We start from the raw sequence: 72,089 nt of genomic DNA on the forward strand, positions 1-72,089 counted from the left end.
TTCAAACCATTTAGAATCTTCATAGTCCTCTATTTTGTAAGTTATGTCTATAGTTTTTGTGTTAGTTTTATAAAAAGTTCTGCGGCAACACACACAAACGGTTTGGTATTTCAGCAGATGTACTTTTACATTTTAGTATTTCTTTTTTGTATGTGTGTAGTAGAAGTTTGCCATGTGTACAATTGTTGCAAGTCTGTTGTAAAGGTATTGCATTTTGTAAGTGGCTTTCACTTCCAAAATATTTTTTCTGGATATGGTCAATTTCTTCAAGTATTTCTTTGGCTGTACCATGTAGAAGATTGTTATTTAAATTGGCTAGTGCTAATGCAGGACTATGTGTTGATATTATTTTGATATGATGGAAGGTGCTTTTGCAAATAGGTCCTGAAATGCAGGCTAATGAATGCCCTTGTAGCCCTTTGTATTTACGCACTGGACAGGTATCCATATTTTGCAGCAGTTTCATTTTCATTTTGTCTTTGCCTTTCACATAGTAATTGAGGAATTGGCGTAAAGATTTGAAAGATTTTTTGGGAATGTTACACATTGACGTGCATGGCCATTTGCATACTGGATGTTTTGGTCCAGTCGAATGGAGAGGTAATTCTGAGTTTTCTGTGGATATTTTTTTAAGCAGTATTTCTTGTTCCATTATGGTATTATTTATTTTTTCATAACCTCGTCCACGGCAATTGTAGGTGTTTGCTTTTGTTTGTATGCTTCTTCATTAAAATATGGTTCTGTGTTTGTGGTGTGACTCCATTCAACTCCACAGATATTTAAGAAGTTATTTTTGTTGATATTTTGTTAATTGAGAAGTCTTTTTTGTAATTTAGTAATTAGTTTTCTTAGTGGTTTCATTCTGTTTAACACTAAAATAAATAATTTTCTTTTGAGAAGGATTGCACTGTCTATCAAAGCTTCTAAGATTAATTTTCTACGGTAGGTTTTAAGGGTTGTGTATGATTTCTCTCCTGTTTTTATAAGATTCTGAAGGACTCTGTGGCGGAACATTTTTGCTAAAATATTTTTTTTGGTATGCTTACTTGCCATTATATCAAAATTTATAGGAGCAGTTTTAGCAGTAGTGGTAGCTGAATTCTTGATAATCGTTTTCTGTTTCATTTTACATTTTGATAGAAGAGGCAAAGTTTCTGTACTTGAAGCATATTTTGTTTTGCTAAATGACTGTATTAGCTGTTTTGTTTGAACTTTTGTACAAATTCTGCTAGAGATGGATGCTTATTTTGGATACTTCTTTTTTCATTTGCTCTACTTCTACGCTTTTTTCTATGGACTTGTTTTTTGGTAGGCATTCTTTGGGGTCTGCTGAAAAAGAAGGTGTGGGTTAGGTTGTTCTGCAATGCATATGTGCTGTGTGCATGAGTGTCTGAGTATGATGGTAGAGATGTATGTGATGGTGTGTGATTGTGCATTGGGCAGCTATAACTAGTTGGGAAGGCTATTCTTGTATTTGTGTGTTACTATACTTGGGTTCAGATGACGGTAGAAAGTAAGCTTGTGGTGAGGAGAAGCACAAATACTAAATCTAATGGTATAGAATTAAAACAGTTCTTTATTCTGCAATACTAACATTCTAGCGCTGAGTTATGTCATTGGTGGGCTGAAAAACGGGGATTTGTGCAGCATTCTGCCTGCAAATCCCTGTTTAACAAATGGGGATTTGTGGGCAGAATGGTGCACTAATCTTTTTTTTTTTGGTGCACAAATACCATGAATCAACCGCACAGTGTGTTTGAGTAACAGTAAGAATATTATGGTAGTATTGTACTTACTTTTTTTGTGTGGAATGATTAGGTTTCTTCTGAGTTGTTGTTTGTACTTTGGATTCTGCTCTTTTAAGGAGAGTGGTCTTCACTGTAATTGTAAAGGAAAAAAGTTAGTAATTTTGTGTGTATATAGTATGCAGTTTCCTTTGACTATGTGCAGTCTTTATATTTTATTTTAAATATGTTAGTTCAACATGCTTTGCAAATGAGTAGAATAGAATGTTTTGGTTTGGTTTTTTAAGGCTGTGTTATTGAATATTAGGAGATAGAAGAAATAATGATACACTTATTTTGCAATTTTTAAAAGGTAAATGGCAGATACTGTATAGAAAAGCATGGAATGTATGCATTTGTGAAGGTGTGGGTAATAAATCAGAAGGATGTGGTTTACAGGTAGTGGTGTTATTGCAGTTTGGAGTTTTACAATGATAGTGTCTATCTGTGTGAGTGTATGAAGGTGCATGACCTTATCCTGGCTGAGTGTAATTTTATAATACACTACTTAATGTTTTTCTACAATTATACTGTTGCTTATAAAAAAAATGTTTAGAAAGTAGATAGGTTTGGAAGTGACAGTTATTATAGTAGATGGAAAAAATGACAATAGTTAATTTTATAGGCTGTACAGGTTACATGGTACTTAATCTGTTTATATTCTTTTACAAGAGTTGTATATGTACTGTGTAGATAATATGCATACCTGTAGTTTGTATTCATGCATGTGGATATGCATACATCTGCAAGTAGAAATCTTGGAGATGTGTACAGTAGTTTTTGTAGTAGGTGCTTTCCAATGATATGCGACTTGTACTCAGAGTAATATACAGTACATTTGAAGTGCTGAACTCTGATGATACAGTTAGATGTAGAGGTCTTGGATGTAATTGGTGGATGGTTGTGTGACTGTTTAGCTGTATCCAATGAGGGAAAGGCACAGAGAGTGAAGTGGAAATGGTAGAAGGGCTGTCTAGGTTACGATATGTCCGCGGACATAACGGAAGTCCGCGGGCACTGCATATTACATACAAGGATTTTGGGGTGGAGAGGCATGCAAATGAGAATGAGCAGAGGAATTGATTGGTCAGTAAAGTTTAGTGGGTGTGTTGTGTAAGGAGACAGTTTGTCAGAAGGTATTTTTCCTGAGAGAAGAACAGTTAGCTATGGTTGTGTGTTTCAGAAAACAGATTGTGTGGATTTTGGGAGACTCATGGATACATTGGTTGGAGGTGCATGCACAACGCTATGGAGTAGCTGCAGATCTTGGATTCTCTCATGGAGAAGTGCACTGGCATGGAGTACGCGGAATGAGGTGGCTAGACTTGCTAGCTCTCTGTGCTAGTTTGCAGACAGAGCATCATCCAGACATAATTATAATTCATTGTGGAGGGAACAGTTTGGGACATGTGTCAGGAATTTCTTTGCAATTTGCGATGAAAGAAGGACTTGGGAAGGTCATGGACATGTTTCCAAATTCCCAAGTAATTTTCTCGTATTGTGCAGAGACAAATGTGGCTACGTTCGTCTTCATTTGGTCCACAAATGGATAAAGCGAGGCGCAATATCAATAAGGCTGTTTGTGCCTTTCTAAGAGATGTTGGCATGTCCTCTTTTCTCAATGAAAATATTATGTTTCGTAGCACATATATTTTTTGTAGAGATGGAGTCCATCCTACTTATGATGGCAATCAGATTTTTTCTAAGAAATGTACAAAATGCATTGTGTCCTTTTGTGGAATTATAGCTACCCATTTTTCAGTAGGTGTTCACTATTTCACGTTTTTCAAATACAAAAAAAATCACCAAAAGGCTCTTTTCAGACCCACCTCCTCCTCCCAGTTAAAAGTGCAATGATTTTGATAGGGCACAACAAAAAATGTTTAGATGTTCACGAACTGTCCGCGGGCTTCCCAAAAAAAAAAAAAGCACAGGGCCCGGCACCATTTATTTGTCACTTCTATTTTTAGACTTTGAAAGGTGGCTCTGAAAAGAGCCTTTTTTTTGGATTTTTGTTCTTTTGTATTTTTTTTTTTTTTTACACACAACACACTAGGAGAGAGGATGATGCAGGGTGGGCCTTACTTAGGTAGTGGGCAGGTCTTCTTGTGCTCTGAGGCCAGAGTCTCAAAAGCACTTCGAAGTCTCTCCCCCCTGCAGAGTACTGCGTCGCAGTACATACACAAAACTGTGACCCTCGAAAGGTAAGGGTCATCAGCATTGTGAATGGCCCGTGAGGCAGCTGGGGGGATGCACTCTCCCACAGAAGTGTCTCTTGTGGTGAGAGGGGCGGAAACAGAGGATGAAGTAGAAAAACTCAACCTACTACACTCCCCGCAAGATAGAACCTTGCGAACAGCCCCACTGTAGAACGATTTTATGTGTCGCTTCATAGTAGTCGTAACAAAGCTGTACGAACTAAGCTTCCCATGACTCAGGACCATTTTCACTGATTGCAGGTAACTTTGTTCGCACGCATCTTGGATACGTTTCCATGAATGGTAAATAACCACCACACCCAAGACTCATGGCGAGTGCTGGTAGTAGGGACTTCCACTACCTCATCCTCGTCATCCTATTCATCCTCCTCTACATCCTCATGCCTGTTCCCCTCTTCAGGCCCTTGGGGAGGTGGTGGTGGTGGAGGGGGTGGGGTGGTGCTGAGGCAGATGTAGCACCAGGTGGCAGTAGAGGAGCCATGGATGCCACCAGGTTTCAGAAATAAATCTGGAAAATTGGCAGCAAAATACACCGTGTTCTGTAAGATAGCCAGAAACACAATGAAGATGAGCTTTGGGGTGTGGCCTTTTATAGGGGTGCTTGTGCGCGGTTTGCGGACACCCGTGCTGTCCGCGGACAGAACAAACACCCCAAAAGGGCTCTAAAAGTTCTAAAAAGTATGTAGAAAGTCAGGGTTATTGTCTGTGACATGTGCTGCGGTGCATTTTTAGTATAAAATACTGTGGATTGCCCGAAAAAAGGTACTTTTAAAAAGTTTGGAGACCCGGACATGGTCCGCAATTCAGGACACACGCTAAGCGTGGGTGCGGTCACATGATGGCGTCGCAAACATGTCCGCGAAGGGAAGAGGTGTTCGCAGGACATCAAATGCACGGGAACGGTTGTGCGCATGCGCGCAGGAGTTCTACGTACAGTGTTCGGGTCCTGAAATTAATTAAAAGTGTCATAGAAGCGACGCAAACAGTAACGAACAGGTGTGATGTTCGGAGAACTTACGGGTGTGGTGCCCATTTGCATAGATGTTCTTTAGGCAGTACGGACAGGTATATTGTCCTTAGAACACCTACATTTTAGTTAATTGGACTTCTCGGACACAGTGTGTTCTTAGAACAATTTCAACTTGCATGCGAACAATACAGACATGTATAGTGTCCTTAGGACACTTCGTTTTTGGTTAATTGTGGACATCCCGGACACCGGATGTGTTCTTAGAACAGTTTCAACTTGCCTGCGAACAGTACTGACAGGTACAGTGTTCTTAGGAAACCTCAATTTTGGTTAATTGCGGACATCCCGCACACCGAGTTTATTCTTAGAACAATTTTGGCTAGCATGCGAACAATACGGACAGGCATAGTGTCCTTAGGACACCTCCATTTTGGTTAATTGCGGACATCCCGGACCCTGAGTTTGTTCTTAGAACAGTTTCAACTTGCTTGCGAACATTAGGAACAGGTATAGAGTTCTGAGGAGACCTCCATTTTGGTTAATTGCGGACATCCCGGACACCGAATGTGTTCTTAGAACATTTTCTACTTGAGTGCGAACAATAGGTACAGGTATAGTGTCCTTAGAACACCTCCATTTTGGTTATTTGCGGATATCCCGGACACCGAGTGTGTTCTTAGAACAGTTTCAACTTGCTTGCGAACATTACGGACAGGTATAGTGTCCTTAGGATGCCCCCATTTTTGTTTGATTACGGATATCCCAGACACCCGTGCTGTCCAGGGACACCTCAACTGCCTTTTTTTTTAAAACACAAAAAAGAACTGAATTAGGACACATATAATAATTTTGCTTTATTATATATAGATGTAAAATTTATGAAAGAGAAGGGGAAGCAGAAACTGAGACAAACACAGGAGAATCGGGCATTTCAAGAGGATTGATAGGATGAGATTAAGGGTTGGAAGTCTCATCAAAATGTTTTTCTTCGTGTAGATGGTTCAGGGATAATTGACTGCGATATGGAGAGGGAGGACAGGTACATGTGGGACAATGATATCAAATTTTTTCTTTTATGTCATCCTCCACAAAGTTTTTCAAATTGTTGAAATTTGCCATGAGCATGTCAATTTTTTCTTCCATGCGCTGGAGAGTCTTATCCAATATATCTTTTGGTGTAATATGTTCAATGTTTGTATAGTATTTACAAAAAAAAAGATATATGTTAAGTGTATATAAAGTAATGCCTATTAATTGGCTTATATAGAGAATTGTCTAGCATTAGGCTCACTATCTTCATACATTTCCTCACGTGGGAAATTCTACTAGAGCCACTCCAAAGTACTGGACATATCTGTGAGAAAAGAAAATGATATCACTTTTATTGTGTCTAATACAGAAATTTTAGAAATATATATGGTAAGTATATATATAAGTAAGTAAGCTTCTGGTAAGTTGTTTTCTTACTGGTTTGTAGCTCTGATGTTGCTCCTAGTTGTGCAGTTTATGTGAGGTTATTATGTTGGAAGCCTATCTTTCTTCTTTTGGTATATTACATTTTAGTACATGTGGTATTTAAATGAATGCTTGATGTGTTACATATATAGGTTACACTTCTTATTTGCTGTTGTCCGTGTCTGTCCGCAGACATATGAAGAGTCTGTGGCCATCAAAATCACTAACTGGGGGTTCAGTATGTTCTATGTTACATGTATATAAAGTCAGGGATATTATGGTTAAGTTATGCTACTAAAAATCTATGAAATTCAGTAAGAAAACGTTGTTAAAGGGACGTTATGGTTAAGTTGCGCTACCAAAAACCTGTGAAATTCAGTAAAAAAAACTTTGTTAAAGGGACGTTATGGTTAAGTTGCGCTACTAAAAACCTATGAAATTCAGTAATAAAACTTTGCTAATAGGACGGTGTGGTTCCAAGTAAAACCGAAAAACGCCTGAAATTCGCCAGTTATGGTAAGTTAAGCAACCATAACTCGCGCCACCAGTGTGCACTGCTAAGACTAACACCCAGGACATTAAAGATGACATCACAAAATATTGTAAAGGTTTATAAATGTGCTGCCATTAGACGAATCTGCACAGAAGTTTGCAAAAAGATTTTAGATCTAGATTTAAATGTTTTTCCAAAGTTTGGTTAGATTTTGTCAAGAGGAGGCTAAAATGGAGGGGGGGTCTCAAAAAAGTGTAAAGGCTTATTAATGTGGTGCCATTTGACACATCTGCACAAAAGTTTGCAAAACTATTTTCGATGTATATATGAATGATTGGTGGAGGGGTATAAATTTGAGGGGGGTCTCAACATTTTTAGATGACTTTTAACTTTGTTGATGTTTGACACATTTGCAGAAAGGTTTTCAAACAGATTATAGACCCAACCTTGAACGTTTGTGAAAAGTATGAATGGATTCTGTCAATTGAGGGCTATGTTATATGACTATTTTATGTATGTACATTTTGACACTTTTCAAAAAACATGGGCGGGTTTGCAGCAAACTTGTGCAAGGAGTATTGGCAAGGACCTGAAAACATGGTTTTGCAAATGTGTCCGTGTTTTATGTTTCGAAAACAGTCACAATGCAGGTACAACATAAAGTGATCTACCTTTGGTGACTGAGGTATACCCTGTGGCCATGGGCAGTGGGCATATTGTCCGGGTCATGGCCTAAGGCGATGACCCGGACAATCTGTCTATAGCCCATGATCATGAATGTCTAGCAATCGGGTTAAAGTGCACATGGCCACCAGGGACCGGCTATGTGGTAAGGTTTTTCGAAATTGGATAGGTTTGAATGGGAACAAAATTCTGCTTGTGGGTACAGGTTGAAATGCTGGAGGTGGTTGCAGCAAATATGCAAGAGGAGGGTCATCAGGAACTCTAATGCATGGTTTTGCAAATATGTCCTGTATTAAATTTTTGGGCAAAGTGTGAAAATGTAAGCACACAAAAAAGTGATATGATATTGGTGTCTGTGCAATGGGCCTGTCCATTAGCAAGGAGAAAAGTGCACTGTAATTTGCTTGTTGGAGCATGCAGCATGGGCAAAGCGGTAGGTTTGGATGGGAACAAATATTCTGTTTGCATTTACAGTCTCAAGTGGTGGACTAGACAAGAACAAAAAACAACAAACTTGCGCGACGAGCATTAGCAAGGACCTAAAAGCATGTTTTTTTAAATATGTCTTGTGTTTTATTTTTCCAAAGTGTAAGAATGTACGCAAAAAAACTAGTGGTATACATTTGGGGAATGCAGCATGGCTGAAGCCCATGCCCCATGGATTTGGTGACTGGCCATGTCTGCAAGCCATGAGCACTGGCCATTGGTTACATTATTAGGATATGGTGGACACTGAGCTAGGATGAAGGGTAGGTGCAGTGAATAACAGGGCTGGTTTGGTTTGGCTGGGGTCATGGTGGAGCGTTAAGACATAGGCAATTGAACGATAAATTACATTCCCAGCATGTGTTGCTGATAACGACAGACATAAGTATGTGTTGCAAAAAATATTTTTCTTAAAGGAGGTTTATAGTTTTTTCATATATATGAAAAGAGGAATTATCAATAACATATATAAAGCGATGTTACACCATGATACATTTCCACTTATGAAAAACTATTAAATATGACAGAAAAAAAACGTTGTTAAAGGGATGTTACAGTTAAGATGCAACCCACCCTTAGGACTCCTCTCCTTCAGTAGATAGGCGGTGGCGCCCCACCTTGGCATGCAAATGCAGATACAAAAGATTTGTAGAAGATTGTTAAGTGGCAATTGGCGTGTGGAAGCTTTATGTGGTCACAGGGTTATATGTACAGTTTTTGGAAGTGATGGTGCATGGATGTAACTGTGTGAAAACAGGCATTGAGGGCGTGTTACAAACATAACATTAAAAAGGGTATTAGGGCTACCCTGTGTGATTGTGTGAACCTGCCATCTAGGTCTTTTAATGATCCATGGCCTGGAAATCAGGCTATGGAGACCATGGATAGTTATAAAGGTCCATCGATTATTTATATATTGTATGCTAGAGAAAAGTATTTGGGACAGAAAATTGTTTTTGTCATTCTCTAGTATACAATTGTCCGTTAGCACCCTGGGCGGGGGAGCCAGCCATTCAGGTGGCTAGGAACTTGAGCCGACAGTACAAGACCCTGTTCCAAGCCCCGAGACAGCTGGCTCTCCCCACCGCCTTCTTCCGACACCCTCTGCGCCACTTCTTTATTTTAACTCCTCACCCCCTTGCTTATCTTATTTCGGTGGCGGTGTGTACCGCTGCCGCATTCGCTCCTTCTCTTCGCCTCCCGCACGCCGCCATGCTAGTGAATATATGAGGTTTTTCAGTTTTATTTGTAACCACAACATCCCTTTAACAAAGTGTTGTCATTGAATTTCATAGGTTTTTATTAGTGCAACTTAACCATAACGTCCCTTTAACAATGTTTTCTCAGTGAATTTCATAGGTTTTTATTAGTGCAACTTAACCATAATGTCCCTTTAACAGAATATTTTCATTGAATTTCATGGGTTTTTACCAGTGCATGCTAATTTCTTACAACATATTAATATCATACTTACCCCAATATAGCAACATTTTTGTCCAATTTACAAAGTTGCACCTTAAAACTCTGCCATTACCTACCATCTAACATAATTTTTAACACTTCTATGCACTTTTTGCAACTTTTTCCACTGCTTTTGTATCCGTTGACGTCCGCAAACGTCTGATGTTGTTGCTGACTTTTCAGACAGTGTTACATGGCCACGCACATGCATGGCACGATGACGTGTGAAGGCAAGTCCCTGTTTATGCACACTGAAGAGTAAATACAACCCTCTATGGTAATAAGCCAGGAGATATCTTGTAATTGTACATAATACAACATAGCAGCAAAGAACTCTGCTGCTCAAGAACATTCTGACTCCGAATACATGATAGTGCTTTTGAGGGACCACATCGTCATAGATGACATCACGTAGAGGGTCTAAACTAGTACATTTCATTGGTTGGACAGTATACATAATGCTGGTTCAAATGGGATACCAGGCTACAATTGGTTGGTTCTTCCGCCGTTGGTCAGGCTCCACATGCGTTAGCTGGGCTTATCTCGTCATATGTTGAAGGTCAGGTTGCTCATGAAATACAGTGTTATATCTAAGCAACCACACTAAGCCTACTACTACATCACTGTGGCATGCACCTAGGCAATTTGGGGATTGGTGCCAGGGGGAAGGGAGGATGAAATACAGTCACACTGACCCACACATTCTGGGCTGTGTTGATACCGCTCCTCTTGTAACCAAGGTCTCCACGTTGGTTTTGATCTATAAATTATCCCTGCTTCTACCTCATCTTACAAAGGATGCATTTTATGCTGAGGGGTGAAACAGTCATGCATGCTTGGAGCTTTTATGGTCACTTGACTTGTGCTGGGACAGGGGGATTGCTCGCTTATCATGGAATGCAGGGATGTGGGGGTCGGGTCAGTGGTGTGGGAACTGGCTCTGGGCAGGTTGGGTGGTGGTTATAGACCTGCTGGCAGCTGAGGTGCGATGAATGGGCACTGCGCAGAGCCTGGTGTTGTCTCACACTCTTGCAGGGCACAGTCCTCCAAGAGATACTAAATGTTTGCAACAGTGAAGGGACATGGTGGAAGCGAACTTCTGTGAGTACTGGCGTTGTGGGCTCATTCTTCCTTGATGATGTTGGGCCTAGTGAAATCTTTCCATGGAGCTTGGCTGGTGCAGCCTGGTCATGCATGCTTGTGCTTTTGGTCATAACTACAAAATGGTGTCTCCTAGTATCAAGCATCTGCTGTTCACGCATTATTACCTCTGCACCAAGTTTCATAGAGTGGTTTTCTCCCCCCTTATACGCTACACTATTTCATAGGGTATTTGCATCACCTGAAAGCAAATACACTATGAAATACTATGAAATACCCTATGATGGGTGGGATATACTCATTTCCATCCCAACATTCCCCCTTTTGTTACTTCTACAGTAACAAATTCTCCTCCCCCATATTTATGCTCATTTGCTCATTTTACTGCTTCTTCATATGCAGGCGTTCCCTTTATTGGCATCTGTACCCTACACACTAGTCTTAAGCTCCCCCTGCTTGGACATATTACTCAGGAGTACATGTCATGTAAATGCATCCCCCATCCACAGCCAAGTCAACCCACACTTCCTTGTAATTTTCGAGGTCAGGCGAGGGACAATGGTTGTGTGATATAAGAGTTCAACTATTTCTCCTATGAGCATGGGGACCATGTGGTGAACAGAGAGATCAGTTTGTACTTCTATTTCTTGTGTATCACAAGGTACCTTCGTATTTCCAATAGAAGCCATCATCATTGTGCTATTAGGTAATGCTTTAGCACAACACAGCAGTCCCAATGGGACGTGCAGAGAATCACCAAGACAAACATTATGATGGGCACCTGAATTTTCACCAATGTTTTAAGTCATGACGGGGCCTAGCTGAAGATCACTGTAAACCAATCTTCTTCTTGGATGCCTGTTTCTTCTTTCATCGTCACCCCTAGTTCATCCACTGCCACAATGACGTGTGACAATGTCCCAATTTCAGCATCTGCGGAAGGTACAAATGTGCAACATGAACTTCTGATCTTTTTGCAAACACCTCCTTCCATGGCTGTTAGTAGATCCAACACGTACCTATTTGCCATTGTCATTAGTCCAAGGGCCCTCAGCTCCACTCTTATGACTTTGAACCTTTTTTCGGTGTTGTTAGCCAACTGGATCAGTTCCCATCTAAAGAACTGGAGCCATTTTGCATTGTCTCGCATCTGAATGCTGGGTATTAGGGATGCAAAACATTTCTCTGCAGAATTATAGAGCTTGTATTCATCATGTATTTGCACAAGCTGTTCTGATGAGTCTGTGGATATATAATCTGAGCAATGTTTCCTTCTTCGCTGTTAATCATAGGGCTCTTTCTCAGGGAGGATGCACATTTTTGGTGGTGGCATGGTGTGTTGTGCTTCGATTGTCCGGGGCAATGTGGCCGCTTCATCAGGCAGGGGTTCCTCTTTTAGGTGTTCTTCTGGGACTACTAACAGGGCTGAAAGCAGCGTGGCTAGCAAGCAATAGCCTCTCCAAGAAGGCTGGAGGTGCAAGTACTCCTACTTTCCGCAGACCTACTAATAGTCCATCAGTGCTGCAGTGCCTTTCCTGAGATCTGGAATTAGGATAGTTCTATAATACTGTTCGTTTGAACCAACAGAAACAGTTCCTACACTGTACACATAGTTCATAACTTTTTCTTGGTACGTTTTTACCGGCTTTTCGATCGCTGCAACCCGAGTCAATTTTGTGATGTGTGTGTCTATGCCTGTGCGCAAGTTTGTTCCACAAGTGCTGCAATTTTACTTGGTAATTCTAAAAGTCCTTCAGCTTTGTGTGTGAGGGTTGTTTCATGTCACTTATTGTTAGTGTATGTCGCACCTTCGATCACCAGGTTTGGTTCTTTGAAACAGTTGAGGTTGGTGGAACTCATTTTGCATTTTTGGGTGTCGAGTTCTAGGTGGACCTTGTGTGCCTGGAATGTGCCTTTGAATGTGCTTTTGATCCTACATATGTATGTGAGGAAAGGTCTTCATAACCACCTCCCCTCCATTCCGGCCCAGCATTCAGACTATGACTTGTCCAGCAGCCACCCATGCACCTATAGCCAGAATGACTGCGGGCCGACACATGTGGCTGCAATGCTCATCTAGTATACTGGTACCAGACTCCATTTTGTTACACACCCAGACTCCATTTTGAACATCAACAATTTAGGCCTTGCTCAGTCAACAGGGCTGCAGCTCTCCCCTGTTGGCCGCACACAGCGATGAGCCCGGAGCTTCTCTCACCCTCCTCCCCCTGGCGGCTCTGCTGCAGGGCTGTTCTCACGGGAGACGCGAACAAGCGACATGATATACACTGTATCTTTCACCTTCCGCAGTCCATCATTGACCTGCAGATGACCGGGCTGAAGCGGGGGTTTTAGAAAAACAAGCTATCTCCATAAAACTTGTTCTGTCCCCTCGAAGAGCCCACATTTGTTGATATATATTGAAGATAACACTCCCAACCCTGTTTCATGTTTGAAGTGCCAGACGCAGATGCAAAACCTGTGTGCCTCCCCGGTTGACCTTTACAGATAATTCGCCTGAAGGAGCTATAAATTCACCCATGTTGTTCTCGACCACAAGATTGAGTGCATACAATAAAGCAGAGAGACCCCGATCTGCACACAGAAAGGACCTGACGTGTATGGATAAGACTCTTGCCTTTGATCGAATAGCACTGGTTGCTGTAGAGTACACAAAACAATGTTTAATACAAATTAACTTCACTTTCCTCACATTTCAAGAAGGAAATCTGCCGGGCAAAACGTAATTCCTATGATGAACGGATTACTATTCTAATTCTAGTATGAAAGAACTAGAGTCCCAAATTGCTATACCCGATGTTTGCACCAAGGACAATTCCTGGTGTACAGTGTTAGGGAGAATTCTCTGTTTAGGCTGAATTTCCTAACCTAGTGAGTCCCCCAGCAGCTTTGCTGGATTTTTGGTGTTTATTATTTTCTCCTGCCAAGAGTGAGACTATTTTACCCTCACTATTGGACTGATTTGAGTGTATTCCTTTGCCTCTAGATGTGTTTAATGGGCTATGGGGTCTTTTACTCCATAGGGCTTCATGTGTTTTTGTGATGTGTGTTACCCAGCACTCTCAGTGCAGTAACACAGGGGTGTCATAGTGACACCCCAGTATAGACTTCATAACCTGGGACTGACTACTGTCTCCCAGGGCATGTAAAGTCACCATTGACTTTACTAGTCTTGAATTCTGAACAGAACCAGTACAAACCATCATATTGTGGACATACTGGCTGGGGCAATTCGATTGCCCCGGGGTCTGTTAGTCGAGGGGGCACGTCTCCGTCCCCCCTGATCGAGTTTTGGCTGGTGGAGTGGATACTACTTTTTATATTCAACCGCAAATATTTCTCTATGGGATTTTCCCAATGTTCGAGGCTACTATCTTTATTTATTTAATTATGATAGCCTCGAACATACCGCCGGTTTATTTAATTATTATTAATTCTCCGGTTGGTATTTTTTGCCAAAACTCAGTTCTAAAATGGCGTTTGTGTTCTCTTCTGTGACTCCAACCCAAGTCGAGCCCTTTGTTCCACTTTTTGGCGGGCTTCTCCACAGAATCCCTCCAAAGTGGTGCCACTATGTTTGGGGTACTTAGGAGGGGTGGAGGGGGATTTAGGCACCCTGGACTGAGTTGCCTAGGCAACTCAAGTCGCACTCCGTCCTGATTGGCCCAAGTGGTGAGCCGGCCGGCTCACCACTTAACATGTTTGAGTGACAGCTAGGCTGAGTGAATGGGGGTTTTCTGCATAAAAGCAGGGCTTTGGGGACTGGAACTTCAGAAGTCGCCACAGGACCTAAGAATCCGACGTGGGAGAAGCTGAGCCGACCTGCCACAACGACACCACCGGTGGAGCCCTGCTGGACCGTCTCACCACTTTTCCCAACGACAGAGGAGATCTCTCGCCTGAGAGTCTTCTTCCTTTGACTGGTGGGGATAACCAGTTTCACTGTCTTTTCGCCTTCCCGACATATCTCATGGCCGCCTTGCCTGTGACAAGCATCCCGGCAACAGGAATACCACGTTTAACCACGACCTCGAAATAAAGGGTAATATCTTTAACCGGAAAACTCTGCGGCTGGTTTCTTCCCTGGCAGTGCAACGACCTTCAGCTTTCCTCCAAGTCGAGATCTTCTCTTCCCTGGACCACGCTGAGACTTGCACCCGCTGCCAGGAACAACTGCCCCCGCTGGAGTATCCTTCCCACTTAAGGTACTGTGTTCCGCCTGGCTTCCCTTGCCACCGACTGTACGGGGTAGACTTAGCCCCCGGCTTTCGAACCTGAGTTAGCCTGGGACACCCTGGCTAAACTTTTCTGAGCCTCTCTAAATTCTTTTCGAACTCTCTGCAAGACTTTCTAAGCCTAGTGTAACTGTGTGATCTTGGGCGCATTTGTGCTCTGCTCTCTCTAAGAGTGGGCCCAGCCTATGGACTTTGGCTCACAAGTGACTTTTGCTCTTCTGCCTTGCTAATAGTGTTCCTAAATCTTAGAGTGGTGTATCTTTCAATATTCTGTCTTTTTCCCCTCCCTTCTTCATGAACTTATTGGAGTGCCATCTATAGTTAAGCGCTCACCTCTGTCTGTAAATAAGTGGTGTTAACTAAGACTTATCTGATAAGGAATAAGGGTTGTATATATTATAATAGTAACTGTGTTTAGAGTGTTTTACAATAAGAGTGCTGGAGTGTTTCAAACAGTGTGTTTTTAAATAAATAATTATATACTTTGATACCAAAGCTCTGCTCAGTGTTTGCATGCATTATTGTATCTGAGTGCCTATTGTGTATACTTTGCATACTGCCTAACTCTTCTTGAGCGAAGTCTGACTGCTCAGCCACAGCTACCAGGTAAATCTGGGTGGTACCGACTGCTACCAAGTGGGTTTACTGCTAACACCTGTAGTCCTAAATCTTTTGCAGTGTTCCCAAAGGGAACTGCACAGGTTTCTGCCTAACATACAGACATCCAACATGCCCTAGTAAATAAAATTAATACACTCCAAAATAAAATTCAACAAAAAAAGAAGTACTGAACCTACAGCACTCGCCCAACACCCTCTTGCCTAATGTTTCACCACCGGCACACAATACTCCCTTCCATTTTTCAAAAATGTCTATCTTGGAGGTAGAAAAAATTGTCCTGTTCATCACTAAACTGATAAACAGGACAGTTTCCCCATTCATCACTAAACTGATAAATGCCTCACTTGCCACAGGTACCATATCTGCTAACCTCAAATAATCTTGGGTGCTCCCCCTCCTCAAGAAACAGACATTAGATCCTCTTATTCCCACTAATTACTGGTCCATTACTACGGTCCCATTTCTACTAAAAATATTGGATAAAGCAGCCTATATCCAAATTTAAAATACCTCGAACTGCACAAACTCCTAGGTAACAGACAATCTGGTTTCCGTCCACTACACGGAACAGAGACAGCCTTAATCGACCTAAAGTCCCAAATAGACAAGCAGAGAGACAAAGGTAGGACAGTACTCCTGCTCCTACTTGATCTCTCTGCCGCATTTGTTCTGGTCAATCACAAGGTCCTATGCTGACACCTTGATTCTGCGGCCCACTTCTCCATGGGAGCCATCAAATGGATTGAGTCCTTCCTGAGTGAGAGAACTATGAGAGTCTTCTCCCCCTTGGCAGCCGCTGACGCAACACCCATCCTATGCGGTGTTCCCCAAGGGTGTTGCGTCTCGCCAACCCTCTACAATCTCTTCACTAAGCCACTGTGTGACGATCTGGACCATCCTGGTATCACCTACACTAATTACGCAGATGATACTCAGATCCTCCTCCCGCTTTCTGGGTATTACAGTACAGACACGGGTTTAGTGAACAAAGTCTACCTTGTCATCCAAGCATGGATGGCCACTCATGGCTTGTGCTTGAACGATGATAAAACCAAACTAATGATTCTGGGCTCACAGGCCAACATTAAAAAAACTAGGCCAAGAATTCTCCTCTTTTAATTTTGACAGGAACACCATCAAAGTCTCCAAGGAGGTAAAAACCCTTGGATTCTACTTTGACTCCACATTGTCCCTTGATAATCAGGTCAAATCCCTTACCTACCCCACGGCTTACACCTGCAAGTTACTCAGAGCTGGTAAACCGTTCCTCTCTGACAATAGCTGCCTGATCCTGGCTAGAGCCCTAACACTCTCCAGAATTGACTACTGTAATGCCCTTTACAGTGGTGCCAATAAATCTACCATCCAAAAGCTCCAAACACTACAGAACAATGCCCTAAGAGCAGCCCTAGGCATAAATAAGAAAACTCACATCTCCTCCTTGAGACGCCAGCACAAATTTGTATCCACATCCAACAAAATACAACTAAAAACGCTTTCCTTGACCTACAAAGCCCTCAATAACGCAGCCCCCAGCTACCTTATAGATAAACTACAGAGAAGAACGTCTCTCAGACCTACCAGGACTGGGAATGTTAACTGTCTGACTATACCTAAATATAAGCTCACCACTATTGGGGGTAATAGCTTTACTGTAAAGGCAGCTAAATTTTGGAATTCACTGCCTCATGATCTGAGAGCCGACCAACCCGACCTACATTTCAGAAAAAATTTAATAAAACACATCATCGCTACTGACCTCTAGTCTCCCATTACCCGTTGTGGACCTGCCCACATCTGAAGAGATCTTTTCACCCTGAATTAATAGTGTACTACTGCGTTAACATTTGAAGACTATGTGTAATCTAGTCTACCTGGGAGCCTAAGTGTTATACGAAGGACTTCATTTTTTGTCATACATATTTTTTGGAAAGTCCTTATTGTTTACTTCTGTAACCACACTGGCCATTCTTAGTCTTTGCCCCCATTTTGTACATTGTGTATATCCTGTAATCATTTAAATACTGTATCCTGTGCATATTTCGCAACCTTTGTAAGCTTTGCATCTCCATACTGCTGCGCCCTTTTACTTATGAGTCTGGTGCGCTTAACAAATGAATAAACAGACAAACAAACAAACAAACAAACCAATATGTACTCAGAGATTGTCTAAATGTGTACGTTTGTCTACATGACCTATCAGCATCACTGTATGAATGCCCTGTTCTATGGATATATATATATTACATGGTTGCTCTAGCGTCCATGTAGTTATGGTTAAGTTGGTGTTTCCATAGAAAGAGCATTTTATGGGTGGCTTATAAATTCGCTCCCTCTGGACGAATCCTCACCAAACTTTGCAGAAAAAGTATATGGCCCACTTTGAATTATTTCGCAAAGTTTGGAGAGGTTTGATCCAGGGGGGGCAAAGTTATAGGGTGGGTCCCAAAACTTTTGTTTTTTCCCATAGACATAATGGGAAAAAACTTTGCACACGCCTACAGCCCAAACCGCTGGATGTATTTACACCAAATTTGTGGCAGGAGTGGGTGCTTGCTCCCGAAAGCGTGCTTTTGCAAATTTGGTGTACATCCGTCCAGTAGTTTTTTTTAAAATGACCAAAATGTAAGGCAAAAAAATGAGTGATATCTCCGTTCGCTTCGCGGACGGACTTTCCTGTTCGCTCTGCGGACAGCACCCCTATTGGCCAAGCGGCTTGCGTGATGTCCGCAGACATGCAACATGTTTGCTGATTGGATGGTGTGGTGCGTGAAGCGCGTCAGATTTTTTGTGGCGCCCGCCCTCTTGCATTCGCCGACGACCGCGGACAGCGCGGTGGTACTTGGATTAAAAATTGTATTTAGTGGAGTGTGTTGGTGTGTACGAGTGTTTGGGGAGGGTGGGGGAGTATGAGATAGGTTCAATGTTCTGTTTTTTTTATGTACTATACGCTTTTGTTGTGTTCGATTTGTCTGCGGACAACACGGCTGTTCTGACATTTTCTATATAAACTAAATGGCGGGGTGTTCCGAGGACGGAGTATGTGTCCGTTTTGTACGTAAGCAAGCTAAAATTGAGCTAAGAACACTTGCGGTGTCCTTAAATGTTGGTACATAAACAAAATGGGGGTATCCTGAGGACGCTGTCCGTATTGTACTCTGGCAAGTTGAAAGTGTTCTAAGAACACTCGCGGTGCTGAAATGTTTGCAATTAAACAAAATGGGGGTGTTCTGAGAACGCTGTTCGTATTGTTCGTTGTCAGGTTGAAAGTGTTCTAAGAACCCTCCTTATGTCCCCTGACATTACAATTTCCTATGGGCCGTACCTGACTTTTTGTCCACTAAACAAACTATAAATTAGGCTGCTGTGCGCCAACATTATGTGATAATCCTATCACTTGCCCCATCGACCTGGCTGACCTGTTTTTGCGACACTAAATCATATCTCCCGCCCCTAGCCTGACATTATCAAAGCATTCATATTCCCCGCCTCTCTCTGTGACGTTACAGGGTGCGTAGCCAAAAGCGCCCAGTCGTCTCCAGTCCTACGCGACCTTACACAGAACCCGGAAAACAACACACATCATCTCACAACACAGCGCGCCACAATTCTTAAAGTACATTTATTTGACATCAAATGTTTAGAGAATATTCAGCGATTTGCATTTGTCTTTGCTGTCGATCCGCAAAAGTTCATCTTGACTCACGCGCTGTTCCTTTGCGCTACGCAGGGTGTTGGTTTATGATAAAAGAAGCACCTTGGTCGCACTCATAATCGGAAGGCTGTTCCAACAACGAGGCATTATGGATTATAAAATACTAGCATATTAAAAATGGCAGCACACGTTTAAGAAGCGACAACAGAACAACCTAATCATTGTGGGGTTTACTTAAATACCAGTGCATTTGCATGTTAATGTATGCATATGGATGTAATGAGTTTGCATCTGTGCATTCACGACTTTCATTACAAAAAAAGGGTGAGCTCAATGGGAGGCTATAACAACCATGCCCTCGGCAATCACCCATCATGCACCTGGTGAATTATGCAAATTAGGTTATGACATCATTTAGCTACTTCTAGCTACTTTTATGACGGCCAATAGCTACTTTTCTTACTAAGGAGTTGCCAACACTGCTCCTATGCGACTTCATACAGAATCCGGAAAACAACACAGATCATCTCGCAACACAGCGCGCCGCAATTCGGAATATGAAACTGTGATTTAAAAGCAAACAGCAAGATTGTACATTTCGTAAAGTACATTTATTTGACATCAAATGTTTAGAGAATATTCAGCGATTTGCATGTGTCTTTGCTGTCGATCTGCAAAAGTTCATCTTGAGACACATGCTGTTCCTTTGCGCTACACAGGGTGTTGGTTTATGATAAAAGAAGGGTGTCCAGTCAACTCGTCGAAAAAAAACTGGTCGACTGCAATTTGGTCGACGCAATTTGGTCGAAAACCATTTCGTCGAAAACATTTTTTTATTTATATATTTATTTTTTGGGTTTTCGTTTTGTTAAAAAATGGGTTTTTAGAGAAAAAAAGGGGGTTGGGGGGGGGACCCCCCCCCAAAAAAAAAAAAAAAAGGGTTAAAATAGAAAAAAAAAAATTTCGACGAAATGGTTTTCGACCAATTTGATTCGACCATTTGTCTGGTCGACCAATTTTTTTCGACGAATTGACTGGCAACCTAAAAGAAGCACTATGGTCGCACTCATAATCGGAAGGCTGTTCCAACAACGAGGCATTACGGATTATAAAATACTAGCATATTAAAAATGGCAGCACACGTTTAAGAAGCGACAACAGAACAACCTAATCATAATGGGGTTTACTTAAATACCAGTGCATTTGCATGTGAATGTATGCATATGGATGTAATGAGTTTGCATCTGTGCATTCACGACTTTCATTACAAAAAAGGGGTGAGCTCAATGAGAGGCTATAACAACCATGCCCTCGGCAATCACCCATCATGCACCTGGTGAATTATGCAAATTAGGTTATGACATCCTTTAGCTACTTCTAGCTACTTTTATGACGGCCAATAGCTACTTTTCTTACTAAGGAGTTGCCAACACTGCTCCTATGCGACTTCATACAGAATCCGGAAAACAACACAGATCATCTCACAACACAGCGCGCCACAATTCGGAATATGAAACTGTGATTTAAAAGCAAACAGCAAGATTGTACATTTCGTAAAGTACATTTATTTGACATCAAATGTTTAGAGAATATTCAGCGATTTGCATGTGTCTTTGCTGTCGATCTGCAAAAGTTCATCTTGAGACACGTGCTGTTCCTTTGCGTTACACAGGGTGTTGGTTTATAATAAAAGAAGGACTGTGGTCGCACTGAGAATCGGAAGGCTGCTCCAACAACGAGGCATTAGACCACCATAACGGTTGGTATGTTGCTTCTAGCCGCTAGTACCGCGTAAGGGCATATTGGTCCTTGGCGATTGTCCCATAAAATGGTGAAGGTCATGAAGTTGTTTACTAGGAGCTGCACCTGGCAGTTAAAAAATGCGTCGGCCGGGGTCTGAAAATCGTGGCATTGACAGTAGCGAAGGATGTACCTGTTTTAAAAACATAACTTAGTCTCACGAGCCGATCTTCATTAAAGATCTTCATTTTATTTATTAGGGCGTGAAACTATTTGCTAGCGAGGATAGTGCAACGGAGTATGTTAACTTATTCCCACTAACCCACCCTCTCTCCTGTGCCTTTTTCAGAGCCGTCTGAGCGCCAGCGGACCACTTCGGCGGTGATAGTGCGCGGCACAAAACAATATGCCATTTTGAACGAACAAGTACAACTTAACCGGGCTTTAATGCCACGCTATTGTCATTATATTCCGGTATAAAATAAATTAAAGGGTTACTTACATTATATTGGCATTTTCCATTGTCTACTTCTCCAAGTGGGCCACCAATAGTTTTGTTTTATCTTAGCCTGCGTCTTGGCTATTCCAGGATGCCCTTCCACTAATGAATCATGATAGTTCATGATGCTTTGAGTTTGCAGTTTCTTGTCTTGGATATATAAGCATCCTTGAAAATATGGTAGATTGTTTTCGATGGTGTACCTGTCTCTCTTTAGAAGCCATTCCTGTTGTGTTGCTTGATTCATATGGGACTACAAACAGGTTGTTAAGTCATCTATACACATGGTAGCAGCAATCATGGTTTGTATTTGTTCTTCGGGAAATGATGGCCATGGGATTTGATGTTGTAAAAGCCTTTTTTTCACTCATGCGTAAAAGTGCGTCTGTTCTCCCATTCTGGACTCCAGGTCTATAGGTGATGATAATGTCATATTCTGTGAAAAAGAGCGCCCAACGAAGTTTGCGCGAGGATTGCGCTTTGGCAGTTTTCAAATAGTGTAAGTTACGGTGGTCCGTGATGATGGTGACTGTGTGTCTTGCCCCAAGAAGATAGTGTCTCCATGCCTTGAATGCTGTTTTAATCGCCAGTAGTTCTTTATCCGTGATTGTCTAATTTAATTCTGGGGCAGAAAATTTGCGGGACCAGAATGCGACAGGATGTAACTGTCCAGTTTCCGGATCCCGTTGGGACAACAGAGGTCCCATGGCTACATTTGAAGCGTCTGTTAAACCCCATCTGGCAGGTCTGGTCGAGGGTGTCAAAGAAGTGGTGCTGTGCTAAATGCTAGTTTCATCTTCCGAAAGGCTTCTTCAGCTTCTGTGAACCAATAGAATTTCTTGTTCTTTCGCAGCAAGGAAGTAATTGGGTGAGTAATTTGTGAAAACCCAGGTATAAATCGACGATAGAAATGAACAAATCCGAGCACACTTTGTACTCCCTTCGTGGATGTTTGTGAGTGCCATTGGAGTATTGCGTCCACCTTCCGTGTGTCCATATGTGCACCCTGTGGTGTGAGCATGAAACCGAGAAATTTGACTTTGGTCACATGGAAGAAACATTTTTCCAGCTTGTCAAACAACTGTTGTTGTCAAAGTTTCTCTAGGATTGCTTGGACATGACCGACATGTTCTTCCTTGGAATTCGAGTAGATGAGAATGTCATCTATGTAGACAAGAGCGCAGACGTCCGATAGCTCACGGAGCACATCATTCATAAAAAATTGGAACGCCATATGGGCGTTAAATAACCCGAAAGGCATGACCTGGTATTCGAAGAGGCCATACTTCATGCGAAATGCCGTCTTCCACTTGTCTCCTTTTTTGACTCTCACAAGATGGTAGGCCCCTCGCAAATCCAACTTGCTGTAAATCTGAGCGTGTTTCACCTGATCCAGGAGCTCTGGTATAAGTGGTAAGGGGTATCGTTTTTTACTGTGCTCTGATTCATTGCTCAGTAGTCAATGCAGGTTCTTACGTCACCCTCCTTTTTAGGCACAAAGAAAAGGGGTGAGAAATCAGGGTACTTGGATGGGTGGATAAAACCGTTTGCCAAATACTTATCCAGGTAAGTTTTAAGATGTTGGTTTTCTTACTCTGTTAGAGTGTAAATCCGGCTGCATGGAATTTGGGCTCCATGCACGAGGTCTATTTGGCGGTCATAGGGTCTATTGTGGGGTCTATTGTGGGGCAAAACATTGGCTTGTTCTTTTTGGAAGACATCTTGGTAATCCAGATATTCAGGTGGTAGAGAGCCAGTGAGGTCCAGCACAATACCTTTCTTGGGTTTCAGGTTAATGACGTCTTTGTTGTAACAGGTGTCAGCACAATCTTGTGGAAAGGTCAGAACTAATTTTTGCCAATCGATCCTAGGATAATGGGTCTCAATCCAAGGCATTCCCAATATCATCTGGAACTGAGGAGCGCAGATGAGATCTAAGGTAATGTCCTCGTGATGCCTTTACTGCAACAGAATCTTGACTTTTTTGGTGTATTGTTTCACAGGGCCGGATGATAGCTGAGATCTATCCACTGCAAAGACGTTTTCCGATTTCTGCTTTTGTTGAAGAGGAAGGCCTATCCGTATCACCAGATCTTGGTCAATGTAGTTTCCTACTGCTCCACTGTCAATGTATGCCTCCAAAGCATGTATATTTGATGGCTGCTTGTTATTCACCAAAAGCATCAGAAGGACTAAATGTGAGGTTTGTACGCATTCCATTTTCTCGCTCAACAAGTGGACCCATAGGCTTGCCGGGCATTAGAGTTTCCCGTGTCCTGTACTTCGTTATTTTTGTCTGTTGCCCCATCCATCTTCCTGGGGGGTTTCACCAGGAATTCAAGGAGGAAATGACCTGCCTTACTGCAATATTGGCAGAGTTGTTGCTGTCTTATTTTCTCTCTTTCCGCCTTGGTTAGATGACTCCATAACTCACTTATTTGCATTGGTTCTGACTGTTCATGTGGTTTGGCCTGGGTCTCACGGGTCGCACATAAACTGTCCTTCCTTCTGTTCTGGCTCGGTCCATTTTTCTATTATGCAACCTATGATCGACTTGCACTATTAGGTCTATGTAGTCCGCACACCCCTCAGGTGGGTTCCCACCTTGAGCCAACACATCCTTGAGTTCCCCACGTAACCAACAAAAAAAAAGTGTAGTTCTGTTCTCTTATGGCCAGTTGGTTTGGGCTACAAGATGATTGAAGGTTGCAATGTAGGTTAATAGGTCTTGATTCCCCTCTCTGAGTGACAATAACTCATTGTCCAGAGCTTGTCCTTGAGTATGTCGGGCAAACGATTTCTCCATCTTGTGTTGGAAATCCCCAAAGTTCCGAAGCAAAGGGTCATCTTGAGTTCCTAATGGTATTGACCAGTCCGCTGTGTTGTCTCCTAGGTATGAGAGTACAAATGCAACTTTGGCTTGATCATTAGGAAAGGCTCCTGGTCTGCATAAGAAATGTAGGTGACATTGGTTCAAGAATATGGCAAACATATTTGGATCACTGTTGAAGCTTTTGGGCGGGGCTAGGCGCACTGCCCCTGGAAGAACCACCTGAACTGGTGTTGATTGCTGTGGCATAGAAGCGTGGGTTGCCCCAGGCAAGGGAACCTGTCCTGCTTGTGCCTGTAGCATCTGTCTTGCCAAGTCATCAGTTCTTTCTCGAGTTACAATAAGATTCCTCCTTAATGCACTGGTCTCCTGCCTTGAAGCATGTACTCCAGCCCGTAATTCCCCCAGTAGTTGAGCCAATAGATCTGTCTCTGAAGTTTCCATAACGCCCAGGTAGAGAGTTGTAGAGGCTTTGCGTTCTGTTACACTCACCTGGTCTCTGCGGAGGCATTTGGGCACGGTTGCAGCCCTCCCAGGAATTAGATGTCCTCCTTCAGGTCTCTCCTCCTGTGGATAAGCTGGGGGCGACGACAATTGGTGGCTTTGCTCCTGCGTGGATATGAGAAAATGTGAGTGCACTGATTGGTGATTGTTGTACGTCTCAAACCCTTCTACCCAAGATGTGATTTCTGTGGGCACGTAATGGACCATAAAGCTCACCTGGTAAGTATGGATGATGAGCTCTCTGTCCTGCTACTTCTGGCAGGAGCGCTTCTTGATGGGATCTAGTTCCTTCACTGATCTTTGATAAGTAATCGTCCAGTCCAGCTGCGACTATGCTTCTCCTGGTTGGTGGTAAGTGTCTATCAATGTCTCTTGCCTTTTTCCCTTTCTGTTTTCTCTCAATGTCTCTTGCCTTTTCCCTTTTCTGTTTTTCTGTCTTGATATTATTGCTCTCAATGCTGTTGTTAATTCCTGAATAGCGTTTTCTCTTCTGTTTTCTTCCCAATAGCTGGGAATGCGGACCAAAGCAGCTGTGGAGGCGTGGAATGTGGCTGGGGGAAAGCTGACTGAAACTGCAATGTCCAACAACAGGTGAGTAATGATTTAAGGGAAAGCGCGAGGTTCGGTGGTAGCGCAACCTTAAACTTAATGTGTTTAGTGTCTAACCTTGCCTTTCATTTTTATTTGCAGATTCTGTGGTCGCGGATGAAGCGTGTTGTGCTGCGGTGTCCAGATGAAGATTTCAGTGTCCCGGGTGATTTGGTGATGAGCCGGGATGCCAAGATGAAGATGTCTGTGCTCAGAAAGATTTGGAGGTGAGCCGCGATGCCAAGATGAAGACGCACACAGGTGAGCGCAGGATCGCCCAGGCGGTAAGTATGGAGGCAGGAAACAAGATTTCAAAAGGTAAGTTGAATCCCACATGGTGGTGAGCGTTACGCTGCATGGAAGTGCAGAATAACGCGAAGCGTCTGCCTCAAGGATCGGAGAAGCTTTTATAGCTGTGCTTGTGGGAACACCCACCAGGCTTGGCTTGCCTGCCACAACCTGCCACTCCTAGTGAGTCAGCACATGCCAGGCAATCCAATAGCAGTAGCCCCCCCCCCAAGAATACACGTGGGGCTGCTTTAAGGATGAAAGTTCCATGTTAAATACACTATGCACCCGAAATGAAAGTGCCATGTTCATAATAAAAGTATTTCTTACCCAAATGAATGTCTTGTTTATTGTGCTTTATGAGCCCGTCCGGGTCACCTGTGTGTGTGACCCTGTAAGATCTGCGTCATTGGCCCAATGATCATGACACAATCGGACAGACCCACTAGATCTGGTTATCTCAACCGACTCACCATCTCAAAATACAACTTAAAAACTGCAGGAGGCTTTAGCTTCCCAGTGATTGCAGCCAAATGCTGGAATTCGCTGCCCCCAGCCATTAGAGCAGAATACTCCTGCTGGACCTTTAGAGCCAAGACAAAAGACTGGCTGTTCCCTGAGGGCATGCCTTAGGTCAGCTTACCACTAAGATTTGGCGTACCTTAATGTTCTTAACTGTACATTCTGTATAACCATGGTTCCAGCCTGATATTGCAACCTGTAAATTCTGTTTTCAAGTGCACTTTAAACCCACTGTAATTATGGGACCTACCTGATATTGTAACCTGTAATTTCTGTTTTCAAGCATTCTTTATACCTATTGTAACTATGGAACCCACCAGATATTGTAACCTTGTAACCTTGTAAAAACTTCAATCACATTGTACATTTTTCATCTGTATTGTGCCACGTAACATACCACGTATTTAAGTAAAAGCGTGCAGATACCCATGGGTTAGGTGTGCTACATAAGTAAATAAACAAAACTAAATAAACTAAACATAGGTGGTGTCACTTTACACCCACTACTACTCCTCCCCGTAGAACAACAAAACAAATTAGAATACCACACATTGTCAGCAGTGGCTGCAACTGAGGTATGCAGAATTCTAAAACAAATGAAATGGCTCTTGATAGATGAAGTAAGCATGGTGTCCAACCTCATGTTGGCTTTAATTCATCTCAGAATGCAAGAAGACTTAAAAACCAACTATGAGGCACTGTTTGGAGGAAAACATGTTATTGTTTTCAGAGACCTTCTACTGTTGATGCCAGCTCAATGGTAACCTATTTAAAAAAAAATTAGGACACAAAGAATGTTGCAATACTCTGCAGCATTGGAAATGTAAATCTCTGGCAACAGTTTCAATTAAAGAACTACCTCAAAATATATGCCAGTCTGCAGACCTCACAGATGTTAACATTTTGGAAAGCATTAGAACTGGGCTGCTTGCCAAAGATGAAAAATCCATCTTAAATAGTAGACTAATCCATCAGCTGTATGGGTAAAACACATCTGCTCCTGATGGCATCCAGCAATTAACACAACACAATCTGATATGTATGTCCTTAATGCCAACGATTGCAAGCTGTAGTCAATTCAACGAAACAATGTTGAAAAAAGAAATGCAACCTATACAGCATATGAGCTCCACAGACAAACTAGAAGTGCACGGCATAACACTTCCAATGTGTCAACAAGCATCATTACGACTAAATAGTTTTGAAAAATGTATCTCCAACAAAGCAGAGTTGGAGAAAATATTATCCTTGTGTCTAACCTGCACAGTAATTCTAAAACATAACCTTGACATAGATCAGGGCTTAGCCAATGGATCAATTGGTACAGTTGTTGGCTTCCAGACATATCCTCATGACAACAACATTCAGTATGTCAATATCCACTTTGACAAACTTGCAAAGGTTAAACAAATAGGCCGAATGTGAGGATGCTTCCATCTTTTCAAAGACATGTACGTACACAGAGAGAAATGTTCTCCGTCACATGTATATGATGTCACAAGTTACATATAATAAGGTCTAACCCTAAATCAAGCATTAATTTAAATTGGCAGCACAGTCTTTAAAGAAGGTATGAGTTACGTAGCACTTTCACGTCTGCGTACACACAATGGTCTATTCCTAGTTAACATTGGTGCAAAGACAATGTTGACATTCCTTGCATCCTGGAATAGAACTGGCTACTGGCATTATAAACCCCCCATTTAAATATGTACCCTGTACCTCAAAAAAAGAAACCTTTTAAAAGACATATAATAGAAACAGAATCTATAGCAGATTTCCCAACAATACCACTAAAAAAACAACAACCAACTCCTGCATCAAACAATACAACCACAAAACTATCTAGCGCAAAGTTAGGGTCACATCCATCAGAAAATGAAGACCCAAATGTCTCTTCACCACAAAGATGTACAGGCCCATTTAATGATACATAAGCAGAACTCTCTGGTCCATTTAAATTCACAAACACAACAGGAGTAAATTGTTATGCTAATGTGACAATGAATCTTCTCCTTCAATTGCCACCAATTGTTCAGAACATTTGCTTGTCCTTCAAAGAATGCCACAAATAATCCTGACAACACTTAGATTGTCTCAGGTATAAGGCAAGACTTGGACTACTGTGCGGGAATGTTAAAATTTACCATAAACAAACAAGAAGATCCACAAGAATTCCTAACGTACTTACTACAAGTACTGGAAACCAAAAACATCCCTATAAATGGAATTTTCCAGATTTCACACAGGTGGAAACATACATGCACTCTATGCAACCATGTTTCAAAAGCCTACATCCCTAATGAATGATGTCTATACGTATCCATACCAAATTGTGAATCCATTCCATTTCACCAGCTTCTTCAGAATGCAAATCATGGCATATTATAGACTGTTTGCAATTCAGACAATCATTCCACTATACGAATAAATTCACATAGCAAATATGTCATACTAATGCGTCTAAGGTACAATGCAGATGGTTCCAAAAATAACAGGCTTCACACACGGCCAAGTATCTCTTGGAAAGAAAACCTTCACAACAGTAGGTATAATATACCGCGCTGGTGCCACAACTACTTCTGGGAACTATACTGCATATGTGAGAAAAAAAAGTAATTGGTTTCAATGTAACAATACCTATGTTACCCCAAAACATATGTTACCAGCAAATTTAACAAATGCCTACTTAATATTCCTTCAACCATCATTGTGACACTAAACTATAGCACAATTAACAGTTAGAATACACAAGCAGGTACCTCACTACATCTATAATACTGTAAGAACATTTTTCAAACTCAATCTAGTTAGAGCACACCAACAGGTATGTAAATGAATACCAGTGCAGCTTTTAAACTATCATGCTTAACCAACTGTACTTTTTTCCCCACAGAAAACAAACCACAGAAGGCAGTCACATGACGCTACAACACTAAGTAGCCACAGCAATCTTAAAAAAATGCATATTTTGTGAGCACTATCCTCAATTGTACTACACTCATAAGAAGCATATACAATTCAATTACATAATTCCTCCATATTACAAACACTTTGTACTCCCACTACATTATGTACAAGTACTGCACATGTATTCCTTCTATGGGTATTCTGGCCACACTCCTACTGCATTACCTATAATTACAATACACATATGACTACTGAGGTGATTTTACCCAGTACTCATATTCTGGGGGGAATGGCCGCAACACATTAACTATAATAAGAACGTATCAGACAAGGTCAACCAATATAATTCACCACCAGCCCCCTGCAATCGAAATTAAGTCTGGTACCCTGAGATTGACCACAGGCCTGGTGGAGTTTCCAAACCCCTTTTCACCAATAAAAACAGCTCTTCATTGCCTTCATTACACTCACCTACCATTTGTAATGTCATCTTTGATGTCCTGGGTGCTAGTCTTAGCAGTGCACAGTGGTGGCGTGAGTTATGGTTGCTTAGCTTACCAAAACTGAGGAATTTCTTAGGTTTTTCAGTTTTACTTGACTTCTTTCACCAGTTGAGACTGAATATTTGCCAGTTGTGGTGTGACATTGTTTTTGTCAGAGTAGTTTTGTGCTATGCCGTAGAGGCATATATTTTCCAAAGCAGTACTTCTATCTGGGTAGTATGTGTCAATTAAATTGTTTTGAAAATGTCCTGGCTTTTGGGATCATTTGCAGCTATTGTTTCTATCTCTTGACAGGATTTTAGTATTATTTTTCAGGATAAAGATGACAAAGGTTTAACCAGACAATGGGCCTCATTACGAGTCCAGCGGTAGCCGTGCCTGTAAAACTGGCAGGATGCCACCCGATCCATAGTGAATTACCGGAGCCGGATTTGCTGGAATAACCAGGGCATTACAGCCATGGTGGTCCAGTAAATCTGGGACTGGCAATTCTGGAAACACCGGAACCATGTTGTAATGGTGTGGGAGCTTCCGTGTATCTCTGCAGGCGGGTGCCATTCCGCCCGCAGGACTCATAGTTTGCCGGTCCGGAAAACGGTGACGGTACGGTTCTACCGGCACCGTTAATTCTGCACCAGCAAACCTGTAACGAGGGCCAATGTGTTCAGATTTGCCATTCAAGCCTGTACCTGTTAAGCGGTCTGCAGACTCATAAGCACTCGCATTCTCCATGGGGTTGAATTTTTATACCAAACCTGTACAATGTTTGGGACTGTATTTTGTCAGATGATATGTCAATTCAGAGGTCTTTTAGCTCTGTTTTCTCAGATATGGTAGGATAGGCTTTGACATGTCTTCCAACTGCAGTGAAATTGGGCCTCATTCCGAGATTGGAGGTACCGGCACCTGTCTCGTTCAATGGGGACTTACCGGTGTAGTCCAACCTTTGTGGGACCCTTGTGGGACCGGTAAGTCCCCACTGAAAAAAACATTCCCCATTCCCATAGGGCTCAATGGGAATGGGGAAGTAGCTAATAACGGTACCGCACTTTGCGGTACCGTTATTGGCTCTGATTTCCCTTAACAGGTCCCGTCCATAACACCTGGTCAGACCAGGCGTTAAAGGAGGGATCCGCTAAGGGAACTCGTAGTAGGGCGGCAAGGGATTACCAGCACCGGTCTCCTTACCAGTGCCCAGTATCCCTTACCGCTGTCATGATTCCTGCCCCTCTTGTCCCCAGCCCTCCAATATGTCAGGCTGGAGCCAGGCCACGATCACCTACATGGCCCTCAAGGGCCTCTCCATCCCTCCAAAGACCCACTTGGAGTCAGACTTGGCACTTGTGGCACCAGACGCACTCACTCCCATACGATAACATTGGGGATTGGACTTGTAGTGCATTGATGAGGACAAGATGGATGCCCCCACATATTTTGGTTCCCAGAACTGCATGTGCAGTCTAGTCTTTTGGGTGTGGTTCTGCCCAGAGACACCTGGGATACCCAGAGACTATTTAAGCCACGCCCAGGCTGAGAAACATGCTTTGTGTTTTCTGCACCTTCAGTGTGACACTCACCGTGTTCGGATCGGTCTCCAGTAGGCATGCATCTTTCTTCTGCGCTCAGCTCCTGCAAGAACAAGAACACCGTTAGGAACAGCCTTACCTTGCGGCGCTTCTGCCCATCATTCATCGTTCCTTCTGTTCTGCGGGCATCTTCGGCGGTGTCATTCCCATCCCGGCACGCCGCATCCTAAGGAAAAGGGAAAAGAACAGAAAAAAGGCATTAGTAAGCATTCAGCAAATCTTTGCTTATTTTTAAAGACTGTACAAGCTTCAAACGCTTTCCTGAATCCCAGCTGCTCCGGGGGAACTCTGTCTCCTGAACTTCTTATCCATCTGCAAGTGTCACGTTGATCACCTTCCGCCCCTTGCTCCTCACCTGAAGATTCTTGGACACTGGATGGCTTCTTCCGTAGTACCTTGGGATGTTCCTTAGATGGTTTCTCCTTTGACTTCCTGTTATGCAAGTAAGGCCTGGCTCCCTCGGAGGCCACCTCGACAGGGAATGGGACCTGTCTTGAGGGGGGCCCCGAGGAGCCAAGCCCCAAAAAGACAGGGAAAAAGCCGATGGATGGCACAAAAAACCCTGCAGACCGTTCCAGGAAGGATACTCGAGTCGAGTATAGTTGCAAGAGGCAGATCGGTAAAGTTCTGGGGTGACTTTCACTTCTCAGGATCCCATAGGAAGCAAACCGGCAAAGCTCCAGGAATATTATACTTAGCAAAGAGTACGAGGTATTGGGAGAAGTAGAAGAGTACTGTATGCTGTCACAGAAGGATCTGTAACAATATCAGAAGAGAGCAATGGCAGCAGAAAGGATAGAAAGAGAGGGAGAGACTAGAAGCCAGGTATAGTCCCAAACCCAAAGGATAGACAGAACTCCGAAGCTAATAGAGGAGAACGCGAGGAGGTGCGAGTGTGGCGGAGGAGACATCGAGTCGGAACGGCGAGGCGCCGAAGATAAGGAATCAGAGTGGAAAGATGAGCGGCAGACGCTGCAGAATGAAGGAAGCAAGGTAAATTCGTAAGCTGGACTAGTAGAGTGAAGCGCAGGTAGAAGGCTGGGATGAGGCTACTCGGAGGAGTAGCCGAGCGAGCATATCGTAGAAATTCACAGATACAACGCACAGGTAAGTGGGCGGTGCTGGTTTAAGTAGCGGTGGCCGCCATGTTGGTTGAGGGCTAGGCCGTTACTGTCAGGTTCTTTGTGGCAGTGCTTTCCAATCGTGCCATAGCTTCCAGGGGCGGATCGTGACAGTATGGCCTCTCCTTCCCCGGAACCCCCCTGGTTTTCCTGGATACCTCAGATGAAACCTTCTTACGAGTCTGGGTGCGTGAAGATGGTACCTGGGTTCCCACGTCCTTTCATCTTCGGAATATCCCTTCCAATGGACCAGATATTGGAGTCTCCCTCGGTGGTAACGTGAATCCACTAAGTAATCAACCTCGTATTCTTGGGATTCCTTTACCTTCGGAGTCTTTGTCTTCTGAGTTTTGCGGTGAAAAGGATCCTCCTTGTACTCCTTGAGTAATGAGGTGTGGAAGACTGGATGTACCCTGTGAAGACCCTTAGGTAAGCGTAGTTCATAAGCTACGGGGTTGATCTGTCTGATGATGGGATAAGGACCCAGGTATCGAGGTGCAAATTTGCCTGTGTGTATCCATCTAGGAAGATGTTTGGTAGATAACCAGACTCTCTGTCCTAGCTTCCATTCTGGGTTGGACCGTCGACTTCTATCCGCCCATCTTTTCTGTGTGAGCTGACTTCCTTCCAGTGCTTCTCTAGCCATTTTATGAACTTCCTTGAGTTCAGACAACCTGTCGTCTATGGCGGGAGATTGGGTGGATTGCATTCCGGTCCAGGGCAGTTGTTGTGGATGATACCCGTAAGTGCAGTAGAATGGACTCATGCGAATGGACGTATGGTAATTGTTATTATAGGCAAATTCGGCCTGAGAGAGAAAGGCTGACCATCTTTCTTGTTTGTGACTACAGAAACACCTTAAATATTGTTCCAACCCAGCATTAAGTCTCTCAGTTTGTCCGTTAGTTTCGGGGTGAAAACCAGAGGAAAGTGCTCGGCTGATACCCAATTGGTGACATAGTAATGTCCAGAATTTGGAGGTGAATTGGGTTCCGCGGTTCGAAATGATGGCCCGAGGCAATCCATGGAGATGAATGACATCTCTGAGAAAGATCGAAGCCGTCTCTGGAGCTGACGGTAGACTTGAAAGAGCAGAGAAATGAGCCATCTTGCTGCAGGTGTCTACAGTGACCATAATTGCTGTCTTATTCTCGGATTCCGGCAAGTCAACAATAAAATCCATGGAAATCAGTTCCCAGGGTCTAGTGGGTAGGATAGGCTGTTGCAACTGGCCCAATGGTTTGCCTGTTTGATATTTGTTGGCGGCGCATACAGGACAGGTGGTTACATATCTTTTGACATCCTTGGGTAGTCCTGCCCACCAGAATCTGCGGCTTATGAGTTCCTGTGTTTTCTTGATACCCGGGTGTCCCGCTAGGGGGGTATCGTGGCACCATGATAGTATCTGTTCTTGAAGCCCTCTGGAAGGGAGAAACAGCTCTGTACCATGGTAGTATAGACCGTCATTGGCCTGAGTGACGGAGGTAGGTATGGCCGGTAGATGACTGTATTGGGTTACCAGATCTTGTAGAAGTGGCACGACCCTAGCCATAATCTTCAGATTTGGGAACAAGAGGTCATGCTCTTGCGGTAGGTTGTCTTCCTCTCCTTGGCATCTGGAGAGTGCATCTGCCATCTTGTTTTCAGTACCCGGTACATATGAAATGGTGAACTCAAATTGGGAAAAGTAATAGGCCCATCTGGCATGTCGAGCATTGGTGCACTCCATCTGCTGCAATACCCGGAGGTTGCGATGATCTGTAAGTATTTGGAAAGGATAAGCTGCTCCCAAGAGTAGGTGCCTCCACTCTTGACAGGCTGATTTTATGGCAAGTAATTCTCTTTCTAGAACTGAGTAATTACGTTCACTTTTCGTCAGAGTCCTTGAGTAATAAGCGACTGGATGTTTGAGGCCATCGTCCGTTCTTTGTAGAAGTACGGCTCCCAGTGCTCTCCAGACGCGTCCGTTTCCACGATAAAGGGTCTTGTTTGATCGGGTTGTACAAGTATGGGAGCCGAAGTGAATAACTCCTTAAGGCGCAAAAATGCCCTCTTCTGTTCTGGACCAAAAACGTACTTAACTCCTTTCTTGAGAAGACCGGTAATAGGTAACATCAGGTCGGAAAAGTTAGGGATGAACTGGCGATAGAAATTGGCTAAACCCAAGAATATTTGAACCTCTTTTATTCCTCTAGGTTCTTTCCATTCGATGATGGCTCTGATCTTCTTGGGTTCCATCTGGATTCCTTCCTTGGATAGGATATAACCGAGATAAGAAACAGTTGTTACTTCGAACTGGCATTTCTCAGGTTTTACCAGAAGGTGGTTAGACTGGAGTCGGTGTAACACCTGTCTCACATGTTCTTGGTGTTCTTGAAGCCTTTCAGAGTAGATAAGTATGCCATCCAGATAAATAACAACCGAAACAAATGACATGTCAGAAAAGATCTTGTCTATAAATCTTTGGAAAACAGCTGGGGCATTCACAAGACCAAAGGGCATGACACGGTATTCGTATAACCCGAATGGGGTTCGAAATGCGGTTTTCCATTCGTCGCCTGTCCTTATCCTGAGAAGATGATAGGCTCCCCTGAGGTCTAGTTTAGTGAAATAAGAGGCCCCTTTGACTGCTTCCAGAATGTCTCTGATTAAAGGCATAGGATAGCGGTCACGAACAGTGATCTGGTTGAGTCCCCTGTAATCAATACAAGGCCGCAATTCGGTGGTATCTTTTTTGGGGATGAAGAATAACGATGCTCCCCCGGACGATCGGGATTCCTGAATGAGTCCGTTCTGAAGGTTATCGTCTAAGTAGATCCGTAAGGCTAGTCTTTCGGAAGGAGACAAAGGATACATTCTACCAAAGGGAACCACGGACCCTGGAAGGAGATCTAAGGCACAGTCCTCTGGTCGATTGGGAGGTAATAGCTTGGGTACAGTGTCCTGAAACACCTCAGCATAATCCTGGTATTGTAGGGGAATGGCAGCTACCACCTTATGCTGGGGTGCTCGGTGCTCCTTGTTCTCTCCCTGGGTAGGGGGATTGATGGTACAGTGGTCCTTACAGTAAGTAGAGTCAAAACGCACAACATTGGTGGTCCAATTGATCTGAGGGTTGTGACGTCTAAGCCATGGAATACCTATCACTAAAGGAAAATGTGCTGCTCTAATCAGGTCAAATGTCATAGATTCATGGTGTTCTCCCAAGACCAAGTGTAAGGGTAAAGTCTCGGAATCTATGGGGCCTGAGGACAAGGGTTCACCGTCTACCCCTTCTACAGGGATAGGTCTCTCTTTGCGTCTAATGGCGATTTGTTGTGCCTTAGCCCATTCGATATCCATAAAGTTTCCTGCGGCTCCGCAGTCCAGCATGGCTAGAACTTCTATGGGGGAAGATTCTGTAGTCCATAGTTGAACCCGAAAGATCATCAGACTGTTGTCTTCCCTTAGTTCCGAGGGTCGGGTAAGGTTGCAAGGGCTGCTTCTTGTTCCCCCGAGACCACCCTTGCAAAGGACCGAGGGTTGGAGTTTTCCTTTCTTCGTGGAGGTACTTCCGGGCAGTCCCTGAGTAAATGCTTTGAGGAGCCGCAATATAAACAGAGACCAGCGTCTCTCCTTCTTTTGCATTCTGCAGGCGTCAAAGGACCTCGGGCTGTTCCTATCTGCATTGGTTCTTCTGATGACGGCATGTCTTTGGGAGGATGTGGAGCAGGGCTAGGTGATGGTAGATAGAGCCGAGGTCTCCTTCTTTCCTGTCAGCGTTCAGATAGCCGGTATTCCAATTGCAGGGTCAGTGTCATGAGATCTTGGAACGACGGTGGGCGAGCTACCCTAGCCAACTCGTCCTTTAGTTCGTCCTGGAGACCTCTCCTAAATATCGTCTGCTTAGCCGAATCAGGCCAGTTTGTCTTCGCCGCTAGTCTCAGAAATCGAGATATGTAGGTCTGCACGTCTGTGTTCCCCTGTTTCACATCGAGTATTGCCTCAAGAGAGGTGTATAGGACCTCAGGACGATCAAATCTCTCTTTGAAGAGATCCACAAACTGATCATAGTTGGACAGAGCGGGATCGTTTCTGGTCACCAAAGGGGTGGCCCATGCCAAGGCATTCCCTGTTAGGTTGGTGATAAGGAAACCGACCCTAGCTCTAGCAGTTTCAAATGCATAAGGTCGAAAGACGAAGTGAACTTGGCAGGCGTCTAAGAATTCCTTTAGACCGCCGGGATAACCATCATACTTTCCAAATGTAAGAGGCATAGGCGGCAAATCCCCATGGTCATCTCTGCGGAAGACCACTTGTTGGCGTAAAGCGGCGTTCTCAGTCTTCAGGGCTTGTACTTCTATGGTTAAACCCTGTAAGGCGGCAACCAACTCCTGGTACTGCTCCAGAGAAGCCATGGTTACGTTCGGGCGTTGTATTCTGTCACGTTGATCACCTTCCGCCCCTTGCTCCTCACCTGAAGATTCTTGGACACTGGATGGCTTCTTCCGTAGTACCTTGGGATGTTCCTTAGATGGTTTCTCCTTTGACTTCCTGTCATGCAAGTAAGGCCTGGCTCCCTCGGAGGCCACCTCGACGGGGAATGGGACCTGTCTTGAGGGGGGCCCCGAGGAGCCAAGCCCCAAAAAGACAGGGAAAAAGCCGATGGATGGCACAAAAAACCCTGCAGACCGTTCCAGGAAGGATACTCGAGTCGAGTATAGTTGCAAGAGGCAGATCGGTAAAGTTCTGGGGTGACTTTCACTTCTCAGGATCCCATAGGAAGCAAACCGGCAAAGCTCCAGGAATATTATACTTAGCAAAGAGTACGAGGTATTGGGAGAAGTAGAAGAGTACTGTATGCTGTCACAGAAGGATCCGTAACAATATCAGAAGAGAGCAATGGCAGCAGAAAGAATAGAAAGAGAGGGAGAGACTAGAAGCCAGGTATAGTCCCAAACCCAAAGGATAGACAGAACTCCGAAGCTAATAGAGGAGAACGCGAGGAGGTGCGAGTGTGGCGGAGGAGACCGCGAGTCGGAACGGCGAGGCACCTACGGTAAGGAATCAGAGTGGAAAGATGAGCGGCAGACGCCGCAGAAAGAAGGAAGCAAGGTAAATTCGTAAGCTGGACAAGTAGAGTGAAGCGCAGGTAGAAGGCTGGGAGGAGGCTACTCGGAGGAGTAGCCGAGCGAGCATATCGTAGAAATTCACAGATACAACGCACAGGTAAGTGGGCGGGGCTGGTTTAAGTAGCGGTGGCCGCCATGTTGGTTGAGGGCTAGGCCGTTACTGTCAGGTTATTTGTGGCAGTGCTTTCCAATCGTGCCATAGCTTCCAGGGGCGGATCGTGACAGCAAGAGGGAAAAGACACTCCAGGTTAGCGTGGAAACATCTAGAGGCGCAGCATACCGCGCGTACTCACCACATTTCTTCTTCATAACCGGCATCCATGCTGAAAACTTTGTGGCACCTAAAGGACACAGAAAAAGAACTCAGTTCAATACAAATACGAAAGGGTTGCATCGTACATCACGCTCTCACTCATCTTCAGCGCTACTCATCTCAGCAGGACATCGCCATACCCAGACACCGGCCATCATCTAAGGAAGGAAAGGAACAAAGTTAGAGAACTGTTCAAAAGACTCATACTTACCTGTCGGACTCTTGCCAGTGAAGTAACTAGACATCAATGAGCCTGCATCAATCAACGAGCCCCTGCGCTGAAAGCAGGATGGAGAGCACACTTTCCAAGAAAACAAGGTGAGCTGTGGATCAAAGGGAAGGGTTGGACCCCGGGGAAGAAGGGGTTCAAGCACACAGAGACAATAGGGAGTTACACTCTACCAAGCCTGTGTTTCAGGTACAGTCTCCTTTGAGTAGACTCCAGGGAAGGGTTTGAGGTCGTAAGAGTTCAGAACAGGCTGAGTGACATCCCCGTGGATACCAGGTGAGCGTTACAACCGCCCTACTCGTAATGAGGCCCATTGTCTACAATGTGTTGGGCCTCATTACGAGGCAGGCGGTAAGGGATTACCGGCACCGGTTAGGGCAATGGTGCCGGTAATCCCTTACCGCCCTACTACGAGTTCCCTTTGTGGGTCCTCCCTTAACGCCTGGTTTTTCCAGACGTTAAGGACGGGACCCGCAAAGAGACTCCAGAGCTAATAACGGTACCGCAATTTGCGGTACCGTTATTAGCGCCTTCCCCATTCCCATTAAGCCCCATGGGGGCTCAGATGGGAATGGGGAAGGGCCCTGGTGAATGGGGAATTACCGGTCCCGCCAACCTTGGAATGGACCGGTAATTGCTCCATTCACCAGGGCAGAGTCGGAACGAGTTTGGAGGCAGCCATGGCGCTAATAGCGACATGGCTATTTCCAACCTCGTAATGAGGCCCATTGTATGTCTATGTTTGCATTCCACAAGAGGGCAATGATTGCATTTTAATCATTGATGTACTTTGTTGCTTCATCCCTTTGAATGTTGCATGTGTTTTTAGGGGATTTTCCTTTTACACTGTGGGCCTCATTACGACTTTGGAGGCAGCCATGGTGCTATTGGCACCATGGCTGCCTCCAAAATCGTGTCCGGGCCGGGTTCCCTGAATAGGGAAATACCAGGCCATTCTGACTTTGGAAGGCTGGGTATTTCCCCCTTCAGTGAACCCGGTCCTGGTCCTTCCCCATTCCCATTCGAGCCCCCATAGGGCTCAATGTGAATGGGGAGGGAGCTAACAACGGGGCCGTCAATTACGGGCCCGTTGGTAGCTCCCTGGTCCCCTCGCAGGACCTGCTATGGACGTCTGGAAAAACCAGATGTTCAGAGCGGGTCCCATGAGGCGACCTCGTAATAGTGCGGAGTTGGTTTAAGGGCGCCGGCACCATTACCGGCGCCGTTAAACCCATTCTGCACTAGTCATAATGAGGCCCTGTGTGTCCAAATGCAACACATTTACACATCAAACTGCCCTCCTTTGGTCCTCACATCCACCATTAACTCACTGATAACAATACTACTTCTGGTAGTGAGTAGGAGGACACTTGGATTGGGGGTTTGAGGGCAAGGGAGGAATGTTCTTTCCGCACAATAGGTCTTCCTGATAACCGTGGTAATAGAGTACTACAGATAGCCATGGGTATCAGTAGGTCTCTGCCCAAGGCTATTGATTTTGATTTGTTTGTGTTTTATTTCTTTTTAAATGTTAATTTTATAGGTATAATGACGTTGGTGCTGAAAAATCACTAGTCAGTTACACGGTGGGTATTTGAGAGTCTTATCTATTTTGATTCTGTTTTTCCAGACTATATACATGTGAGACTGTGGAGAAAAAAAGAAGAACATTGTAAAAAAAAGAATCTTGAGCAATGAATTATTATAAAAAAAACTATTGGGATAGTATTTAATTGTATTTATATGTGATAAGTAAAAGGACTGTTTGGGATACACTGAGTGTAGTATTTTTGTACATCTGGAGTACTGCTTTGATGTTATAAAGGAACACTGCATTTTATTCATCACTTAGATATACTATTTTATCTCTATACAATATATATATATATATATATCCAGCATTAAATACACAAATATATTAATTTCTATTTTTTCTCCACCAAAATTGTATAGCCACGGCTATAGACATTGTGAGGTGATTGGTCTAACATTACACGCGTCTAATTACATCAACGGCTTGGATGCATAACCGCTATGTGAGAACCCGTCATTAGGTGGCGCACCGATATGCGGCTATATGGGGACCCTGTGCTTATGCGGCTGTACGATGTCCAATGGAAGGTCGTGAATTTGCTTGTGTGTTATAGCTGGGGCTACCTGACACTGAATGAAACTGCCACAGTAAGATTGAGTTTTATAGAGGGAATGGTAGAGAGCAGGCCAATAGAGGAGGCAATAATGGGAGTGGGAGTGTTGGTACAAATATCGGGGGCACTTAGTTAGGGTTTGGCAGTGTGGAAAAATATTTTTTTTCTCGCCGTTTTGCAGAATTAATGTGGCTATAAAATTAGCACGCCATTGGGTGTTGGTAAACTTGTGGGTATGCACCATCCACCGGCGTGCATATGCACGTAAACATATTTTGTTAGTTCATTGGATGCTGTCATAGATGCAGTTATATATAGCCGTGTCTATTCAGGCATACATTTTTTTGCAATAATCATATTACTTTTTGGGTGTTAGAGCCCCCAATTTTACTTTTATTTCTGATTCCAAGTGCTCACCTCTACTTTTGTGTAATTTGAAGATTTAAGCTTTGGCAAGGATTTTTATCTAGTTAGCAAAAAAATGTGTGTGCAACAGTGACTACACAGTCTTTGAAGCCACAGGCTCAGTATCCGTGGCTATGGAAGACCAATGAAGTTAAATGTTTTGTATGTGTTTCAGTGTTTGTAATTGGCTGGTGTTAAAGTTGTAAATGTGTAGTTTTTTGTGATAGGTTGCAGTGAAAATGTGTCGCCCATTTTATTAGTTTCCTTACAATATAGTCCTGTTTTTCTGCTCTTGATTTTGGAAAGTATAAAACCCACCATTTTGTCTACTTTTCTCATTTTGCCTGCAGAATTCACACTGTGCTCATGGTGCAGTTCATGTTACCTGCGACAAACTGTTATTGGCATTCATCAGTTGTTTGTCACTGTTTTGTTGAAGGTTGTATTTGATACTATGTTGATAATGGGGCTTTAGGATTTGTTTGTATCATACAGTGTGTGTTAACGAGAAAGTGGTACTGTTGTATATGTAGAAAGGGGTCGGAATAATTATTGGAAGTTGTTCATTAAGAAAGTAAACGTATTTCAGTAAGGTGCATGATATATACTCACTAAATAGACTTCTTGCACTCAAAATAAAAGAATGATCACACAGCAGTAGAAATGTGATTTTATTTACAATGGCCCTCATTACGACCCTTGCGGAAATCGGAAAACGATGGCGGAAATGCAATACCGCCATCGAATAGCGCTCGGTGCGACTATGACCCGTCACCGCAAAGTACGAAGCCATTAGCGACACCGTAGTGAACGCCAACGCTAACTGCACCAAGCACGCGCGCGCGCGCCATGCGAAACCGCAAACACCACCATGGCGCAACGGTACGCCAATTCCGACCCTAGCGGACATGTACCTAACGCCATCAGGCATGGCGTAATGTACCATTCCGCCATGGTGAGAAGTACGGCATCGCGAATCAACCGTAAACGGCCCCACTGAGTGCCTGTACACCGCTCCCTGCCCACAAAGTACAACTCCCCGTAGGTGCAATGAAGCCACAATGCAACCATTGAAATGTACAAGTCACCCATGCATGGCAACGAACAAAAGAAACACAAGAGGGGCCAATGGGAGCTGCAGGGCACAGATGGCACGAATACAGAAGCCATCCCAATGGACATGACCACAGTCCCCCACCAAGAAACGCACGCAAACACAGGCACCTGTGACCAGCCATATTCCGAGAATCACATCATTCCACCAGTCCACCTGGCTGACCGGCATCTGTTACACAAAACCCAATCCCCCGCCCCTGAGCATGACAACATTCAAACTGTCATATTGGCAGCCCCCATCCCTGACCTCACGGGCTTAGTAGGCAAACGCGCCCAGTACAGTACCACGCAACTAAACTCCGAAGCTGGAACCCAATGCAGATCTCCTCACAATACATCGCCCCCCAAATAGGCATATGCCACATCACTTGCAAAGAAAAACGCTACACGGGCCAAATCAGAATAGAAATTTAATGCACATCAAAGTCACCAAGCCCATACAGCCATCAGGCCATGAACTCCTAAACACCAATCACCATTGTGGGCTGCATCCGCAAGAAATGACCAGCCACTACTTGTGTGTCGTCCTGTTCCCTCATGGTACACAGAGCCACATTCACGTACGAAAAGGCAACATGGAAGCGCACAGAACCGCAGGGCCGTCCCAATGGGGAGGCACTAGTCCAGCTGAAAGGCCGAAATGTTGCTCCGAGCCACCAGTACTGCGTAAGGGCATGTGGGCCATTGGCGATCGTCCCATAAGATCGTAATGCTGCTCCACTGATTAACACGAAGCAGCAGGTGTCGGGAGTAAAACCCATCTGCAGGAGTGGCATACAGATGGCAGTGGCAAAAGGGGAGGAGATACCTGTCAACCAAAAGAAAAGAAAAAGAACAGAATGGCCATCAGAACTACATTCCAACAACTCACTTCAATGATCACACGAAATCCACAGCCATATGCATGCTAGCCCACTCCAAAGGATCATCACCACCCCAAAACCACTTGCGACTCATAACCATCTATATCGAGGTGCAAACACCATCACAAACGAGTGTACCTGTGCATGCGTCTGTCAAAACAGAATCCATCAGATGGGAATGTTAATGTGCATGGACACAAGTGACTGAGGGCGTGTCGAGACAGGGAGGGCTCAACAAGGCCAGATAGACGATGGTCCCACCATGGCAGCCCTGCATCACATAGCGTAGGGGAGGCGGATAGATCCCAAGAAGCCCTGTACATGGCAAACTCTGTATCAAATCACCTGCCCATGCATCCATGCATCATTCCCTCATCCCGGAATCAAAACGCCTGAATAATTACTCACATAACATTAGAAACATCCATTGAGTCTGTGCGTTATGCAGCCTGCAAAATCCACAGTGCCCCAGCCCGTAATTCCAGTGTTGTGAAGTAACATGTATTTGGGAACGGCCGGCCTCATCGCCCACGTAGCAATTGCGCATCCCAAACTATTCATATCAATCATTGCTTCCTCGCCATGGGCCCTGTCTCAAGGACATTGAACAACAGAACGTTATATTTGCAGTCAGACCTGTGGGCATCTCCTCGCCGCTAGCTGGAAACCGAAAGCGCCGCCCTTCGCATTCCACATTTGCAACATCACGTCGAAGAGGCATCTGTGGCCGTTTGAAATCACTAATTAATCCATCTAGTGCGGCTGTGTGTGAAAATGGCAACTGCCTTCACCCACAAATGGGACGCCCCACCCGTCATTGCAACTCGGTACAGTGATGCATGAGGGCCCACCGTTACTCGAGTACTACGTTCCACTGACCCTTCACAAGTCTGTTCGCGACTGCACAGATAGTATGTGCAACAATGGGACCACAGCAGAATGAACATGTCAACCAATGTTACACGGCCATCGGGTACAAATACATGATTGCAATAGCAAGATGCCATTCCCCGATTTGCAGCGTTGTGCGCGGGACGTGCTCGGCCAAAGGGGAGAGCAGTTTGCACAGGTGGAATTAATCACCACAGGTGGAGGCCATACAGCCTGAAAACACATAAATTGCACAGCCAGTCTCCTCCCACAACCACACCGAAATGCTACCGGCAGGACTCGCGATGTTGGCCCTGGGGGACCTGATAGCACTGCAAGTACTCCAACTCCAAGAAGAAGACGAACACCAACTGCAACCGGCCGCACGAAGGAGACGCAGGAGGAGGAGGCCAAGGCAGGGCCAGCAAGGGCCGCCAGCACAGCCACTACCACCACGCAGGCAGCCCGCAATCCCACGCCTCCGAGCACATCCGTTCAACCTCACTGATGAGCAGATCCACACCCTCTACCGTCTGGACCGGGACACCATAGCCACCATTGTGGACATGACACAGGCTGACCTTGTCAGCATGATAGATAGCCCAACCGCCATCCCACCCCTACTGAAGGTGGTGTCTGTACTCCACTTCCTGGCCACAGGCACCTACCAGCACACAGTCGGACAGTTGCATGGCATTTCTCAGCCACTGTTCTCACGGACACTATTGCAAGTGCTCGATGCCCTCCTGCAGCACGCAGACGACTACATCTCTCTACCACGCTCGGAGCAGGAAATTACCAACACAAAAGTGGGATTCCATGCACTTGCCGGCATACCGGGTTGCATTGGTGCCATCGACTACACCCATGTGGAATTGGTCGTCCCACATGCCATGGAGGCCCAGTACCGCAACAGAAAACAATTTCATTCCCTGAATGTACAAATGGTGTGTGACTCCAACAGGATCATTACACATTGTTGTGCCCGATTCCCTGGATCAACCCATGATTCTATGGTCTTGAGGAACTCTACAATACCACGCTACATGGAGCGACACGCAGGGAACAGATCCTGGCTACTCGGTGAGTCTCATTACATGCATGATTATGTGGGGAATGTGATTTGGCAATGACCTGGCAGGAAGGGGGGGGGGTGCGTACGTAGCAATGGCATTCCACATCATACGTTTCTCGTCCACATACAGGTGATGCTGGATATCCACTGAAGAGATGGCTCCTCACACCAGTCCGGAACCCACGGGACCAGCATGAGGAGGACTACAACCATGCCCACTCACGTACCCGTGTAGTCATTGAACAGGCATTCGGCCTACTGAAGACTCGTTTCCGCTGCCTCAGCAGGTCTGGCGGGGCACTCCTGTACCGCCATGAGAAGGTTGCAAAGATGGTGATGGCATGTGTCATGCTCCACAACATGTGCGTACGTAGAAATGTGCCCATGCCCCCTGACGCAGAACTGCAAGCACCTGATGATGGTCATGATGAGGGTGGGGATGTGGCAGCACCTCATGGAGTCTGCGAGGCACCGGAGGGCCGTGAAATTCGTCAGCATCTCATTGATGTATGCTTCTAGCACTCACGCCTGGTGGCTGATACATGGACACGGGACTCGTGGCACTGTGCGTGTCTGGGACATGCACAATATGGACTGTACGCCTATGATGGCCTAGTACACAAAAATCAATGTCCACACATCTCATTGGTTGATCGTGCACTTTTTATGGCATATGTGATGTCATGTTGAACACCCTATCGACCCGCCACCCAAGTGAGCCCAACACACCCCCTCCACCCTCCTACCTCCCCCCGAACCCCAGTGTCCAAAGATGCTCATTGTCAGTGGGCTGTCGCTATTGCAAGCCCCCTCTGTGGGTATCAGGGGCACCCCTGCCTGTGGAGCGCAGGTTCCTTCCAGATCTACGTTGGGGGCTGCCCTGGACGGAACTTGCAACGGATGATGTGTCTGCCTGCTCACGTCCATGCATGTCCCTAAGGGTTTGCGAGAGCTCAGTGAGCACACGGCGCACTGCGGCAAGTTCGGCACATACGTCTTTGGACGTCGCATGCAGTTCCCCCCTCAGGCCCTCGGTGCTTCTCTCCATTTGGACTCTCAGGCTCTCGGTGCTACTCTCCATTTGGACTCTCAGGCTCTCGGTGCTACTCCCCATTTGTGCCCTTAGCGTCTCTGTGCCTCTCTCCATTTCTGCCCTAAGTGTCTCAGTTGATGTTTCTATGTCTGCCTTAGTGCCCCCACATTCATCGGCATGGTCCTTGAGGAGCGTGGCCATTTGCTGCTGTTGCACGATTAACTGGTCGAGGGACTGTTGCCTCTGCTGGGCCATGCCCATTTGCGGGGGTGTCACAGAGGGGCTGTTGTCCTCATGTTGCCTTGCCACAGGGCTTGTGGGGGATGGCCAGTCGTTGTCTTGTGGGTGCCCCTCCGTGGTATCCTCATGTTGTACGGGATGGGACAGACAGGGGGATTGGGACAGGTCATGGATGGATCTGACTTCGACATCCCCGTTTTCTGTGTCGGAGCATGCTGCCATCAATGGGGTGTCACCTATGGTGCTGCTGCCACCAGAGGCAGTGCCTTCTGTGGCATCCATTGGGGGGACCTGTGGTGGTGGTGTTGTGGGCATGCTGGCTGCTGGGGTGCCTGTTGATGTTCCCTCCTCTGTGCTGCCACCTGATTTGTGCTGCTGCCGTGTCTTGATGCGTGCAGCTGAGGTGGAGGGTCTCTGGCCGTTGGTCTTGGCCCTCTTTGCAGGTGTGCTGGTAGGGGTGTCCTGTAGCTCGTCGTTTGGATCGGACCCTGTGGTGGAGTAAAGGAGGGCGAGGGTTAATGATGGGTCTGTGGGAATTGGAATGGCATTGTATCACATGCTCTGGGGTGGTACCTGAGGGTGATTTGGGTCGGGTCCTTGGAGGTGCTTTGATTTGTGTGTGGAGTGAGGGTGCAGTTGTTTGGCAGCCTGCAGTTAGGGTGTGCCTGCTGCACGTGTAGTGCGTGTATTAGGGGTTTTTAATTATTTATGTATTTATTGTGGGTTTTTACGTGCGCTATCAGGCCGATGTGTGTGGCCGTTCTCCTGGACATGTGTTTCTGTTGCACTATGTGGACGCATGGTACTTCACATGGATGGACTGTGTGGATTTGGCATTGTTTTATCTGGTACACCTACCTGAATCTTCGGATGTCTGCACTCCTTTCTCCATCCCTCCGACTCCCTCTATGCTCTCCATTCCGATGGTGGAGGCACAGATTTCTTCCCAGGGGGTCAACTTGATGGGTGATTCAGGACCTCCCCCGGTGGCTGTGGCAATGTTGCGGTTGGCAGAGAGTATGCTGCGGACGCGTATCCGCAGGTCGTCCCATCGCTTGCGGCATTGCTGTGGGGTGCGGGGTGCGGTCCCCACCGCACTTACCCGCTGTGCCACCAGAGCCCATATGGTCTTCTTGTTTGCAAGTGCCGTTCTGGTCATTTGCGTGGAGAAGACGACGGCAGCATTCTCCTGGAGGGTCTCGGTTAGCACGGTGAGTTCCTCGCGGGAGAAGTGGACCTGCCGCTTGCGGTCGCACGCTTTCTTCGCTACTTTTCCCATTTGTCTTGGTTTCGCTAGGGTGGGTGACGGGTTGGGGTGTGTTTCAGGGTAGTGATTTTAGTGGTTGTGTGGTTTTAGTGGTTTTATAGGTGTACGCCGGGATGTTTCCCGTTCCGGGCCCATGTTTTTACTTCCGTTTCCGTATATTTCCGGTCACCGTACTTTCCGGTAGGCGCACACTGCGGTGACCGCTAAGAGGGGTGGCGGTATTGCACCTAGGGCGCCGTACGGCGGCGGTGTGGGCCGTTTTGGGGTCATTTCCGCCATCGCGGACTTTGCACTTCCGCCGTGGCGTGGTGCTCGTGCCCGATGGGTCGGAATGGGCCGCACTTTTCTCCTTCGTGCAATGGCGGAAACGCTATTTACGCTGTGGCGCTCCGGTCAGTCACTTTCCGCCAGGGTCGTAATGAGGGCCAATGTCTTTATAATGAATTACAGTGCTTTTTGGGGTGATCTAAAAATGTGGCTGCTTTAACATGATTATTTATGCTGTAGTGTGTTACTGTGTGTTTATCTTTAAGAGAAAATATATTGGGCCTCATTATAAGTTTGCCGGTCCGGGAACAACAGTGTTGGTAAGCCTACCAGCACTGTTTCCAGACCGGCAGACTAGAAGTCTGCCTGCCGGAGCCACTGTGCCCGGCAGGTCTGACCCTGCTGGGCACAGTGGCCATGGTAGGCTGACTTGTCACGGGAGCAACGGCACCATTGCTAATGGTGCCGGTGTTCCTTTGTCCCCATTCCCATGGGGATTAACAAAATTGGCAGTGCCTGACTTCCCAACAGCCAGGGATGTAATCGCCCGGTGTTACTGGGAAGTCAGGTGCCGGTAATTCATTCTGAGTCCAGCGGCAACCCGCCATTAGCACCAGCAGGGTTACCGCCAGACTCGGAATGAGGCCCATTGTCTTCATTTTCTGTTTGTTGTTTTATGAAACCTAATGTTTAATTCCATGAAAATATGTTTGATTGGTTCTATTTTTAATCAGACACTCATAAAGAATATAGGAATGGTCTTAGTTGTGCAAATTTATATTATGTAAAAAAAGAAATAACATTTTTTTTCGGTGCAAATGGCCCCAATAAACACAGGTGCCGAATGGGCTTCAGCATTGCAATTTCAGTCTACAATTAATGTTTGAAGTATGAGTTTGTTGTACCTACTCTTTTCATTTGTTTTTGTATGGTTTTATTTTTGTAAAATAAGGGGATAAATACATTGGGGGTCATTACGACCCTGGCGGTAGGGGTTTAAGGGGGCCGGTAGAGCTGCCGGCCCCATTAAACCCCTACCGCCTCATTATGAGGTCCGCTTGCGGGACCCAGTAAGGACGCCTGGTAAAACCAGTTGTCCTTAGCGGGTCCCGCGAGCGGCCCAGCCTGCTAACAACGGGCCTGTCATTGACGGACCCGTTGTTAGCATGCTCCCCATTCCCATTGAGCCCTATGGGGGCTCGAATGGGAATGGGGATGTACAGGGGTCGGCTTCCCTGAATGGGGAAATATCGGGCCCTCCAATGTCGGAATGGCCCAGTGATTCACCATTCAGGGAACCCGGACCCGGTACCCGGAATGGGGGTAGCCATGCCGCAAATAGCAGCATGGCTACCTCCAGGGTCGTAATGACCCCCATTGTCACTAAAAAAATGTATATATATTTTTTGTGGGAGCAATTGCTTTGGTGTTCTAAAATAACTCTTCTGCAACCATGTAGAGTGGAATATCCCACCATGATGCAGTTATCATATTTCAAACACATTACTTTGCAGTCGTGAGGATTGGGTATAGTTAGGATGGGAGGAGGTTGGTTGGCGGTGGCTGGAACAGAGGAAGCACAAGAAGTTGAAGAGAGTGACACGGACGTGCACAGATTATAGGCCATGGGTTTGTACATTTTAATGGAAATTAGTCTTCCTAGGGTTCCTACAGATTGTCGAATTGAAACAGGATGAGGTGCTGAATCAAATTAGAGGTTGCAAAAGTATGTGATGGATTATTGGAGGCTTCCATCTGCAACAGCTTACAATCGGAAACACACTGAGCTGCTTCAATATCCTTCTTAGTCGTTTTCTACTTGATACAGAAATACTGCCCGCAGTTAGTTGCAGTTTTCTGTGCACACTGGTTCTTCCATGGAGTTAAGGCAAATATTTAGCATACCCATGCACATCTTCATAACTTTCTTTCATTGCTTTTTCTTCCCTTTTCTCATCAAGTTTCCTCTAAGCTCTGCACAAGTGATTTCCAAATTCCCGAAGAAAGTGAAAATGTCCAATGAAATCTGTTTTGGAAGATACTATGCCAGAGACTATTCAATTTTGGTAGTGTTCTAAAATACATCGTGGGTACTTCTGAAGGCTATGGCCCGTGGTGGTATCACTACTACTTGACAGAAGAAATTGCAGCGTATATGAAGCGAAGTATGGAAAAGTGGAATTGAAGTAACAAGCATGCTGTCCTTTTGGTGTCAGCTGTTTCCTATTTAGGGCCTTTTCCTCTGCGGCTGGCTGAGCAGCCTCTGCCTCAACCATTCCTGGCAAATACCTGAGGGGCGAACACTCTTTTCAGTGAAGAGTAAGTCTTATGTAGGGCGGTAAAGGTATTCAGAAACTTAGACATATCCTTGGTGTTTATTTTAATCATATGTTCAAATATGTCAGCAGGATACGTAGTAGAAGCTAGTGATTTATATAAAAATTGTAAGAAAAACAGAACACTTAACAAATGTTTATTTTACATCAAATTGGTGTTTTTTAAAATGGGGATTGGGAAAGTTTGAGAGAAAAAAAAATGAACATTTATTTTAGGGTTTTTCTTGATGAACAATGTTCCCTTTGTTGCTGCTGTCTGCGATTTTGCTAGCTTTCTCATTTTAAGATCAATTTATTACTAGGAATTACCTTTTATTTTCTGTTTTGATTGTACTCTTGGCAATATGCAGTAGTCATATGGCTTTTCGGGGCCTATCTCATCAGAGCAATACGGTCTATGCTCTGCCCTTTCTCTTTTGCTTTACCAGCCAGGTGGAGTAAATTTGTAATTGGTACCAACACATTCAGTAATTTATCTTGACATGAGTCCCAAGATCCATCAAACTGTTTCTTGATTTGTTTAGTATATTTGCCCATGCAGTTGAGCTTTCTTTTGTCGATGTCAAGCGTATCAGCAATTCTTTCTGGCGGATGTGGTCTGGGATACTCAGGGCCTCATTACGAGTGCGGCGGTAAGGGGTTAACGGCACCGGTAAAGATGCCGGTGCCGTTAAACCTTACCGCCCCATTCTGAGGTCCCTTAGCAGGTCCTACTAATGCCGGCTGGCAAAATCAGCCGTCCTTAGCGGGAGCCGCTAAGGGACCAGGGAGCTAATAACGGGCCTGCTATTTGCGGGCCCGTTATTAGCTCCCTCCCCATTCCCATTGAGCCCTATGCGGGCTCAAATGGGAATGGGGAATGGTTTTCTGAATGGGGATTTACCAGGTCCTCCAAGGTTGGAATGACCCGGTAAGTCCCCATTCAGAGAACCCGGACCCGTACACGAGTTTGGAGGCAGCCATGGTGCTAACGTTAATCAAGAAGACATTTTAAAGTACAATTAGTACCCGACGAGGTACAATCAAACTGTTACAAGTGATCTGATTGGACCTCGCCAGGTCCTTAGTAACTAGACAAGGCACCGCTCGCTGCCATGTGCCTCAGTATTCCTTCAGCGAGTGGCTTCCATAGAAGGGAGAAGTAACTGTTCTTCCTTTCTATGACAGTCATCACACTTGTGGCATATGCAGCACATTACCTTCATAACAGATACATTGGGTGCTGGTAATATAGCAACAGGTGTAATTGAAGCAGCAGTCGCAGACATTAAGGGTTGACTGTCTGTTGGTGGTGTACCACTGGTGGATACAGTTGCTAGAGATGGTGCTGATTCTTTGCAACGTAATGCATGAGTCTCATGCGTTTTTATTTTGTGATGCTCACATGATTTACAGTACTCATCATCCACATTGTTCACATCATCCCACTGGATCTGCACCAGATGGTTTATTTGGACTTATGTTCCCAGGCTTTCAAAGAGAACGTTTGAAGGCGCACATCTCAGTGTTTCCTTGCACAATGTACATTCTACATCCTCTGCTTTTTTTTTTTAACAAGGTTCTGTTACTTTGAAGTAACGCCAACTATCTGTGATGGACTTAATTGCAGTTGCTTTCTTCTGGTGTGGGGATGAATTGGGGACCCACACAACATCATCATCAATGCTGCTATGATTGTCAGACATGTTTAAATGTCCAACAGGGAGGAACATATAAAACAACACAAATTGCAAGACTAAAAAGACAATGCCACAAAAAATATTGTTTTCATTAGTCATCATGTACACTGTTCCTGTGACCCTTTAGCAGGTGGTTTATAAGAAGGACTGATCACAATGATCAATATAAAGTTATTTGCATTGGTTATGGTGATAACTTATGAATATGACATCTGGTGTGTCCTGATTGGTCATGGTAGTGTTGAAGCTGCAGAAATTACTGTAGAAATTAAACTAGAACAGATTCAGGTAACGCTCACCTTATTACTAAATAAATTAATAAAGACTCAAGAGTGCTTATTAATGGAGTCAAGGGTGCAGGGGAGAAGTCGCCAACCTAATCACAAGATGTAATGTGTCTTCAGTTGATGGAAACTCCCATCCCCTGCACACCCTATAAACTGGCAGATAGTCCAGTCAAGATTTGTCTGATAAGAAAGTGATTATATGTGTCAGTTCAGTCAACTAAAAGATGGAGATATCTTAAGTAAAGAGGTACATTCCGTGCAATCAATATATTGCAATTTAATAAAACATAGGTTGTATACAATGTGGTTATGTTAAACAACAAAAGTTCCACAGGAAAAAGTCTAACAAACAAACTTAAAAGAGCTCAATGCGTTTCGGGAATACTTTTGCCTTCATCAGGAGCAAATCAATTACAGTTCATTCTTATGTTCAATCTTCGTTCCCCAATTTAATCTACAAAACAAATTAAAGACTGGTGTCAGTTCTTAGTAATTCTGTATAAATATTGCATAGTCAATCATGTATCCTAGCGAGGACACAAACATCATTTAGCTTAATCGTTAGGAATATCACCTTGGTGGGAATTGAGTATCTGGATAATGGAGAATAAGACAGGTCTCACCGGCTAGTATATTGGTATGCCACTGGTTTCTAGTGGGCAGATTCACAGGATCTGTCAAGTAAATTGAAGTACGTTTCCATAGTCATTTGTTATAGTGTCCCATCAAAGGAAAATGAACACGCTCAAGATATAGTGGAAAAGGAAAACTGCTCCATACAATATAATTACTGTTGTCACCAGTGATGGCATGAGTGATGTGATCTATGATGTGAACAGTGATCTGATAGAACATGTAATTAGTGATGTCATCCATGATGTCATCTGTTATGTCATAGGATGCTCAACAGGGGGTGCAAAGTTAAGGTGGGTTTAGTTGAATATTACACGGCCCGTGGTAGAGGCTGTGTAGTTATGGTTAAGTTGCTAAACCCATAGGAAGACCACTTGTTCAGCGGCTTATAACTTTTCTCCCCCTGGAGGAATCCTCACCAAACTTTGCAAACAAAGTATATGGCCAGCTCTGAATTTTTTTGCCAAGTTGGGTGAGGTTTCGTGCAGGGGGGGCAAAGTTATAGGGGGGTGTCAAACACTTTTTTTTCATGGACTGAATGGGGAAAAACTTTGCGCATGGCTACAGCCCGAACGCTTCCCGGACCCATTTCCCTGTTCGATCCGGGGACCGAAGTCTGTTTGGCCTGCGGTACACCGTGCTGTCGGCGACCAGTGGACGTGGTTTTGGGAAATGCTGCCATGGTGTATCGGAGGATAGTGTTGCGGTGTGTGTGGCGAGGCCCTAAGCTATTGTCTTCATGGCTGGGCCTCTTGTACGTAGCAGTGTGCATACTAAAATGTGTCATATCTGGCTCTGCTATGGCGTCCCATTTCCAGGTGTGAAAAGTGTTCCATGATGGCAGTATGTTGTATCCGAGGGAATGCGTCGAGAAAAGGTCTGAAAAACATAGTGTATGACTTCTGGTGGTGTGAAGAAAGGATGGAAAAGGTGCAGGAGGGAGAAGAACTTCACGTGATATATATTATTATACAAGAAGACAGAGGTCTGCCAGCGCTATCTGTGCATGCTCCGCCAATGAGCAGATACTTCAACAGGCAACTATCTTGTGTGGTCATTGTAGGCAGCCTGAATTATGGCATGCGAGCAAACATGGCGATGTCTTTCTGTCATGAGTGGTGGAAGGCACATTTGCAGAAGGGGAGTGCATTCCACGGCACATGAGGATTTAACGTAGCGTGTACTATGGTGTGCTGTGTGAGGTATGTCTGTAGCCCCTTGGATGCAAGCTGCAGCCCTAGCACAGATAATTATGTGCACTGGTTGAAAATGTATGTCCACTGGTTGAAAGCAGGTGCCACATTGTTGCTTATTGTGTACGATTTGGATGCAGTGCACACAATGGTGGTTGCATGTGTGTGGTTATTGGTAGAACAGCCTTCAGTTGTTGGTATATGGGTGGATATGGTGCAGTGACCAGTCGTGCAGTGTGTCCAAGGGGTGTATTAATGGAATAGTGTACATATGGAAGAGGTCCTGGTGCAAATGTTTCTTCTATGTGCTTGTGTAGTGTCCATTGAGCAGATTAGTAAGTGTTGCAGTGCAGTACGCACCATTGGTTCCATGCATGTACTAGAGTGGTGGGAGCAGGCTCAATGCTGTGAAGATTGTCTTGTTTGGTTGGCATGTTTATAATGCTTTGTGATTGGAAGTGGGTAGCGGTGCCAAACACAGCAAGATGTTTCTGCATTACGGTAAGTGGAACATGTGTTCTTGTGCCCCTGCTTTATGGTGCGGCGGTTGAGTGGAAGTGCTGGTGCGTATTTTGCCTTTGTGATTCATGGCACATGCATATCTGGCCGTCTGTATGCTCTCTTATGTTGTGGTGAGTGTGGACTAGGCCTAGACTGTTGGGTGCATGGCTAAAGGCCTAATGGCCTTCATCATAGCCTCCACAATATACTTTGTGCACTTGGTGGAACAGCAGAAGTGAGCTCCTATGCATTCATGACCATATGGTGCACATAATTGCCCCTGTTGCACAATAGGAAGCCACATGTCACCATGTGCGTTTGCTATGGTTGGCCCTTATACAACCTTTGCTTGAGGAAGTGTTTACATATTGTGCCATGAAAGGAAGTGATCAGCATCAGAAAGTTACATTATGGACAATGTAAACAGCCACTCAAATACCGTTCAACACAGGCAACGCAACATAGTTGAGCTTTGGCTGCAAAGATGTGGCCAGGGTGAAAGTTGGCAGGCACACTTGCTGATGGGGCCTGCATTACGCATGACATGAGAAGTAAAACATGGATTTTACTAGGGTGTGCTGTGTGTGGTGAGGCCACAGCGGCCAGTGATGGTAGAGCAATGGCAGAAGGGGAGTACAATGGAGACCATATGAAACTTGCAACGTACACTTGAAGCACTGGTGCGTATGTTGCCTTTGTGATTTCTGGCACACGCATACCTGGTTGCCTGCATGGCTCTGTTATGTTGTGGCGTGTGTGGCCTATGCCTCGACTGTTCGGTGCGTGGCGGAAGGCCATGCACCCAACAGCCTAGGCCTTCATCACAACCTCCACAATATAATGCAGCAATGCAGTTGTTACTGTGCATTCATTTGTAGTTAGTGAATAGCACACAATGGTTGCGGAGGACATTGTGCACTTGGCGGAACAGCAGAAATGAGCTGCTATGCGTATATTACCATATGGTGTACATCACTGCCCTTGTTGCACAATAGGGAGCCACATGTCACCATGTGCGTTTGCTATGGGTAGGCCCTTTTAAGACCCTTGCTTGAGGAAGTGTTTTACCACATTGTGCCATGAAAGGAAGTCATCAGCATTAGAAAGTTGCAATATGGACAATGTACACAGCCACTCACATACCGTTCTGCACAGGCAATGCAATCTAATTGAGCCATGTATGTAAAGATGTTGCCAGGGTGAAAGTTGGCAGACAGATGGGGCCTGCATTACATATGACATGAGAAGTAAAACATAGGTTGTACTAGGGTGTACAGCGTGTGTCGAGGCCCAGCGGTCAGTGATGGTAGAGCAATGGCAGAAGGAGAGAACAATGGAGAACACATGAAACTTGCAACATACACTTCAGTATGGTGTGTTGCGTGTGCTAAAATGTTGCTTTTATGGTTGTGTGGATTGGTTACAATTCTTACACTGTGTAGTATATGCCTGGACCTGATGGAGAGACTACTTCTCCAGTGTGTCCTCTGGACACACACGAGAAGTCTGTTATGTTGAGCTGGGTGTGGCCAAGGGCTACACTGTTGGGTGTATGGCAAAAGCCTGTAGCCTGTAGGCCAGTCACCAAAGAGGCTAGGCCTGCACCATCGCACGCCACCATAATGCAGCCATGCGCTATTAAGTATACATGTCTCCGATGGTGGTGACGTTGAAAAAATGGTTGTGCAGGACCTTGTAGATGTGGTTGAACAGCACAAGTGACCTGATATGAGTCCAGTAACATATGGTGCCCATTATGCCACCACCTTGGACATTGGGGAGCCACATGGCGCTATTTGCGGTTGCCGTGAGTTGCCCTTTGCACCACCCATCAAATGTTACGTTTGTGGTATGTGGGAAATGTTCCCTTTCATGAGGCTATTATGTTGTGCTGGGTGTAGGTTAGTCCTACAGTATTGGGTACATGGCCAAGGGTCGTAGGCCATTGGTTTTGCACCCAAGAGCCTAACCCTTGACGACAGCCAGCACACCATACTGCAGCCATGTAGAGTTGCCTTTGTTTCTCTCCGAGGATGGTGACCTTTGAATAATGGGTGCAGAGAGCATTTTACACTTGGTGGAACAACCAAAGTGAGGTGCTATGCATTCGCAAGCACATGTTGTAGGTAATTGCACGTGTTGCACATTAGGGTGTAATTTGCCCACAGCCAGAGGTCGGTAGGTGTTTTATAAACAGAAACATGTGTGCCTTTATTTGCAGTGCTGGTATGTTCAGCACCAACTATGACAGCATTAAAGAGCAAGATTTGCAGTTGGTCCAAGGAAATGGAATTTGTTTGACCTCCATTGACAATCCTGTTTTGTGGTATTGTACGTTTTTATCGTACCTAAAAGTGTGCATGTACAAAAAGATCTAAAAATGCTATCACCAAAGGTTCGAACACCAAATGTTTGAACCTTTGGTGGTAGCATTGTAGGTAAGTATAAAAAAAGACTGTGGGAACTGCGGGGTGTCCCCCGCAACAACCCGCTCACTATACTGTGTGGTGTAGTGAGAGGGGTGTTGCGGGGGACACCCCTGCAGAACACCTGAAAAAGAAATGGTGGCTGCGGGGGTGGCCCCCGCAACACCACGCTCACTATAATTTACGGGGGTTGCGGGTGAAACCCCTGCAGCCCCCGTAAAAAAAAAAAAGAAAAGTACCCTGCGGCACTGGTTCCCGATCACAGAAGTGAAAGGGAATTGGCGCCAAAGGGACTCAGCATTAAGAAAAAGGTAAGTAGGGTATGTTTATGTTGGGGGTGTGGGGGTGTGTGTTGATGCTGTGGGTGGGGGTGTGTCTTGGGTGTGTTGTGGGTGTGGGTGGTGGGTATGGTAAGTAGGGGTTGGGTACGTGTGCTTGCATGGTAAAAGTGTGAACCTTCGGTGGTTCGCACATTTCTCATGCAAACTTTCCGGCCGCGGGAAAATCAGCCGCGGTCGGATCACATAGATCCCTGTTTTGTTTGCCACTCTGCACGCAGCATTGAATACAATCCCGTAGAACTGTAAGAGATGCATTGACGTTCAGTCCATACAAATGTGAGGAGAAGGGAAGAGAAACACGTCGAAAGACATAAAAAACAAATGTGTAAGCATAAAAAAAACACGACAAAAAAAACCAAAAAAACTTTTCTTTTCTGAAACAGTACTTCAGACCCAACTCCTTATCCTGTTTTACATTTACCCCCCAAACCCACACCGCACCCGCCCTCCATCCCAACCACGAAAACTCAGCGGTTTATGGTGTACTTTGACGCTTCCACGTGCCACATCCAGCCATTTTCTGTATGGGAGCCTTGGAAAGGAAACTGTGGATCGAAAGACTCAGTTTATAAGGTTGGTGGGTCAGGTGTGTACTCAAACAGTGTGCCAGAAGGTCTATTTGCACAAAGAAGTGCAGAAGGCTATGGTGGAAGTGAGCAATGTAAGGAGCAGGCCATAGGGCTCAATGGGAATGGGGAAGGCGCTAATAACGGGCCCGCGAATAGCAGGCCCGTTATAAGCGCCCTGCCCATTAGCGGGACCCGTAAGACGTCTGGTCAGACCACACATCATTTATGGTTCCCGCTAAGGGACCTCGGAATTGGGCGGTAAGGAATTACTGGCACCGGTCTCATTACCGGTGCCCTGTATCTCTTACCGTCCAACTCATAATAACCCCCGATGTCTTTTCTCGTCTGATTACAACACTGAGATTGGCTTTGCTACACTGGATAGATGTATTGAATTTGTTTGTTCATCTAGTGGGAGCTCAGAGCATGTGCCCCCCTCCAACACGTGTGCACAATCACAATAAATACAACACTTGAACTTTTACTCTGTGTTAAGGTGTTACCTTGTTAAGCATTCACTAAATCTGCAACACGATTATGTTAGCAAGCACATATTCATAAAGAGATAGTGAAGATAGGAAACAGAATCGCATCAGTGACATAACATTTTCACATCAGGATTAGTCAGCATTGTCTATATGCACCAAGGTCAAACTGAGGCATAAATAGGCCAATGCAGGCCTTTAGCGCTTTAGGTGCCATTTGCTGTTTTAAGGCACTATACTGCTTATTGCAATGTAGATTTCTCTCGAAATGTGTAGAGCTGCACTTCTCTAGGCACTACATTCTACTAACAGGTCTTCTCAGGCCCTTTGCAGGTTATTAATATGCATGGAATTCTAGCATGTCATGGCATCTCATGTGCTGATTTTCTACCCCTTAGGGGTGCCTACACATTACACTATCAGAATTACACCATGAAATATCGTATGCCTTTCTGGGAAGATTCAGGTTCTGCAGTGGCTGGAATTTATAACTAATTCAGATATCATTAGAATCCAGGAGACTTCAGTTTCTGATGCTGTACATATCGCAAGGTATTCTTGTTTCCACATACCATCTGTAAGGAGCACTACAGGGTGGCTAAGGGGATAGCGGAGGATATATTGTCTAAAACCTGATTTATGCCTGAGCTCTCATATTTTGCCAATAAATTCTCCTGGCATTCAAGCATTACTTTTAGAGTTACATAGCACTCTCTAACTGCTAATTATTAATGTTTGCAATAGGCTTAACAATCCATCTGGTATGAACATACTTCTGAGAATAGACCATCTGCTCCAAGCATGGCCAAAAATTTACAAAGGGAAAGGGTTTTTGGACAAAGCTATAAAAGGCGATATGAATTTACAATATGAGCTGGCAGAAAATCTTATTGATTTTCTGAAGAAGATGGGTGGTTGGGAATTGTGGGATAAAACGACAGCCTCAGAGTGACACAGATGGAGAGGCCATGCTAGATTCCACTGTGATTGTGAAGCTGGCTAAGTGTGGATTTCCATTGAAATATAAAAGCCAACACAAAACAGTGATTTCAACATAATGCCTAGAGAATGAGCGAGAAATTGCATCCATCCATTTGGTTAAGAATATTGTTAACATTGTCCAATGGATTGTGGCATTGTAGATACTGACTTTGTGTAAATGCCCAATTTGACAGATTCAAACCTGCAATAGTGCACATGGACAGAAACAATAAATTTTCCATACTGGGCATTTGGAATCTAAAAAAGATGAATAATGCCTTACATTTGAAAAATAAAGTCGAATGTCAGACTGCGTTTTCAGGAATAAAGAGACTTAATCTCAGCACATAAAATGACAACATTTATAGGGAAAGGCCTATTTCGTTTTTGTAGCAATGAACACTGGTTCTTATGTAATGGTGGCTTATGTGTGTGCACTAGATTAATAGTGACTCTACCTCTATTCTAATGTAGTATAAAAGAAAGATAGTGTTCATAAACAGCAGGCCTAGATATAATGCTATAATGCTACATGTAAGCGCATCTTGTCGATTTAAAGCTGTATTTTCTGAAGGATAGGTGCAGCTGGTGTTTTTTACACTAAGCTAAAAGGTCTGTGCCTCTGACATTTGCAATCAAGACCTTTGGCTGAGAACCACTAGGAGAAGAAGGTCTGGTTGTCAATTTAAATGCTAAAATATACAAAGAAATAGATTGAAATTATGGGATTTACAGATAACACAACCGACAGAAATGACTTTTAAGGTCAGGTTCCCCATTAATGGCGCATTAGCCCAGAGCAAAGCCCTTTGACGCGCAGGAGAAGGGAGGAGAATAAACATTGGCCTGAGCAGATGGCTGGTCACATGTTTAAGGAGAATTAGAAACCTAAGAATTGGTGGGGGCCATTGTAAGAATGAAACTAGAAGCCTTTATGATGAAGTGCCATTAATTAAACATTGAAAACATTATTTTGAATAAAAGGTGCATCAGGTGTCCTATTGAGCCCACCCTGGATTCATTTTAATGGGGATAAAATGCCAGTTGGGACCATGTAAAAATGGCATTTTTCTGGTGTACATAATTTAAGTTATGATCAACATTTTTATTCTGGCATTTTGCCAAATCTGCGGAATTGGAAATATTGATAGATTAATGGATGGTGAAACTAATGCTCGAATTATGCATTGTCAGAGTTGTAACTATTTTGGTGCAACAGAAAATCACAAAAAATGGTGGCTCTGCCCAGGAAGAGCGTGGCAAAATATAATTTATATTTTACGATTCGCTTTAAAATGTAGAATCCAAAAACATATAGATTTATGTAGTTATCAGAAAAATGTGTATAGCTGCCATGTTGTTAGATTTTCCAAACCCAAAAGGGTAAATCCCACATGTCATTTTGGGATGACACATCTTTCTCCTTCCTCAACCTACATCATACACACCCTCCAACTCCTGGTCCTATCAGCAGCCAGTGGGCGTCTTGGTGGGAGGTGAAGGGAGAGTGCTAGCCAATACTTACCATGAGAATTATGATATTGTAGGAGTGTCATCAGCCCTATATGAGGTCCATTTCACATCAGAACAGGCCTTTTCTACTTGAATCCTAGAGGTAGCCAGCTTCCAGACTCTTGCAAGGAAATAAAAAAGCAGAGAGGCCTCAATCCTTGCAGTGGAGGCAGTGGCGGGGAAATCTAGAAGCTAGCTGGCACCCAATCAGAGGAGCCAGAGGGAGTCTGGGTGCAGGAGAAAATCTTTGACAAGATCTGTGCTGTCATGAGAGGAGCCCTGCTGTTTTCCCTGATCAAGGCCTATCATGTAAGTAGAGATCTCCTAAATGCTATCAAAAGTGTGAGGGGGAACTGCTAGCCTTATTCTCCATCTCGCAGAGTGTGTAGGGGAGTGGTACTGGGAAGGCCCTTGGCACATTGTATTAAATTCAATTCAAATAAATTCCACTATAGAAAATCACCCTATCCATTTAAATTGAATTGTTTTGGGAACAACCCACCTTAATCCTTTCCATTAACATGTGGGGATGGGGAAGCTGTGTAGAGCCTTAGTGCATTGAATTGAAGTTAAATCTATGAATTCCCATATAGAAAATCACAGGATGAGTGTTGTTAGAATTTGAAACTGACACGGTTTATGCCCAGTGCGTTAGAGCCGGTATAGACAATAAAGAGTTGAGTGACTGCTCTTCTGAAACCCCTGACTCCTGTCCCAAGAGGGGTGCCCATAATCCCAAAATAAGTGCCCTAAAACACTGCTATTGAAGTGAATGTAGAGGGTGCAAAACAAAATTCCCCCTTTATTCCCTTGCATCCCAAACCAGAATTAACAAGCATTGCTTCTAATTTGAATGTGTGATGAAAAGCGATTTCCCCATTTTAGTTCCTTTTCCCAACATGGGGGGTCATTACGACCCTGGCGTTAAGGGTTTAACGGCGCCGCTAAACCCTTAACGCCTCATTACGAGGTCTCTTTGCGGGACCCGACCTTAACGGCTGGTTTTACCAGCCGTTAAAGTAGGGTGCCGCAAAGGGACCTCATACTAATTACGGTACCGCAATTTGCGGTACCGTACTTAGCGCCTTCCCCAGTCCCATTGAGAACTATGGGGCGCAAATGGGAATGGGGAAGGGCCATGGTGAAATGGGGAAATACCGCCCCACCAACCTTGGAATGGGGCGGTATTTCCCCATTCCACCATGGCGGACTCGTTACAACACCGGCACCAACCATGGTGCTAATAGCGCCATGGTTTAGCGCCGGGGTTGTAATGAGGGCCATTTTCTTTTAAATAAAAGTTGAAAAAATGATTTCCCATTTGAGTTCCTTTTCCCAACTGTTCCATTAAAAAAAGCCTAAAAAACGACTTCCCCATTCAGTTTCTTTCTCAAACATTGCCTTTGCATATCAAGCCAAAACGATTTTTGATTGTATTGTGAATGTTTTCTATTAGTTAATTTGCAATTAAATCTGATGTAAGTTGTGATTGCATGTTTCAAAATGTTACCTATGTTGTTTTAATGACGGAACGTAATTTTGAGTTTTGACATTAGGTGTTGTCACAGCATTGGTGGTTGATGTTGGTGGATATTCCATTTTTCCAAACCTTAAATAAATAAAAATATATTCCTACTGTACAATGGCCTGGATCCTAGCTCATTTGGGCTGTAGAGGGTGTTTGTTAGGGTGGTGCAAGATGGGTTGGAGGCCTCACTAAAGCTGAATCTGTATAAGCGCTTTGGGTGCGAGCTACCTTGCTTGGGGGGGAAAGGAACTCCCTGAGCTGATTTTGACCGCCTAATCAATCACAACAGAAGAACTGACCATAATACTGCTACTCTGAAAATCAAGTCACACCACAGAGTGGAGCTAGCTCACATGTGGCAAAGAATCACTTATAAAGATGGCAATGGCTGCCTATGGTGGTGATCTGCCAGTAAAACAAACATTCATTGATCACAAAAATCCTACCCATATTGATTATATCTTGATCCACCTAGAGACCTGGAAACATGCTAAATGGCTAAAGGTCACAAGTAGAGCAGAAGGCAATCACAATTCATTGACTTTATTCATGTATTTAATATTGATAACATCATCTGACTAAAGTGCCACCAGGGACTCATATCATCCCTCTAATTCTAATAACCACAGACCTATGAAATGTGAAAATCGGGATTCAGAGGATAGCTTACCAGCCATTTTCTTCATCCTATTTCGAGTGTTAGAGCAGATGTCACTGCTAGCATCTTGTATCCCTAGAGAAAATTGAAAATCATGCAAAACAATAGTCAACATCATCAACCCCTTTGTAACCAGACTCTATTCACAGCAATGTATGCAGTTCACGGAAAACATGAATTGAATTAGCAAGGAATGTTGGGCACAAAAGAAAGGTTGGATTGAAGCCATCAAAATTAAACAACGATCTTATCAGATAGCAATTCTGATGAAAAGGGCATAACATTGGGAAGTGATAAGGCACACAAATAAAGCCTGCATGGAAAGTAAATAGAAAACCTTATTTAACATTCCAAAGTCTAGCATTTCCAAGCACTTTTGCAAAATTGTTTCCTTGAGACCAGGAGCACTCAAGGTATGCTCGAGTCTTGTTTGAAAGCTAATAATTGGCTTGATCATTTCAGCATCGTGTGCAAGGAAAACAGAACAGGCTCACCAATTTTCAAAATCTCAGATCATGTAGCCATTTCACCTGAACCAATAAAGGATGCTCTGTGTTTCTCAGTAAAAGAGGTTATGATTAAATCTCAAAAATCAGGAAAAGCTCTATGCCCAGATGGGGTAACTTTGGATATCTTTAAAGATGAAATAATCATCTGGGTATTGATTTTAATTAACAATAGTTCTTAATGTCGTTGTTAACATGGGTAAATCCCATGATCCTTGTAGAAAGCCGTAATTTCACGTGGAAGTGATAGTTAGGGAAAATATATGGCATTCTCTCTCCTCCTGTTGAACAGGCAACAACTTTAGCAAGGCTCTATTAGCCCATGTAAATGATTAGATGACCAAGACTTGTATAATCTACCCTCTAAATCTGCTTTTAAAAATGGACAGAGCACAGTCAAGCACATTTTTGGACTCCATCTCTTGATTGAGAAATGTGTGAAAACAAGGAAACAGAAGCTTTAGCTTCCATTTATGATAAATAAAAACACCAATGAGCAAGCCCAACTTGATCTCTTAAAAGAAAGACTTATAAAACTAACCGCCCAAGACAAAGTATTGCACCGAAGATATGGAACATATTCGATGACTCCAATTATTACCTTTTTCAAGCGAAAGGTGATACCAGTACTGACTTACGGGGCAGAGTCACTGCTAAACTTAACATGGGAAACTTGAGGAAAATTGGAAGCATATTGTTGGCGGAAGATATTTAGACTTCCAAATTGCTTGTAAACTGCCACGATTAGACATGAACTGAGGCTCCAATCTATGGCCTCCATAGCCCTCTGGAAATCGCACTCTTTATATTGGAAATGTATCATTGAGAAACCGGCAACTCCCTTTGTAATTTTAAAAATTACACTAAATACCAAAGAGGAAAAAATCTTGGGAGCATGAAAACAAAAATGTATAGATATACTACTATCCAATTTCATGGAAATAGAAACCCTAAAAGGCAATCCGGATAAAGCTAAAAGACGCCTAAAGGAAAAAGACTGGCTCGAAACTGATACATTAAAATCAGAGAACAGATATTGCTTGAACATTATCTGGGGGAAAAAAGCAGTAAATCATCTCCCAGCGTACATAAAGAGATTTCCATCACCCATCTATCGTGATCTCTTGATGCGATGTAGACTGAACATATTACCATTGCGAGAAGTTCAATATCTGAGAAAGCAGATGCCTGAGCAGGCAGCCCAATGTCGATTCAGTAAGAACCCGGAACTAATAAGAACCTACGAGGCATTTAGCTCTCTCCTGCCCAGAACTCCAAACAGTAAGAAATAGATTTCTGAGAAAATCGTTCGTACAAGTTGACTATATCGCCGAGGAGGAATGGTGGGAAAGACTAATGACAGTTCATGAAATTAGTCAGACATGGATGTGCTCAAATTAGTAGAATGGATTTTCAAAAAAATAAGGACAGATGACGAACATCTAGACAAATGAATACCAACAAACTGTGAGATTAATCTACACATAAGGAGTCGAAACTCTACTTGACTATTTGTTAAAGGTTAACAAGGGATTAATGTTTAACCAATAAAACAAAAAACAAAAAATATATATATATAGCTCCCATTTATACATCTATGTATTTTATTCAATGCTGTACCCAGAAATACTGTCTGGCTTGATTAGCACATTTGAAAATGTCATTGTCTATCCTTAGGGTGATAATAGGTTTGTACAACTACAGCACATCTATTGTTACATATTGTATGGGGGGAATCTACATATTCCTTTCCAATGAAAAAGGAGGGGTTAGGCAACAGTGTGTCTTGGCCTCTGCCTTGTTTTACCACTACATCAGGGACCTTGCGGTAAGAATAATAGCTCTCATCTCAGATGGTATTAAGGTAAACAGTGCACCCATAAACCTATTGTTGATAAAAGATGATGCAGAGCTTATTTCTATGGCCAATAGTAGTTGAAAGACACAACCCCATTTGTTCTCAGAAAAAAAACCTTGTCATGAACCAGGTAAAACAAAGGTCATGCTATGTGTTGGGAGAACAATGAATTCCAAACTAGATGGCATTCCTCTAGAAGAGGTCTCCTACTTTAAACATTTAGGAATACAGCTTTCTAAGAAAGGCACCTGTGCCCAAAATGTAGTAAAAACCACAGGAACATCTAACTCAATGCTGAGATGGTGTTTGCACATTCTTATGGGAACTAAAGCTCCTCCTTGAACATTTACAAGATGCAAGACTGCCAGTACACCATTTATGGCACTGTTGTTTGGGTTGGTGGGGCCAAACCAAAGGTTGACATGGGCTGGGAAGATAGCTCAGGGGCAACGCGCTCGCCTTGGTAGCAAGTTGATGCGGGGCAACACAAGTTTGATCCCCTGGTCCGCGCTTAGAAACCTCTGGGTATTAAGCGCGTTATAAATAACCAATTACAATTACATAATAAATACATTTCTCAAAAATACTTTAGGTATTCCTCGCTCTACCTCCAATATGATTATGTGTTTAGAACTGGGATGGCCAACTTGCATACTTGAAGCCCATCTGAAACCAATTAGGTATTGGTTAAAGCTTTGGAACAATCTCTATTTAATCACTTATTAAAAGGCTGTGTTTGAACTCTTTTCAAAGTATGGCTGTGCATGATTCAGTGGTTTAGCATGTCAGGAATGGCATGAGGCAGATAGATCAATCACAGTATTGGGAGCAGACAGACATGCCCAATTAGGGTTCTTGCCGAGAGATCTGCCCTGCTTCAGATCAAAATGCTTTTAGACACCAAATGCAGCAGCAAACTGCACACAGGTTATTTGACATTAAAAACTCACCCTGACTATGAAATGTAATAACATGCAATCACAAATCTTTCAGTCAGAGTAGTGTGCATTAAAATTCATTCTGACTTCGTGTCAGTTGTTACAGTCTGGAGTAGCTGGAATACAGGCATATCTGGCATGCAGCCAGGGAAATGCATCCACGCTTTCTATTTCTCTGTCCCACTTATGCAGATATTATGGAGATATGGGCTGAGAATGCGCACAAAAATGTATGGCATTTGAGATATACACATTGCATTATCGCTATACAGTTCGACTTTGCACCTGGTTGTCATATTAATGATATCCACTTTCCATGCAAGTTCTGGAGAAGAAGACTTGGGCTAAAGACATTACTATGACTACTTAATATGTACCTCATGACTTTTGTACAGAGCAGCAGAAACGTCCACATTAATTTTCTTGGGATCTATGTGTTATATAATATGTTAAGTGAAATGTATACAATTTTTAAACCAATTGTGATATTGTGATGTTTTCATTATTTGTATTCGGAATAATGCAATTGATTGATTGATTGTGGGTGTGCAATGCAAATTGAGGGTGTGTTAGTGAGTGTGTCCAGAATTTTGGGGGCTTTGTCAGTGCACATGTCAAGGATTGTGTTCCAATTATTTTAGTTTGTCAGATAATGAGGACCAAAAATTGTTGGTGCGTAATGGGGTGTATACCAGATTTTGCAAGTGTGTTAGGGTGTGGTGTGTGTGTGTCGGGGGGGGGGCTCACTGAGTGGCATGCTCCCAAGGGTGGCACACTCCCAAGCTGTAGTGTTTCTTTCAACTATATATTATTGAATAACAAAGCAAATTCACAAAAAATCTTAGCCCCTTCCGAACCCTTAAAGTGCCTGGCCACTTTACCCTACCACAGATGATGCAGTAGTTCAATTGTTGCCCAATGGTAGTGTGTTTCACAATCAACTGTAGGGTAAATGAGATCACTTGTGTATAGGCGCGTTACAAATGCCATATCATATCATATCATATCATATTTTCTGGTCATGGCAGGATCAAGTGGACAAAGGGGCAAATCTTTGCTATTTATTTTGGAGGTAATAGTTTAGGATATATTTGTCTAACTTAGCATTCTTCCATGAAAGATACATTTCATGTTCAGATGTGTCTATTTTTAGACAACAGATTTTTTTTTCCACACTTGCTCCAAGTGAAACATGGAAAAGATCTAGACATTTGTGTCCACAAATTGATAAATCTAGGTGTAACTTCAATAATAACGTCACTGAATTCCTCGGCAACCGCCGCATTCAATCAATTGAAAATGCAAATTCCTGTATAATATTGTGCTTGCATTAAGTCTCCTTTTGTGAAAAGAGAACCCATAATACTCCTTTTAGAACCACTCCTATTAGTTTAGAAAAGACAATTTGATATTTCATTTAATGAAAATCAAATCATACATTGGGTAATTGTTATTTGCAGTGCATGGACCTGGTTTAAAGTTTGATGTGTAGTTGGGAGGAACGGTCTCCAGATAAGGCACATTAATATTGGGCCTCATTACAAGTTTGATGCTATCCCGCCGGTAAATCTGGTGGGATACTACCAAACTGTATTAACGTTGCTGGCGCTCAGTCCGGTGGTATTACCGCCGATTTACAAGTGCTGCCAATGGTTATTAATCCCCATTCCATTGAGTTCCATTGGACTCGATGCGGGATTTGCAGGTATTACTGGCACCTCTAATGCCGGTGCCAGTAATACCAGCAAGATTTGCTGATAAGGCACCTGACTTACCGCCAGCTCTTAGCTGGAGGTAGATCAGGTCGTCCACTTGCGGACCTGCATTTGGCTGGTGCAGTAATGTGCTGGTAAATCTTATTACCAGCACGTTATTACCGCACCACCCAATTTATAATGAGGACCAGAAATGAAATGCACAATATCATTGAAAATCGGGTCAATCAATGAACCTGCTATGGCAAGTAATGATTAGTGTTCTTGTAGAAATTGCACTGTATAAATAATGTATCAAAGAAACGATATTGATGAAAGAATAAAGAGAATTTCTTGAAACAACCAAGATTTGTTCATGAATTGGCTGATAATACATGATGATACATTTATAAAAGATCAGTCTCTTTTTGTAAAACACTGTAATTGTGTGCATGGGACCACGCCTGCATGTGGTGTGAATGGGAAGGAAAAGGAAAAAGTAAAAGCTGTCTCATGAAATGTAATTGTCACTGCAAATACTCTTTACAGGCAGTGTTTTCTAATGGATTCATATGGCCGCTGTCTGATTTTGCCTAAGCGCAAAACTGAGGTGAATTCCATAGGGATCCATTTGTTGTACGCCTGTATGAAAATCCCAAGCAGGCAAAACATGAAACACACTGACAAGACTAAGGATGAATGCACAGCAGATATCCTATCTCCTCTGACTCATCACTGCTGGAAATGGCTCTGGAGCATTAAACAGAGGCATCATAGCAATATACCTTACTTGTACACCCCCTGTTAACCCACCACCCATTTTAAAAAGGGGTTGAAAGAAATTAGCAGACACAAATATTGTTAGATTGGCAAACTTTCTCTAATGTATACATGTTTCACTCAATATAAGCTTAATCCGGGTTATTATAGGCATAAACCAGCATCAATTGAATGTTAATAAATCAAAAACATGAATAAATCATTTTGATTTGTTAACATGTATGAGAAAGAAAACAAGTAGATAATGAAAAGGAAAAACAATAATGACATGAAAAAAATTCAAAATCTGATAATTCAAATAACTTTTGGAAACATAATGGACACATTATAAAATAAACCACTGGATGTTAATAGAATGATGGTAACTGCAAGCACGTTAATTTATGCAACTGAAATGTTGTTAAAAGTAAGCCTAGTAACTCCATTCATCCAAACGTATGTGTGTATTCAAGGTCTAAACTGGCCACATATATATCTAAATGCAGATCTGATGTGATGAAACCAAGCATTGATTTGTAAAAGGTTGACATGGAAGAATGTGACACCAAAAGTTAATAACCAAGGAACTCTTCAGGGATGAAAGTATTAATTTTCATTTGTCTAAACGAGGAATAAAGTGGTCACTGCTGAGCTGAATGATTGATTTAGCAGAATGTTGCATTTGGAATGAAAAGGTGTAAATGTACAATTCACCAAATGAGTACTGTAAGTGAAGACGGTTGGCAAAGAAATGCTTATCATCGAATTCTTCTTAGAAATGTTAGTTCTGGGATTGAATTCTTCAAACTGCATGCACATGTAAGCACCTTAATTTGGAGCAGAAAACATGTTAGAATTTCATCTTATTTTTATGTTAGGATGATATTGGTAAGGTAAGTAGATTAAGTATCATATCCTCGGTAAACACACTAGCCAGAAATGATAATCCGGAGCTGAACACTCAAAAGTGCAAGTGAATGGATTATCTTGAAAAAGCAACATTGGGGGTCATTACAACCTGGGCGCAAAGGGATACCGGGCACCGGTAATGACACCAGTGCCGGTAATCCCTTTGCGCCCTACCATGAAGTCCCTTTGTGGGTCCCGTAAAGGCAGTCTGGTTTTACCAGGCGGCCTTAGCGGGAGTCGCAAAGGGACCAGGGAGCAAATAACGGTACCACAAATTGCGGTACCGTTATTTCAACCTTCCCCATTCCCATTTGAGCCCTAAGGGGCTCAAATGGGAATGGGGAATGGCTCTGGTGAATGGGGAATTACTGGTTCTGCTGACCTCGGACTGGACCGGTAATTACTCCATTCACCAGACCGGAGTCAGACGGATTTTGGAGGCAGCCATGGCGCTAATAGCGCCATGACTACCTCCAAACTCGGAATGAGGGCCATTGTCTGTGCTATTTGCCATGAAGTATGCCATGCCAAAAAGAACACATTTTTAATGTCTTCAGGTAGAAGATAAAATCAAATGTTGCATGCAATGTTGTCACCTTTCATGAAGTAATGTTACATTCAAACAATTGCTGCAAGTTGCATGGATCTTATTGGACATTTATCTTATTTAAAACATACATCTGAACTGATGTGGCATACAATAATGAAGAGTGACTCTCACTTATGTGCATTTATCTCCTTCTCTCCTCACTTCCAGTGTTATGCCAATGACTCAAAGCATTCCTTCAAACTCCCCCCTACTTCGCGCTCTTCCTCCTCTCTCATCCCTGACTGTCTGTCTGCCATTCAGGCATGCTGTGCAGCGAATTATCTGTGTTGCAATGCCAGTAAGACTGAGATCCTCCTCATCAGGACACCTGTGCCCTCCATTCCTCCTATCCTCTGGCCATCATCTTTGGGCCTTCTACCCCCCCATCCCGTGAAGCCAAAAACCTAAGGGTCATTTCTGACTTCAATCTCTCACTCCCCCCTCACATCACACACCTTACCAAGAAGTCCCACTTCCAGCTCCACCGCCTCAGAGGCATTCTTCTTTCCTCACCTTCCCCCAGCAGCTCAACGTCTCGTGAGCTCTGGTACTCTCCAGGATCGACTACTGCAGCAGCTTTTTTCTCCCTCTCCCTCTTTCCTCTCTTCGATCCCTCCAGCTAATCCAGAACAGGGCTGCAAGATTTATCCTTGGCCTCAAGCCCAGGGACAGTATCTCTCCATCCCTAAAATCTTTTCATTGGCTCCCAGTGGCAGCAAGGATACAATTCAAAACCCTCTGCATCATCCACATGGCCTTCTGGGGCTTGAGACCACGCTACCGCCAACTTTCCCTACCCAAATGCTCCCCTGTTAGAGCACTACACTCCTATAATTTCAACTCTCTTACTGTCAAACTCTTTTCCAAACAGAGAGTGGGGGCTAGGTCTATCTCCTTGGCTAGTGCCTCCCTTTGGAACAGCCTCCCTGCCCATGTCAGACTTGAGCCGGACCTCCTTAAGTTCTGGAAACTGCTAAAAACTCTGCTCTTCTCTACCTCTTTCACTCTTTCCCTTCCCTGCTAATCACCCTCCTGCCACTGTTACTGTGGCCTGATTCTCATGAATCCCGCAGGATCACTCACCTTACCTCCCAGATCTCTCCCCCACTGCACTGTCCTGCTGTCCCTTTCTTGGTGGCGCCACATTCCACCTTGAGCGTCTCCTGTAAAAGCACATAGCCTGAGGTCCTCCTTCTGGCTCCCCTCAGCACTTTGCCCAATGCACTTGCACAGCCGAATGCCAAAAGGCCTATGAGGACCATGACTGTTTATGGCTGTTTTTGTCATTGTTTAGATTTCCCCTGTTCCCTTCTCATTTAGCCTTGTGGCACTTTGAAAAATAATTCTGCTGTATAAAGTGCCTTACAAATCCTCAATAAAATAAATACAATTTAAATAAAAATAAAAAATAAGAACAGTAATGGGAGAAAATAATAGAACCGAAACATTTTGTTTAACCTATTGCTTTCTCTATTGATCATCAATTGGCTATACAGCCATTAGAATTGTTCTTTCTGAATGAAACCAGTAGCCAATTTAAAGAATTGTAACATGATTATTGAAATGTTATAATTGACATTGATGATTTTTGTTTTCTGTTTGATGGTGCATAATATGATAAAAACAAAAGAAGTTGACATTGAAGAGCAATAGGCACCTTGCCTGGCAAATCCCTTTATGGGTGCTGCTAAGATTCTGGATGCTTTGAATGTCAGTAAAGAGCCACTTGTGAAACATATAGTAAGTTGGTGAAGATGTATTAATGAGATTTCTGTTGTCTGGCAACGTAATGATGTTGCTCTATTGATTTATTTCAATTAACTAAATGACATTTTGTTTGGTAAATATCTTACTTCACAGCACATTAAACAAAATATAGTGTTTACACATTAATATACATGATAATACAATTGGTACAATAAAATATGGAAAACTCACTGAAGTTAATTTCATTCTGTATGACAAAATGTTGCCACAGACAGAATACTATCAATAAAATTCCCACACGAGAAATCATCATGGCTGAAGAAAACTGCAGCAACACAGATGCCTAGGTACAAGAAAAATAACTAACCATAAATAGATTTTTGGCAAGAGGTTATATCAACATATTATTGACAACACAATTCTGAGTGGAGCAAATCACACAAAGATACCATCAAGCATACATGATTCAAATCAAAGGAAAGAAATGAAGGAGTTAAATTCATCATGCAACATTCTTCCACAGTTTATCCTATCCAAAAGTTACTTCTGAAGTATTGGCCAATTTTGTAATTCTATCAGGTTATTTACAATTATGTAGCAACACAACTTTGTACACAAGAGTCCCCACCATCAAAGACAAATCCATCTTATTGGTTTATATAAAGACACTAATCAACGTTTAAATTGGCTCAACAACAAAGTAACTGATTTTTCAATTGTGGTACTTGATTTTTTAATGTGTTTATTATTGTGTTATGATCAAACATTGATCTTTCACAAAATTACAT

Source organism: Ambystoma mexicanum, chromosome 4p (assembly GCF_040938575.1).
Source record: "Ambystoma mexicanum isolate Mex_15411 chromosome 4p, UKY_AmexF1_1, whole genome shotgun sequence".
Lineage (NCBI taxonomy): Eukaryota > Metazoa > Chordata > Amphibia > Caudata > Ambystomatidae > Ambystoma > Ambystoma mexicanum.